The 72,089-nt window shown below is 42.1% G+C and overlaps 1 long non-coding RNA gene across 1 annotated transcript; it reads left to right on the forward strand.

The window, feature by feature from the left end:
• Positions 1-9,481: 9,481 nt before the first annotated feature.
• On the forward strand, positions 9,482-57,652 carry LOC144584940 (uncharacterized). Its single transcript, XR_013539439.1, has 2 exons — positions 9,482-9,944; positions 56,615-57,652. It is a non-coding gene; the product is annotated as an uncharacterized LOC144584940 (long non-coding RNA).
• The last annotated feature ends 14,437 nt before the right edge of the window (positions 57,653-72,089 follow it).

Below are 72,089 nucleotides of genomic sequence, written 5' to 3' on the forward strand. Positions count from 1 at the left end.
GGGCTGCCAAGTGGCAAGGCAACATCTGAACTCTCAGAGAACCAGTCTACTTCCCTAGGTCACCAGCATTAGAAAATGCAATCTTTCATGTTTCTTCTTTAACAGTGGATGTCTTGGGGCGCTTGGGCATGTCCTTTAGCTGCTACTAAACCTAGAGTTTTTCCCCACTCTTCAGACTCTTCAAGATAGCCCTTTGCATCTCATGTTATCGAAAGACTGCAGAAAAGTCTTAAAATCAAAATTAAATGGGGGAAATACAATCAAAGCCACATGGACCATTCCAGTCATTAGATACCCATCTGGAATAATAGACTGGACTCAAAACAAAGTAGAAGAATTGGATAGAAAAACATGGAAACTAATGAACATGCAGCACACACTACATCCAAAAAGTGATGTGGACAGATTATACTTACCATGAAAAACTGGAAGCCATGGACTGCTACAAATACAGGAGGTGGTAGAGGAAGAAAAAAGAAGTTTAAATGATTATATCAGTACAAAACAGAGAAAAATTACTGAAAGCAGTGAAAACGGAGAATATTTTGAAAACAACAGAAACAAAGGTTCAATATAAGAAACAACAATTTGAAAAGAAATTAAACAGCTGGAAAAATAAACCACTACATGGACAACACCTGAGAAATATTGATGGAAAGCATAATCATAATTCAACATGGGCATGGCTAAAACTGGGGACCCATAAGAAAGAAACTGAACGCTTGATTTTTGCTCCACAAGAACAAGCACTCCAAACCAACATGATGAAAGCTAAGATCCAAGGAATTAGTGCTAACAGCAAATGTCGACTCTGCCAAGAAAAAGATGAAACTGTGTCACGCCTCATCTGCGAATTTCCAAAGATTGCACAAACAGATTACAAAGTTAGACGTGACAGAGTGGCAAAGTTAGTGCACTGGTCATTATGCAAAAAATATAACTTGCCAACCTCCAGAAACCCATGAGAACATCAGGTAGAGAAGGTGTCAGAAAATGAGGAAGTCAAGATCTTGTGGGATTTCCGGATCCAAACTGATAGACACCTTGAAAATAGAATGAATAACTGTCTTGATGATTGACATTGCAACTCCAGGGGATGCCAGAGTTGAAAATAAAGAATTGGAAAAACTCACAAAATACAGAGACCTGGCCATCGAAACATCTCTCTTGTGGATGAAACACACTTCAGTGGTCCCCGTAGTCATCAGGGCTTTGGGAACAATATCAAGAAATTTCACACAGTACTACAATCAGTTGCAGATCTCAGAAATAACACCATCATAGCTACAAAAACAGCAATATTAGGAACAACATAGATACTATGCCGATATTTATTTATTTATTTATTTATTTATTTATTTATTTATTTATTTATTTATTTATTTATTTATTTATTGTCATTGTAAGTATATACACAGTATACCCATACAACGAAATTCACAGACACCCAGAGACCAGACACATGCACACACATAACATTCCCCAAACACTCCCCACCCACTAGAAGTCCCCCACTAAAAATACAAACATCTACACCTCAGGCCAAGTAACACAGTCCAACTAATTATTCACTACTGGTGGTCTTTAAGCTCATTATTAATTGCAATTATAGCTCTAGGATAAAAACTATTTAGAAAATGTGTGGTCCGAGTCTTAATTCTATATTTTCTGCCAGACGGTAACAGTTCAAAAAAGTTATAAGCAAGATGGGAAGAGTCTCTCAGGATGCTGTGTGACTTCCTCAGACAGCGGAATGTGAAGATGTCATCCAGGGTTGGTAGCTGGAGCCCGATGATATTCTGGGCAATTTTAATGGTTCTCTGTAGAGCTTTTTTGTCCGCTACAGAGCTACTCCCAAACCATGCCAGAATGCCATAGGTTAGGACACTCTCAATGGTGCTACGATAGTAGGACAGAAGTAAATGCTGAGATAAATTTAACTTGCTGAGCATTCTCAGGAAATACAGCCTCTTCTGTGCCTTCTTCACTAGCATGTTGGCATTTATAGTCCATGAGAGGTCCTCTGAGATGTAAGTACCCAGAAATTTAAAACTACCAACTCTCTCCACTTCCTCACCGTTTATGTACAGTGGTAAATGTACATTTCTCTTCCTCCTAAAATCAATTATGAGTTCTTTAGTTTTTTTGATGTTAAGTGTGAGATGATTTTCTTTACACCAAAGTATCAACCCTTGTACTTCCTTTCTATAAGCAGATACTTAGGTTAAAACTTCTATCAGTTACACAATACTAGTCAATGTTTTTACAGTATTTATTGACTGGGCCTGGTGTTTTTGAATAATAATAACAACTACATTTTTTAGCGTTCTTTAGATCTTCTCTGTGCATCCAATAACTGAATTCCTGTTGGGCAGCTACAGAGGAAGAAGTCAAACAGCATAACATTAATTTGCTTCCAGCTGGCAATTAAAGAGTCATTACTCTGGTTTTCACAGGGGCACATAAGCCCTGGCTTGGTATGTACGTACTCAAGAATTGCCAGAAGCAAGTGAATGCTGTGCTATTTGCCTTCCATCTGTGTAAAAAAGGAAGATGATCGTAGCAAATGATTGCATGGAGATCAGAGCAGCAGAAACACCCCACTGGCCCTGCTTCAAAGGTCATGTCTCTTTCAGCTGCTTCCCCCCCCCCCCCCCGAATCTGGACATATAGGTTGCCTCCAAAGGATCTTAATCTAATTCTTAGGCAACTTTGTGATGGTCTTGTGTTAATAGTCTACATGTTTAGTGTTGAATCAGCTATTTTAGCTCTGGCATCTTGTGAGTTATTTGATGTTAGATATTGGAGTTTGGGATGGTGTGTGTGTGTGTGTGTGTGTGTGTGTGTGTGTGTGTGTGTGTGTGTGTGTGTGTGTGTGTGTGTGTTTGCTTATTGTTTTTAATTGTTGCCTTTGTGTACCGGTGTTTGTTTTCTTTGTAGCTGCCTAGAGTACTGGCTTGTCCCTAGATGGATGGGCCATCCATCCATCCATCCATCCATCCATCCATCCATCCATCCATCCATCCATCCATCCATCCATCCATCCATCCATCCATCCATCCATCCATCCATCCACAGGCCCCTTTGCAATTTAGGGACCTACACAATGTCCAGCTACAAGACTTCATAAACATTGAGCTCTATGCACAAAGTTTGGAAAGTTATGAATACCGTATGGGATATATCCAGCCAAATCATCAACAGTCCTCCTTTTCCAATACCTTACACAGAAAGAATGAGCAAAGAGAATCTTCATGCTCCACATTTAAATTATTGGAGAAAAAAAGACTGGAGGCAGGGGGAACACCAGAAAGTAACATTAAACAAATTGTCCATCCAAGGCTTAAGAAGGCACATTTTAAAATAAAGTTAAAAAGTGATACTACCAATAGACAGTTATTCAAATGTAACACATAGAATGTATAAATTCCAAGTATCTTTATTAGTCTTAGTATGTTGATAAAATTAAGTGGGTAAAAGAAGGGGACAAAATTTTAGAGCACTTTAAAGATGAACAAGTTTGTTCCTGTGATAAAGGACACTGAAACAAATGTATGAGTCTTTAGAGTGCCACTATATTTTATTCTTCTCTTCCCCACTGACCCCTTTCCTTTCCGCAACATATAGAGAGATTGTCTCCCTGCAGAAAGCAATTTCAGAAAAGAGTGTTGGTGGCCTGCAATTTCTCTGTTCCAGCCACAGCTTAAAGAAGAATGCTCAAATAATGCTTCCTGAAATGGTCTCTATGGAAAGGGAACTACATCAATGGGAAGCCACTTTAGAGGATGGGGATTAAGCAAAGGTGTGAGGTGAAGAATCACTGTGCCAAACATCAGTGGGGCTACTGTTGTTCCTATGCTTTTCTCCCTCCACCAAGCCCAGGACAAAATCCAGCACCTTGTGTGTTTTTTTGTGACAACTGCTTACTAAGCGTGCCACCAGAGCATTCTCTGCAACCTTGACAGCCCTTCAGAGATTGCACTGTGCTGCTGTGAACACTTCCTCGGCCTTATTCCTCCCACCCCACTATATTTAGAACTCCAGGTTCTTCTGCGATCACAAGCAAGAGTGGTGCTGTCATTTGTGTTTCCCTTCTGGACTGCTACCAGATGTCAGCCAGTGTCTTGCAAAAACTGACTAAGATCTGCATTCAAGAGAGTTCCTTTAAGCTCTGTTAGGGTGCAACAACATTGGTTTAAAAGGCAGAAAATGCTCCAGGAAAGGGAAGGACTTATTTACATTTTTTTTCTGTTGACCATAAGATGCAAAGGTAAAGAAGAATCCACCCAGATTTCCCCCTCCACTCCATAGTTTTGGACTCTGCCGCTAGGGCTACTATTTAAAGAAAAAGGATCAGTTTACACTGGTTCAAGCAGTGTGATCACTTGTATTGATGCAGAAACACCAATGCACCAGTGGATACTTAGGAATGGCAAGCAAAGCCTCTCAGCAAGACTTTGGATGTGTGATTTTTTAAAAACAGTTTAGGAAAGTCTCTGGTCAGCAGCTCAGTACCAGATAATGAGAGGAGGAAATAAAGAAGAATGCCTTGTTTACAGCTTATTAGGTAGTTCCTTTCTAATGGCACCACCTATAGGGCTGCAATAAGGTTGCAAACAAGTTGCAAACAAGGCTTTGCTCCAGTGTGGCCATGTAATGTAAAGAGATCCTAATTCCCAGGTGTATCTTCATAGTAAGTGAATGCAAGTGAATTCATAGTTCCCTTGCTGTGCAGGTGCACACATTGTCTAGAGCAGGTTCTTAACATGATAGATTTCTACATGCTGAGGTTGGGAGATTGGGGAGCATTTGAACATGTGAACCGGTTTGCAGTGTGCAGTGATAGCCATGCTTTTTCTTGAATGTCTCAAGTAACTCCTAAAGAGGCAGCTTAATATTGCTATATTTTTCCTGAAAAGCACGCAACATATTGATAGAGTGAAGTAGGATATATTGTGTTGGACTGTGATGATCAGGGAAACTAAGGATAAATCAGCGGTCGTATCTTGTCTATAATGCATACATTATTAGAGGTTTCTCCCGCATGTCTACTACTAACAAATATCAACTTGTTAGTATGGCTATACAAACAAGTTGACATTTAGTATATCAACAAATCAACCACATACATTTGGGGATGATGCATTTCCATGAGATAATCCATGTCCCCATTTCCAGAAGCTGATTTATCTTTCAGTCAAGGTTGAATTTGAGGGTTAGGATGAATGAAAACAAACACAGAAGAGGTGTTTGGATTAGTTCGCATTTCCTTCCATCACATTCTGGAAGACAGCCTGGGAAAGGGACGACAGAGGATAAGATGGTTGGACAGTGTCATTGAAGCTACCAGGATGAATTTGACCAAACTCCGGGAGGCAGTGGAAGAGAGGAGGGCCTGGCATGCTCTGGTCCATGGAGTAATGAAGAGTAGGACATGACTCAATGACTAAACAACAACAATGTGTAATGTTCAGAGAACAAAGGTGACTAGCAGGTCCAGTGAGTGACAGTTCACAGAGTGACAGTTCATAGACTCATAGACTCATAGACTCATAGAATAAGTGAGTTTGAAGGGGCTTATAAGGCCATCAAGCCCAACCCTTTCTTCAATGTGGGAATGCAGATCTGACAGATGATTGTCCAATTTTCTCTTGAATGCCTCCAGTGTTGGAGCACTTACCTTCTCCTGAGGTAATTGGTTCAAATGTCATGGAGCTCTAACGGTTATGTTTTTTCTTAATATCCAGCCTAAATCTGACGCCCCGTAGCTTGATCCCACTATTACATGTCCTGCACTTTGGGACGATCGATAACAGATCCTGCCACTCCTCTGTATGACTACCTTTCAGGTATTTGAATATGCTTTCACATCTCACCTCAGTCTTCTTTTCTCAAGGCTAAACATCAAGGCCCATGGGTCACCGTCCCACCTCAGGCTCTGCCTACCTGCAGCCAGCTTATTTTTACCTTCCTCCTTACCTCTGCCCACCTGTGCTGCCCAAACAACTACAATGTGCCTCATTTACCAGAGGCTCCAATCTAGAGGGACGTGGTGGCGCTGTGGGCTAAACCGCAGAAGCCTGTGCTGCAGGGTCAGAAGACCAGCAGTCGTAAGATCGAATCCACGCGACGGAGTGAGCGCCTGTCGGTTGTTCCAGCTCCCGCCAACCTAGCAGTTTGAAAGCATGCAAATGCGAGTATATAAATAGGGACCACCATGGTGGGAAGGTAACAGCATGCCGTGTCTAAGTTGCACTGGCCATGTGACCACAGAAGATTGTCTTCGGACAAAACGCTGGCTCTATGACTTGGAAATGGGGATGAGCACTGCCCCCTAGAGTCGAACACAACTGGACAAAAATTGTCAAGGGGAACCTTTACCTTTACCTTTACCAATCTAGAAGTGAATTCCCTGCACAGTTGTTACTGACAGAATTCAGCTTTCCCGATGGCAAAAAAAGAGGTGTGGTGGAAAGACAATACAAACAGTTATAAACCGCCAGTACAAGGAGAAAAGGGCATCCTTGATTTGAATTACAGCACAGTTTTACAACTTAATTGAACAGGGTCTGACCTTTATGCAATGAGTATGACAGTTCTCAGGGTGAAAGAGAGCTTCCCCCCATGCCGGGGAGCATGAATTGTTTTACCGAAGGAAGCATAAACTCATGTCTGGTCTAAGTCTTGTGTAGAGAAGAAGCCTTTCAGTGATGTTCAGTTGTATATTCCCATCTTTTGGGCTTTATCTTAGTATTGGGTAGACTTAGTTGGAATCTCGTAGCTCTGCTTTCTAACACGTTCATTTTTTTAAAAAAAAATCTCAACCTTGTTCCATTGGATTTATGATAAAATCAGCCAGTTTTATTAAGTTTTTCTTATCAAGAAACAAAATGTACTAAATACTCAGCCATCTAGTCACATTCAACGTGTGCCATGATGTGCACAGTATGGAAAGATTCATGTTGTACCTGCCTGCCAACAAACTGTTTCTTTGCTTGTTTATATTATTTATGGGCCACCTTTCTCTTTTTTCAGAAGACCAGCCATCGTAAGATCGAATCCACGCGACGGAGGGAGCTCCCGTCGCTTCTCCCAGCTCCTGCCAACCTAGCTGTTCGAAAGCATGCAAAAATGCAAGTAGATAAATAGGTACCAGCTCGGTGGGAAGGTAATGGCATTCCATGTCTAGTTGCACTGGCCATGTGACCACGGAAATGGTCTTTGGATAAACGCTGGCTCTATGGCTTGGAGACAGGGATGAGCACCGTGCCCTAGAGTTGGACACGACTGGACTAAATGTCAAGGGGAACCTTTACCTTTCTCTCCCATATGGGACCCTATGCGGCTCAAAATAAAAACAACAAAAACCCTATAAAACAAATACAGTGGTGCTTCGCTTGACGAGGATAATCCGTTCCAGCAAAATCGCTGTAGAGCAAAATCCTCGTCAAGCGAAATAAAAAAGCCCATTGAAACGCATTGAAAACTGTTCACTGCATTACAATGGGCCAAATACATGCTCGTTCAGTGAAGATCCTCCACAGGGCGGCCATTTTGGGGTACCTATGCAGCGAAAAATGCCTCCTAAAAACAGTGAGGAGCCATTTTGAGCAGGCAGCGGCCATTTTGAAACCCCAATGATCAGCTGTTTTGATCATCGTAATGCGAAGAATCGGTTCCCGCAGTAGGGAACCGATCGTCAGGAAGCTAAAAAAGCCCATTAAAACATCATTTTGCGATCGCAATTTCAATGTTTTTCAACATTCATGGGGTCTTGGAACTGATTCCCCCATGAATACTGCAGTCTTACTGTACTCTGGTTAAGAGGCTGGTATTAGGGCAGAATATAGAGAATAGCATGGTATTCCATAGGCAAAGGTGTCACACAATGGTGGATTTTGTCTCTCTATGTATCCAATTGATATTCGGAACAGAGTGGCCTGGGTGGGCAATCCATGCTGGCATATCCTTATGCTCACTGAGATTTGACAACTTAAGGTTCCTTGACCTCTCTTTTTATTTCCAATCAGACCCGGACTGTTCAGCCCATCCAACGACAGAGACAGTACAGCAGCCCATAAAAAGTGGATTGTCTTCCTTCAGAGGGAACACTTGGCCACCCTAAATAAGACCTTGAAGTGAATATTTACACATGGATAAACATTCACCACTCAACTTCTAAACTGGCAATTTTTTTGACAAATGGAAAAGTCGTTCAAATAACTGGGGCTCTGGCCTGGACACCAGATCTCCCTGTCTACTTACCCATCTATCTTTTATATTTTTAAGCCCCACTCTGCCAATCACATCAGTTCTATGGACAGTCACCAAAGGAAAAACAAAAATGGCAACAAGTAAGGAAGCAAGAAAGCAAGCAAAATAATAATGAAATAAATCAAGTAAAAAAGCAATGAGATAAAAGCAGTAGCAACTTATATAAAAAGTTGATGGTAAAGCCAACAATAGGGGGGGGGGGAGCGAAACAAATCAGAAGCACTAGAAACAGGCACTAAAAAGTTTAGGAGAATTTAAAAAGACCCCATTCAGTGGACGACCATTAGCCTCTCTGCAGAGGTTGTTCTACAGATAAGATGGCACCACAAAACCTTTATCATCCTCAACAATAAAAGGTTTCCCAACACATAAAGATACTCTATCAAAAAAAAGTTTTCAATGACTCCAAGAGTTTTTTGCCCCTTCATTAGAACAAAAGGACTGGCATCTTTTAAAAATCATCACCACCATCATTCATGATGTGTCCAGAACCTGGCATTTTAAACAAAACATGTTTTTGCTCAAAACACAAGGCTCTGCATAAATAAATGTTTATGCAAAAAAAGCAAAAAAAACATTCTTTTTGCAAAAAAATGCAAAATGCAAACAAACAACAACCCTGAAATGCAAAAGTAAATGCACAAAAACTTTTGTGCCCACTCCCAACAGGGAAAAAACTTTTGAACTATCTTGTTCTTACTGACAAGAAAAAATAAGATGTTCAGATATTGTGGAAAAGGAAAGACAAAAGCAATTCCCTTTTCAGTAGCAGCCATGCATCCAATTTCAATACCTGTTTCCACACAAAGCATCACTGACTGTTTCTTTTGCTTCCGCCTATCTGAAGCATCTCAGGTTTTTTATTTCCCTATTTCTTATCACAGCTGAATCAACCATTGCCGGTCAATTATATTTTGTCTTTTCAGGACAGTTGGATTATCCAACACTCATAGGAAAAATAGGTAATTTTCCTTCTATTTTGCCCATCAGAAATGTGTACAATCCATATTTTACCTTTATATACTCACACACGCACACAAACACACACACACACAGGATGGAAGAGAGAATCTTCTCACAAAATGCACTTAGCCATTTGGTACTGTGTCTGTGTGTCCGGTCCTGTGAATGCGCGGATCCAAACCTCTCGCACTTCACAGAAATCTATTCTGAGGGTGTGGATGAGCATATCTGTGTGTACACAGCCTCACAAAAACCACGGGCCCCTTCGGTGATGAGGCAACGGAAAAAATCAATACTTGCCATGTAGCATGTAACCAATAGAATAAGGGGAATGATTTATGGATGGAAGGATGCAGTCAGAATCATCTGAGGCCTTGTACACACACAGAGAGAGAGAGAGAGAGAGAGAGAGAGCAGAGACGGGTTTAGGGTGAGCAGGTCCGCAGTGTTTATTCCTACTGTATGGCCAGTTCTTCATCGTCGTCATCTTCTTCTTCCCCTCTGCAGCAATATCTCCCTTTCTCTAGAACCGTGGACATAGGGGGAAAGATCAGTCACATGTGGAATGTAGCATGGATCAGCTGTTCCTGCTTGGACTCCAGATGATGCTCTGTCTCATACTACAAGTACAGTTTCTAAAAAAACAGAAAGAGAGAGAGAGAGAGAAGACAGCAGCAGGTTCTCCAGATCCCATTGGGTTCTCTCAGGTACGTCCAACTCTTGCTGTTCCCTGTATGTCGCAGGCTCCGCGTGACTAAGATTAAAGAGGCTCAAATTATCTACCGATGTATGTACTGTTCCAATTTGTCATTTCAGCACTATAAGAAGTGGGGGGGACAAGAAAAAAGGCTGGCCATCTCAAACTGCTGTCTGTTAAGAGGAGTTTTGGATCAATATGCAGGACATAAAAATGGGTCACTTCCCTGCTTCACGAGACTGAGTTTTGATCATGGCATTTAAAGTAAAATCTTGCTTTTTTATCGCCTCCAGTTTTGTAAGTGGGGAAATGTTTATGGGTAACACCTGTCTGTCTGTCTGTTCTGGTGTGGTTTTTCAGCCACAGAGTATGTCACAAACTCTGTGTCTGAAATATTTCAATATTTAGACGCTGACTGGTGAGATATATATTTCCACTGCCTAAAAATCCCTATCATATTCAAAGCCAACCACTCCTCAATCTTGACCCAGTATTATACAGTTAAACAATGGGGATGATTTTATTGTGTATTTCCTTCCTTTTTAAAAATGTGCTTTTGTCTAAAAAGGATAAAATGGTGAATTTGGGCTATATAATATTCCATGTTATATTAAGAACAAACTGTTAGTTGCCCCTTTTGATATCAAAACAGGTGTAACCGCTAATAAACTTTCTGATTAATTCGTCAGGCCTTAATTAATTGTGGGACATTTTGCTTTACATGAGCAAAGCGTGTTTTATGATTCCATTGTGCCCGTATTTCTTTATTTAGTTTATTTTATGGAGTAATTCACTTTCTAGCAGAAATGTAAATACGGGTGTACCTATGTGCTTACATTGAGCAGAAAGGTATTATAGTATGTCAGCAGCCAGCTGTTAGAATAATTCTAGCCCAGAGATAGAATCTATGGATTTGTAATTTGTCAGATTTCATAGCCTGCACAGAAATGGGTGTGCGTCTCTTTAAATGGGATGGGCAACTTTAAAGGGGTCAGGTTTTTTTCCCCTCAGGACCCACCCGCTCCCCCAAATAAAACAAAAGAATGAAAAAAACAAAACTAAATGTTCTTGGAAGGCCACTTTTTTGCAGAAAGGGTTTAGAAGGACCTATAGATCCCTCTCCTTTTTTATTTTTATTTATTCATTATTTTATTATTTTATTATTTTATTATTTTATTATTTTATTATTTTATTATTTTATTTATTTATTTATTTATTTATTTATTTATTTATTTATTTATTTATTTATTTATTTACAAAAAACAAGTTACACTTGTTTGCAAATTTTGTTTCAAGGAGACATACAGAGCGGCCAAAAATGGCCTCACGGGGCCAACATGTTCCCCCAGGTCACAGTTTTCTTACCCTGCCTTAAAATGTCACAGTAGTAATGACGAGGCATTATTTGAATAATTGTGTGCATAATCTAGTGAAAACGAGCATGTATCTTTAAAACTTAGCATGACGCCTACCCATCCCCCAATTCATGCTCCATATAGCTATTTTTCAGTTCCAAGTATTCCTTCATGGAACCATGTTATGTGAAATTGCATCTGGAAATATGCCTTTAATATCATCTGATATAATAAATTACTAAGGGTAAAACCGTTCCCTGGGTGTTGGTCATTCACACAATGTCCTGTTGAGAAAATGGAGGCGTCCGTAGATTTGGTGAAAACCCAGGGTTTTCGAAAGTACAAAATAAATTGTGAGGGGGAGTAGAGATGCAAAATTTCCAGAAATTTTGAAACCATGTAGAACAATTTTGGAAAAAGAAAAAAAGAGGGGGGGAAAGGAAAAATTGGGGGTGGGGGACAGTATTTTTCTCGGGTTTCCCAAAGCCATTTTATATGGCTTCAGAATTTCCAGAAATTTTACACATCTAAGGGGGAGGATACCACCGTCTTGTGAGGCACCACTGTGTGGTGTAGTAGTTGGAATATTTTTCCTCCTGTTTTTTCCCTACTTCTGCCTGGGTTTCCTGGGACATGATAGTCCTTCTCTTTTGTTATTTAGTAGCCCTGTGTTAACTATCATGCTGTCGTAACCCAGTTTTCCTGAGTGTATTATACAGTGGTGCCTCGCAAGATGATTTTAATTCGTTCCACAAAAATTGTTGTCATTTTGCAAGGGGAACCTCGCAAGACGAATAAATTTCATTCGTCTTGCGAAGCATTGGGCTTGGAAAAAAACCATTTTGCGAAGCATAGTCATAGAAAAAACCACCTTCCAAAGCACCATAGGGATCACAAAAACCAATCGTCTTGCGGGTTTTTCCCCCCGCGAGGCAATCATCTTGCGAGGCACCACTGTATTAGCTCTTCTTTCACCTGTTTAAGTAAAGCAAAATGCAGTGATAGAGTACTCCAGACTGGAATTGAGAAATCATTTTTTGGCTGCTCTTCACATATTCACATACAATTACAACACACATAAAAGCAAGTACTGTACATCAAGAAGAATCTGCTCTAGGTTTTCTGCTGCTGTTTTTGTTTTTACAAGCTCAGGGAGTGGATTCAAACATGACATTCCTATCAGAAAAGCTGGGCCTTCCTTTTAAAAAAAAAAAATTCAAAATGGATTGAATTATCCTTTCAGTCATATCTGACCCTTGGCAATTCCATGAGCCAGCCCTCTCTATGATACTCGATCTTGAACAGCTTATTTCAGGTGCTTTATATTTTGGCCAGTGTCTGCTTTGATCACCTCCAACCAATGTGTTCTTTGGTGTCCTTATTGTCTTTTACCAGTAACCATTCCGAGTATAATGTCTTTCTCCAATGATGTTGATTGCATGACGTGGCTGAAATAACTAAGTCTAAGTTTTGTTATTTTGTTACTTTTTAATTTGTTCTATGTATATGCCCATGCTTTCTCCAGTTACTTCAAGGTGATATAACTTGTTTGTGTTCTTCTGATGTCACCAGCCCCCCTGTCAGGTAGATCAGGCTACAGGTGAGTAAGTGGCTAACGCAACTTCACCTGTTGAATTTCATGGCTCGGTGAAGATAGATTTCCCAAGCCCCATTTCCATCACTGCACTTTCTTCTAACAGATTGATTCATTTGTGACTATTATATGTAATTTTAGAAGAGGTAGCCATGTTAGACTGTGCTAGCCTATCAAGCCAAAAAGAAAAATAAGAAATAAAGATGACAAAAACATCTTAAAAACAAATTGATATATTTTAAGGTGAGCTTTCTTATGTCCACTCTTATGTCTTAGGAAGCGGGCTTGTCCTATTAAAATATAGTCTTTAATGTGCCACAACATTTTTGTCTTGCTTTTTTTATTTAATTTTTTCCCTTTTGGCTTCTTATATCTAAGTTGTCCTGAACTAATTCCAGAGTGGCAGAATATGTATTACATATCAATTGATAAATGAAATAATTTTGTCTTGGGCTCCAACCAATCGTGCTGTTTCTCTCAAAGCAACCTCTCAGCTCCATCTTCTGAGCCTTTGGACATTATTATTATTATTATTATTATTATTATTATTATTATTATTATTATTATTATTATTATTATTATTATTATTATTATTATTATTATTATTATTATTATTATTATCATCATCATCATCATCATCATCATCATCATCATCATCATCATTTGAAGAAGGTGTATCTGAAGAAGTGGGCTACTTGTTAGCTTTCACCAAATAAAAATTTGCTGGTCTTTGAGGTGCCCCAAGATTTCCTGTTCTTTTTGCTGCTTCAGCCTTACAGACTTCCTCTGTTTAAAGTATCCCACCAAAAAAGTTTATTTTCCAAGTTCTAGATATAATAAAGCTTCCTAGCCATTTTCTTAAAATGTAGATGAAGATTGTGAAACAAAGGGAAGTGTTTTAGGTTGTTGTGGGTTTTTCGGGCTCTTTGGCCGTGTTCTGAAGGTTGTTCTTCCTAACGTTTCACCAGTCTCTGTGGCCGGCATCTTCAGAGGACAGCACTCTGTGCTCTGGTGCAGTTTGTTTGGGAGTTAAGTATTTATGGCTGTGAGATCAGCTTTTGTCCTTTTCAGGAGATGGGTGATTATGGTGATCAGTCTGTTTTTGCTGTGGGTGTATTGTTGTGATAAGGAGGAGAGATTATCTTAGTGTTTTTTTCCTGTTCTGCCGCCATATGCAATACTGTAACTAGAGCAGGGCAACTAGACCTTTGACCGAGGGCACTAAAATATAGAAGGTATTGGGATGTGGGGTGACTACTAGTGAGGGTTATAACAATAAGCGACAGCACCTCCCAGCCATATTCACTTTCTCTTTCTTTTGGGGGGATTACTAGTTTTTCCTCCCCTTTTATCATGGGGTCTTGTGCCCATGCCTCAGAGAAGAGTAGGTGGGAGAGCATACCACTTGGGACCAATCCCGAAATTGCTAGTTGCTTCTCGGGCCCTGTGGGCAAAACAGATACTGACAACAACAAGCCACCCTGAGCTACCTTTCCCCAAAAAATGGCAGAGTTACTCTGCCGTCGAAAAGGAACTGGTCAGGCAAGGGCCCTTGCTTCTCCATTCAGAATTCACCCCCTTTCAATGGCTGTATTTCATGGAAATATAATTGTACCTGGAGAAATTTTTGCACAGATAGGTGTGTGTAATGTCCAGTTGGTCTCCCAAGAGATATATGCTTTCTCAATATTACTGTTGTCCTGACTGCCACTAAACGTTAACCGCATGCCAGCCTGAGTGTATTCCTCATAGCTATGAAAGAGAAAATCTGAAACCTGAATGCCACACATTAGAAGTAGAATAACAGAGCGGAAGCACACAGGCAGGTAAAGGTAAAGGTTCCTCTTGACATTTAGTCCAGTCATGTCCAGCTCTAGGGCGCGGTGCTCATCCCTGTCTCCAAGCCGTAGAGCCAGCATTTTGTCCATAGACAATTTCCGTGGTCACGTGGCCAGCACGACTAGACATGGAACATCGTTACTTTCCCACCGTGGTGGTTCCTATTTATCTACTTGTATTTTTACATGCTTTCAAACTGCTAGGTTGGCAGGAGCTGCGATAAGTGACGGGAGCTCACTCCGTTGTGTGGATTCGATCTTACGACTGCTGGTCTTCTGACCTTGCAGCACAGAGGCTTCTGCAGTTTAACCCACAGTGCCACCACGTCCCACACAGGCAGATATAGGGGCAAAATGTAAATAAGATGTCACCAGTTTCATTGTGAGATGCACAGTAGATTTTCAGAGAGCGAAGACTATCATACAGGAGGTTGAAGGCAAGTTCCTGAACTGTCTAACGCATGTAGCAAAACTGAACCAAAACATCTATCTCATTTTGACCTTCTGCAGAAGGCTGGGAGCTGTCCAGCAATATCAGCAGTAAGAAAGGCTACTGCTGATCACAAGGAGATCTGCCTGCAAAAATAGTTCAACTAGAATGCAGATCTACAGAAGCTATTGTCTCCACATCTTCTATGGCTTGGCCACACTTACTTTTACAGTTCCTAATCATATTCCTGCATGAGATCCTGTGGGCTCCTAAGCAACCTGCACTCTACTTATATCCAAGTGTCACTAAATATTAAGGCCACAATCCTAGATCCAGTTACCTGCAGTCATTGAATACTCTACTGCAGTGGTCCCCAACCTTGGGCCTCCAGATGTTCTTGGACTTCAATTCCCAGAAATCCTGGCCAGCAGAAGTGCTGGTGAAGGCTTCTGGGAGTTGTAGTCTGAGAATATCTGGAGGCCCAAGGTTGGGGACCACTGCTCTACTGGATTCCCTGATGTTTACTTCTGATGGGTGCATTTGGCTGGGTGCACAGGAGAGGGCCTTGAGTCCATTTAAGAAAAAAGGAGGGATAAAAAATATTTTTCAAAAATATATTTTTATTTTTCATATGCCTCATGTTCTACTTTTGAGTTATAATCTGGACATCTTGAGCTTATGTCATTGATTATGCATTTTATTTTAACAAGATGGTTTGTTTTATCTTGCTGTCAACCACCCAGAACAGTGTATGCACTACTGGGGTGATTGATAAACAAAGTAAGTAAGTAAGTAAGTAAGTAAGTAAGTAAGTAAGTAAGTAAGTAAGTAAGTAAGTAAGTAAGTAAGTAAGTAAGTAAGTAAGTAAGTAAGTAAGTAAGTAAGTAAGTAAGTAAGTAAGTAAGTAAGTTGCTGCTCCCAGACTTTGGAACTCCCTCCCACAGGAGACCAGACTGGCCCCATCTTTGCAGGCAAAGACCTTTCTCTTCAGGAAGGCTTTCCCTCAATGACTGGCTGCCTGAATGGTTTGTTTGTTTTTTTAAAAAATGAATTGTTGGCCTTATTGCTTTGAATGTGTTTTTGGTGTTGCTTTTGTTCATTGTTTTATAGTATGGTATTTGTTAGATTTTTTTCTTAGCATTTGTATACTCACTGTAATTAGCTTCAAATACTGTCTTGTACTGAGGTACTTTTTGGGTCTTTTTTAAAGAGAAAAGCTGGGTAGAAACATTTTAAATGAATGAATGAATGAATGAATGAATGAATGAATGAATGAATGAATGAATGAATCCCTGTGGTCTTTAGGAGGCAGCAAGCCCTGTGTCTTTTAGGAGGGAAATCTGAGCTGAGAAGCTAGCACACATGTTGATGATCCCAAACTCAATTTCCTGTATGTCCAATTGGGCTTGGAAACAGGTCTTTTGGCAGCCCCAGAGAGCTGTTCCCAGACTGGGTAGACCAATCTTCACAGGAGTGATGTTTTCCAGACATTTTGAGGTACCCCTCCCTCACCACCCCAGATTATTCCATCAGGCTGGCTGGGGCTTGCAATTACACTTCAAAATACATAGAAGGCGTCATATTGAGAGAGGCTGGTGTGGCACATACTGGACGAGGTGAATGAGTTGTTTGGTCTCTGAATGTTCTCTGAAGAGTTTTAGTTCGGACTCACTATTTCCATTCTTGAGGAGGCACCCTTGATTTTGGAGGGCTGGCATTTGAGGGGGGCTATAGCTGGCACACATCTGATTGCCCAGTTTTCCTGGTCCCCTAGGTATGGTGCTGGTCTGGGTTATTATCAGTTCTCTGTGGGCGCCAACTTCCTCCATTTTTCCTCTGGAGAAGGTCCCACCTGCTTCCGCCTCAGATCTGACAGAAACCTTGGCAATGAGTTTTGCCAACTTCACTCCCTCAACGTAGCTATGCCTTTAACACTAGCTGGGTGGTTAGGAGATTTCAGCTAATAATATCATCAGGCTTCTATTAAAGCCATAAGAGAAAACCCTGTTACTTTTTTTCCTGATCAGCTGAGAACTTTCTATGCTACAAAGGGGATGGGAATCCCCTTTGAATATGTCTCACAAAACAGATTGGATTACACCTTCAGCAATAAGCGTGAATTCTGTTTTCCAAGATTATTTCCTATATTTTACACTACCGTAGCATCTGAAAAAAAGAGTCTTCAAAAGAACCTAAGACATGTGGAGAGATCACCTATTTGTATATAAACGTTTTCGAAACCTCTTGGTATCGAGGTGTTTTCCAAGGAACGAATCTCTAATCTCCAGTGAACAAATCAACAGAAAAGCAGGAAAAAAAAACTGTTTTTCTTTAAAACCAGCTCTTTCTAATCTACTTTTATTTCTCAAATACCAAAAACAGCAAGAAATAATTATTTATATTTATTCATTTATTTATTTTATTTATATCCCACCCATCTGGTCTGGTCGACCATTCTGGGCGGCTTCCAATAAGGTGTATAAGGTGTAAATTACATATCTGCGTCATAATTGCTGGTCAGTTATAGCTGCTCATTTGGTTAGTGGGTCATCAGGAGATTTTCGGCCTTTTTATTTCTCAGAGACCATCTCCGTTCTCTCCACACGACCGGCCAAAAATTGTTAAAAAGTCCCTGTTCCCCCTTTTTTTATGTGTGGACCATTTTCTGAATATTTTCTCCTTTCTTCCTTCCCTCATATAAAAAGGTATGGATTCAAATAGGTTGCATGGACATCACCCAATAAACTCCTATTAATTTTAATTGATTGTTTTCTTTCTCCTTCGAAGAGTATTTCCATGGTAACATTCCTCATTCTCTTGTTGGTTGGGGGGGAAGATATTCACTCCAGGGAAGGGTTAAGTGTGGGGCAGCAAAGGGCAGGCAACTGGTCAGCCTTTTATTTTCTCTGGTCCTTCAGCAAAGGTTAGTTGAGGTCAGCAAAAGCCAAAGGGTAATTACTTTTCCTGCCAAGGGTTAAAGTTCCACAGATTGTGATTGGACCAACTGTATGGCTGACCTTCAGGTCTTTTACATTTATTTATTTATTTATTTAGCTAGCATTCAATCTTTTTTTTTTCCCTCAGAAGAGAGTAAACAGCAAATATGTGTGGCTGGGACGATAAAGAGCCCGAAAGATCTATATATGAAAGGCTGCGCCGTCCTGCTTTTTCAGGAGTCTATAATCTATTAAATTAATCTACAGAGAGAGAAAAGGGGGGTAAGAATTGAGCAAACCTTAGCTAGAAAGAGTTAGGTTGGAATTCTTTCTCTTTTTTTAAGTTTCAGATTTCCCCCCCTCCCCAAAGGAAGTATATTGTTACTTTTTTATATCATTATTCTATAGTAATATTACATATATTCATTGGTAAGTCTGATGGCTCAGGTACAAAGCTTTTTGGAGGAATTACGTCTCTTGAGGGAAAACATGGTTATAGCAGGAAATACAGATCTCCCCCTATATCATTAATGTGAATTTGATTCTTGATCAGTCAATGAATGAAGAGAACATTCCTACTACTACTTATACCTAATTTCTGCTCCTGGAGACTCGTGAACAAAATCTGGTAGCTCAAGAGTGCCTCCTGGCAGGGAGGATAGTGCCACTTGAAGGCATGTATTAATTTTCTGAAGGCTTCCCTAGCTCCTTCTCTTCAATGCCTGGCCCACGATTGCTGCAATCTAATGAGTTTCTACATCAGACATCTTTTACCCTGATAGCGTCCAGCTCAGGGTCAAAGGGCACAGAATATTAGCTACAGCCTAAGATCACTCTTTTTTGACTCTAAAGCAGGAGAGAGCAAACAAAGGGGCCTAGCATCCAGCTCTCTGGACCTCCTACAAAGCAAAACCGGAAAGGATCAGACCTTAACTTTGAGCTTCCCTATTGGTGAGGGGGTAACGCTGGGTGTGGAGAAGGCCTTCTATACTTCTCCCTTGAATTGCACAGTTTTGAGCAGCCGGGTTTTGGTTATAAATAAATAAATAAATAAATAAATAAATAAATAAATAAATAAATGCATACATACATACATACATACATACATACATACATACATACATACATACATACATACATACATACATACTGTGTCTCTGATCAACCAGAACCAGGGGCATGAGTTCAACACCAAAGACTTCAAACTGGTCTACTTCTCTCTCTCTCTCTCTCTCTCTCTCTCTCTCTCTCTCTCTCTCTCTCTCTCTCTCTCTCTCTCTCACACACACACACACACACACACACACACACACACACACACACACACACACACACACACACACACACACACACACACACACACACACACACACTCCAATTCAGGCTCTAGACCAGGGATTCATAAGGATCTTTTAAGGCTCATTACACCTGAAATTGTATGGAAGGAAGGGACTGCCAACGCTAAGGAAAGGAACCTCAACAGAAAGAGATGTTCTCTCTCTCGCTCTCTTTCCCTCTGTATGTGTGCAAATCAACCGCTTATACTTTACAGTTATATTTTGGGGGGATAAATACATGGATTTTGAACGGCACATGGGTGTGGCACCCATAACCCCAGCATTGTTCAAGGGAGAAATGTGCCTTGGCTTGAACCACCACCCCTGAAGGCGTTCAGTAGCAGCAGTTCTTAAAATTTGGCAGGTGGGTTGTTGGTTGGTAGGTTGGTAGGTCGGCTGGCTGGCTGGCTGGTTTTGTGTGGACAGATCAGGAGATGCACAAATAGGCAAGGCCTGCATGTAGGCCATTCACTGTAATGAACAGAAAAAGAAAGAAAAAGTCTGTATGTCAACATTTCATCACTACACCAACTTGTAGTTGCAGAAGGGGTAGCCGTGTTAGTCTGTGATTATAGGTGAAAATAAAATAAAACATTTTTTAAAAAAAGACAAAAATATAGTGGCCCCTGAAAGACTAACTTTTATATTTTTAATGTGAAATTTTATGGACAAGCCCACTTCACCAGACATATCTGATGGATTGTCCATGAAGCCTCACCTTTAAAAAAATATAGAAGTTGGTCTTTAAGGTGACACCACAATTCTGTAATTTTTAAACTTATTATTATTATTATTATTATTATTATTATTATTATTATTATTATTATTATTATTATTATTATTATTATTATTATTATTATTATTATTATTATTATTATTATTATTATTATTATTATTATTATTATTATTATTATTATTATTATTATTATTATTATCTGTAAACTAGTTTGGTACCACTTTAACTACAATGGTGCCATACTATTGAATTCTAGGATTCGTCGTCTGATAAGTTAATTACAATTATTTACTACAAACATACAGGCTACTCCCCTAAGCAACCCCTAAATAAAATATATCAAGAGTGGAAGAATGTAACAGGAAAGGGAAGTGGTTACAATAATTGCAGAGTTTTGAATTTTTTGCTACGCAGCAGGAGTACAGAGATCCATAGACAAGAATAGCTTCACGTTCCCCAGATAGTCCACCCCTTTCTCATTAACTGGCATTTAATGTCTCAGTAATTTACTCTGAGACATTTGTAGAAGAAAGAATAGAAAACATTTCTGTACTTATAGTTGCCTGAAGTTACAGAGTTGTGTACACTGCTTTCTTTACTGTATACTAGCAACCAAACAAACAAATCAACAGCTCTCAGCAGAGAAGCAGGTATCAAATGAATTTCAAAAACGAGAAGGAACGTCACCCCAGCCCAGAAAAATCCCTACAAACATCATGCGAGGTTGTAAATAAAACTCCAACAAATAGACAAAAATCAGCACGGGGGAGAGAAATCTGAAAACTGATCTTAACAAAAGAGTATTCTCCATAATCCTACTTCTGCATCTTAAGATTTCATTCCATTTTCTAGAAGCCATAAGGGCTAAAAAAACAGGAAATCCATGCTTAGCATCTCCTGCATTTGTTTTTATCTTACAGTAAACTCAAGCATTTGGGTGCCAAGTGAAATGGAAACTCTAGCCGCCTAGAGAGGTCTCATAGACCAGATGGGCGGGATACAAATCAAATCAAATAAATAAATAAACAGCCACAGAAAAATAAAAAGGAGATGGGCCAGGTTACATTTTAGGACCATGACTCCTAGAATAGTCACAAAGGTCTAATTTATAACCCCATGCCTTCATTAGTCTTGTTAAATTGATCAAACTAGACCACACATACACTAATCTAAGCAGGATTTATTTATTTATTTATTCATTCATTCATTCATTCATTCATTCATTCATTCATTCATTTTATATCCCCCCTATCTGGTCAGTTATGACCACTCTAGGTGGCTTACATCATACGAATACGCAGAAAATATATAAAAGAAAGGATATGAAGTTTCTGCTTTAGCTGTCCAACTTCCAATTTATGAAGAACCTAATAGGATTTTTGTGATATGTGAGACATTCAAGCAAGAGTTATCACTGCCATGCATTCCCAATGAATTCCCAAGAAAGGCTGAGTCAAGATTTGAACCCAGGTTTTCTGCAATTTAGTGAAAAACTCTATCCACTGTGCCACACTGGCTTCAGTTTATGGATATTCGTCAATAAATCCAGAAGAAATAAAATTTAGCACTACAATTAAACCCCCAGCAGAATTCACCCTGCCAGACCCCCTTTCACTGATAAAACATCTGATTGTTCTAGTGGCCAACTCAAAGGCAAAACAAATCACACACAATTGGGTTGTGGTTGCCGCTCCCAATATTTATTTTACAACTGGGGGGCTGCCCAAATAGTACAGGTGATATAAAAGTCAAAAGATGATTGCTGAAGTGTGTGTGAGAGAGTCTCTGTGTGTGTGCGCACGTGTGCATGCGCGCATGCATGAATGCTTTTGTGTGTGTGTGTGTGTGTGTGTGTGTGTGTGTGTGTGTGTGTGTGTGTTTTAGTGAGTGAGTGAGAGAGAGAGAGAGAGAGAGGGAGAGAGAGAGGGAGAGAGAGAATTGGAATTCCTCACCCTGACAGATGGCCGGCTCAGTTTAACAGATCCCTGTACTCAGCAGAAGTTATAAATACTGATAAAGGCAGCAAATGGAAGAAATAGTACACAATCAATTTCACTGGCCATAGATGGAAGACTCATGTATAGACTTGGATTTACAGAGGGGTTGTATGTAAATTACTGAAAGGTAGTGGGCAAACGGCCATCCAAAAAGCAGAAATTATCAGTCCTGTGGCCTTCTTTCACTAATAAACAAGCCATGCTAAATACACATCCTGTTGAGCCCGGGATATGGAAATTTTTATCTTCAGAGCAGGGTCACGTTTTGGGCACTCTCTTGTCTGAGACAGAAAAATATAATCAGCCTTGAAAAAAGCATTATACCTCTCCACTATCTGTGTTTGACAGAGATATTCATGGACAGGGGGAGAGGAGTGACAAGGCTCTCTTAAGATTAAGCTGCAGTGGATTGAGCCCCGGGAAGCTCAAGAGCCCCCTCCAAAAAAAAGAAATGATCAAGCAAAATTAGAACCAGTAGTTCAGCCATCTAAGGAGATGACTAATACAATGTATAGGGACGTGGTGGCGCTGCAGGCTAAACCGCAGAAGCCTGTGCTGCAGGGTCAGAAGACCAAGCAGTCGTAAGATCGAATCCACGCGACGGAGTGAGCTCCCGTTGCTTGTCCCAGCTCCCGCCAACCTAGTGGTTCGAAAGCATGCAAATGCGCGTAGATAAATAGGGACCACCTTGGTGGGAAGGTAACAGCATTCCGTGTTTAAGTCGCACTGGCCATGTGACCATGGAAGATTGTCTTCGGACAAAACGCTGGCTCTATGGCTTGGAAACGGGGATGAGCACCACCCCCTAGAGTCGAACACGACTGGACAAAAATTGTCAATGGGAACCTTTACCTTTACCTTAATACAATGAACTGTATACTAAAATGATTAGGCAACCCCCCTAAAAAAAAAGATTAAGATTTCTAAGGCATTTAATCCCTCCCAGAAATAAAGCAGAAAAAACAATCTTGCATGCTTTCTGTGTTGGAGTTATTTCATACTTGTATACTGCCTTTAGAAGGTTTGGCTGGGAGAGAACTTTCTGGAGTGACTGTCAATCAATCCAGCAGTAACCAATTATTTTCCCTGCCACTGATTTCAAAGAAAGATAAGCCTCCCTGCTGAAATGCCTTTTCCCCTTCTCTTTTAGTGAGTTATGTAGTTACCACACTGTTAGAATATAGTCCGCAAGAGCTCTGAGTATGTTGAGACCTGTTCCCATAGTCATTTTTGTACAGTGTGTTGTTTTTGATCTATTCAAAGGGTGAGTAAACAAAACTGTTTTATTCTCAGTATCTCAGAGTGAGTTATTGAGACGGTAAGTGCCAGATGATGAGACAAAAAAGGGTGGTCTGCTTTGGGGAAACTTGAAGCTATATCTGCTCTATCTGCTCTGTAAGACCCTCCACCTCCGCTGCATAACTAGAGTTTTTTAAAGCCAAAATTCAAATATCTGCAACACTCTCAACCTATGATAAATATTTGTGCTGGCTAAGTATTGTTTGCTGCGCCAAACACCAGGTTCTCCGCCACCACACTGGTTGTGTACTGAAATATAACAAGCAGGGTAGTAGGTAACACATATTGTCCAGCATTTTAAAATCTCCTCCAACACCAAAAGCAAAAGTGCCTTTAATACTGATAATGAACATATTTCAGTTTGAAGCCTATAGTAGTTACAACTCACTCCTTCATGCATGGGCCACGGGCTTATATTGTTGTGTCCAACTCTTCTTGACCCCATGGACCAGAGCACACCAGGCCTTCCTGTCTTCCACTGCCTCCCGGAGTTGGGTCAAATTCATCTTGGTTGCTTCGATGACACTGTCCAACCATCTCGTCCTCTGTCGTTCCCTTCTCCTCTTGCCATCACACTTTCCTAACATCAGCATCTTTTCCAGGGAGTCTTCTCTTCTCATGAGATGGCCAAAGTACTGGAGCCTCAGCTTCAGGATCTGTCCTTCCAGTGAGCACTCAGGGTTGATATCCTGAAAAATGGATAGGTTTGGTTCCCTTGCAGTCCAGGGGACTCTCAAGAGGTTTATATGCAGTATACTAATGTATTCCCTCTAAACCTAGGCCAAATAGTCATGCAGCTACATACTCTTATCTGCTGTCATATGCCAAACCCGCCCCACCCCAGTGTTTTCACCCCACTCAAAAGATAAAAATTACATACTTAAAGATAAGACCGGCTCCCACTGAATGACTCAAATCACCCTCATCCTCTTGGGTGGATCATGACATTCAGTCTACCACAAATGGGGCACCTGTAGCACAAATTTGGCACAGCCCTTTGTTAGAAATGGATCGGTGGGGGTAAATGGATGGGGGGCCATAGCAAATAGGGCTATGAGCTAGTGCGTCGATTCTCAACCTTTTTTTTGTCTGTGCCCATCAACACAATGGGAAAGAAATATAGGCCAAATCAGGACTGCAGAACTCACAGAACAAATCTTATAAGGTGGTGTGTGTGAAAAATGGTTTCCAAACTGTAAGGTAAAGGTAAAGGTTCCCCTTGACAATTTTTGTCCAGTCGTGTTCGACTCTAGGGGGCAGTGCTCATCCCCGTTTCCAAGTCATAGAGCCAGCGTTTGTCCGAAGACAATCTTCCGTGGTCACATGGCCAGTGCGACTTAGACACGGACCGCTGTTACCTTCCCACCAAGGTGGTCCCTATTTATCTACTCGCATTTGCATGCTTTCGAACCACTAGGTTGGCGGGAGCTGGGACAAGCGACAGGAGCTCACTCCGTCGCGTGGGTTTGATCTTACGACTGCTGGTCTTCCGACCTTGCAGCACAGGCTTCTGCAGTTTAGCCCGCAGCGCCAAACTGTGGCCTCCTTCAAATGTGCCAGGACCCCTGTTGAGAATGGCTGCGGCCATGTATATGCATGCACGCTACATGGTATTTCATATCTTGCAGCTGCTAAGGCATATTTTTCAGTGAAACACTGTGGAACACTGTGGAACCATATGCTTATCTGTAGTGCATCAGAACCCATAACAAGTTACTTTTTTTATTAAAAAGGGGGCATACAATGGTCGCATTTCGAAATTTAAAAAGAGGGATAAAATTGGTGCAAGTATTTATTTATTTGTTCTGGGTTTTTCGGGCTCTTTGGCCGTGTTGTGAAGGTTGTTCTTCCTGATGTTTCGCCAGTCTCTGTGGCCGGCATCTTCAGAGGACAGCAACCTGTACTCTGGGTACAACCATTAGATCCCTGCCATGAAAGCCTTCGCGAATATATTTATTTGTTCGTTTTTTGTTTCTTTCTTGATTTATTTAATATTCATGCCATCCATCTAACCCAGTGGCTACTCTGGGCAGTTAATATGAATAATAAGAGCACAGCGAAAACATTACATAATCAGTGGAAACATAAAATAAACAACAAGTTAAAATAACCACGATGGTTTACAGGTTCTAAATGTCTTAATTAAATGAAACAATTAAAACATTTAGAACCTGTAAACCATTATTAAGAAAAATTTAAAAGGTAGTAATTAGATAAAAGGTTAATGCGCTCATTATCTCATCACTTTCTAGAGGGCATTTTAAAGCATTTTAGATGCTTTGGACAATAATTTTTTCAAACCTTTCTCTTGTCAATATACTTTTTGGAAAAAAAAACCTAATGAGAAGTAATAAAAATTAACTAGCAACACAGCAAATTATTTCTTACATCCATAAAAAATACAAACTATACAACAAAGTACTCCTTTGAAAAGGGACGTGGTGGCGCTGCGGGTTAAATCGCAGAAGCCTCTGTGCTGCAGGGTCAGAAGACCAGGAGTCATAAGATCGAATCCACACGACGGAGCTCCCATCGCTTGTCCCAGCTCCTGCCAACCTAGCAGTTCGAAAGCATGCAAATGTGAGTAGATAAATAGGTACCACCACGGTGGGAAGGTAGTGGAGTTCCGTGTCTAGTCGTGCTGGCCATGTGACCACGGAAACTGTCTTCGGACAAACACTGTCTCTACGGCTTGGAGACGGGGATGAGCACCGCGCCCTGGAGTGGGACACGACTGGACTAAATGTCAAGGGGAACCTTTACCTTTACTCCTTTAAAAAACAAAACTTGGAGAGTGTAATGGTTCTCAGTTTTGCTGCACAGAAGGAAAGTGGGGACATTAGCAAGGCTATGATGAACAACGACAGCTAACTTCTGGAATGCAGGTTTATTACAAGGTGCTAAGAACTTGGATCAAGAAGATGACCAACAGAGAAGTACTAACTAAAGGAAAAGAATAAAGATGAAGAAATCATAAAATACATGAGATGCAAAAAGCTAGAATACTTCAAAAGTGGCAGGAGAAACAAGGTTATTCTGGGCTGAAGAACTCTTAGCAGCTGCTTTGGAAACACAACCCCTTTATTGAGTTTGTTTACCATTTTTAGTGTGGTATTTGATTCCTTTTACAATATTTGTATTCTTTTTTCTTTTCTTTTTTTTTTAGCTTTTAAATCTTGCCTTTTAATGATGCAGGCTGCCTTTTTAAGAAGAAAGGTGGGGCAAAAGGTTTTAAATAAATAAATAAATAGTTCAGTGTTGCTGTATGCAAAGCAGAATAGCCACGATAGCATCCGCCATTTGACAAGAGAGGAAAGAAAAGAAGATGGCCAGCAACAAGAAAAAATAATTTTCCAAGATTTAGTCTGCACGACTAACGAGTCCCATCATCCTTTACTACGCAGAGTAAAAATGTGTCCGCTCAGAAAACCCTACACATGCTGTAGCTATTTTGAGTGCTCCTATGTGCTGCCTACTAGGAGACACAGCCTGCAGGATTTCTTTGGCAGAGGCCAGACACAGAAAGAGTGTCAGATATCTTTGGACCCAACAATCAGACGGTCTCATCCATCCGGGTTGTGTCATTCTACCTAGGTCCATTCCACGAACACACAAGGGCAGGGAATTCTGTGGTCACAGTATCACTGTTACAAGATGTAAAAAAAGATTATATTTCCCAGATATTTTCCCCAACCTCTGTCTTGGGAAATGCTGGACACCCTGTCTTCTTTGCTACCCATGCCGAGAAGCACACTCCCTCCAAAGTTATAATCTGGAGGATCTTGCAAAAAGATGGCTCTAAAGCCCACATCAAAGCAACGCCTTTGGAGAGAGTTATCTCACTCTCAAACTGTTGATCAGCATTTTGATTTCCTGTCTTTCTTTATGACCTCATTAAGTAGAAAATTAGCTGTTCTTTACAATGCCTCACTTTCATGAAGTTTCTAATGAGCTGTGTAGCAACATTCCATTATCTAAATGGGTGCCGATATAAAGAGCAAGCTACTGGATGTAACCCCTGCACGCTAGTGCTTTTTCCTTCCTGTTCTAAATATTTAACTGGCCACATGCCTGTCTTTACAGCTAAGGCTAAGATGAAAACGTTTTAATAAAAAATTTATTTTCTGGGTAATAAAAGCCAGGGGACAGCTAGAGATAAATTATTTCAACATTTTTGGACACATTAATTTCCACTTCCTTCTCTGCTTCATTTTCCTCCTTGAGATTTCCATAGCACAGCTACTTTCAGCACATTTAAATTCGCTATATTACTGTGAAGCTGGCTGGACAGCTCTGTAGTATAGGTATCTGGCTACAGAGCAAGAGGTTGGGAGTTCGATTCCTCCACTGTGCCTCCTGGGAGAAGAGCCGGCTTGTGTAGCCTTGGGCAAGCTGTACAGTCCCAGGATGCCCCCAGAAGAAGGGAAGAGTAAACCACTTCAGTGTATCCTCTACCTGGAAACCCCTGGAAAAAGGGGTTGCCATTAGAGATGGGAGTACAGTGGTGCCTCGCTTAGCGACATTAATACATTCCAGGAAATCACTGTAGAGCGAAAACGTCGTAAAGCAAAATAAAAAAGCCCATTGAAGTGCATTGAAAACCTTTCAATGCATTCCAATGGGCTGAAAACTCACCGTCCAGTGAAGATCCTCCACAGGGGTGGCCATTTTCCATGCCTGTGCAGTGAGGAATCCATCCCTAAGCACAGCGGGGGGGCATTTTCCTCAGCCGGTGGCCATTTTGAAACCCGACGATCAGCTGTTTTTGATCGTCATAAAGCGAGAATCGGTTCCTGAAGCAGGGATCCAAACATCGTTAAACCAAAAAAACCTATTGGAATCATTTTTTTGCGATCACAAAAGCAATCGCAAAAACCTAACTGTCAAGCGGATTCGTCGTTAAATGGGGTAATCGTAAAGCGGGGCACGACTGTATTCGTATTCGTACAGTATATGAATATGAATATTCCCGCACAGGTGGCATTAATGAGGGCCCAGCCCCATGGGGCCGAACGGTACACTCACCGATCTGACGCAGACGCGAACCACGTGATTCTACCAATCAATCCACAGTGCGCGATCTGCTCATCACTCTTCAACCTTGTAGCAAGGCTTGTCCTGCCGCCTCCTGCCAGGAGTGGCGAGTGGATCACATGCTGTGGATCAATTGGTAGAATTGCGCGGTCCACATCCACATAAGATTGGTGAGTGGACTGTCTGGCCCCATGGGGCTGGACCCTTGTTAACGCCACCTGTGCGGGGATATTCGTATATGAATACGAATTCGTATTCATATATGAATTCGTATTCATATATGAATTCGTATTCGTATATGAATACGAATATCTCCTCTCTAGTTGCCGTAAGTCAGAATTGACTTGATGGCACATGGTTGTTACTATTACATTACTATGGGGTATCATAATATGAGTGAAAGCATTACAAAACTGCAGAGCATTCTCCCAAACTAATTTCTTACAAATGTCCATATTCACAATATATGTTCCGAATGTTTAAATTACTTTGTTGCCCTCCAGCCACCCCCCAAAACCTCCTATATCCATTCCTAATACACACACAGAGAGAGAGAGAGAGAGAGAGAGAGAGAGAGAGAGAGCAAGTCATTTTCTGTTCCTAAAAGGCAGCTTTATAAGGCCTCAAACAAGCTCTGAGGGACAAACATTATGTTTTCAGGAAACACTGTACACATTTCCAGGTTGAAATGTGCAAGTGAAATATGCCATTTGGAACCCTAGGTTTTCTCCCCCCCACACACAGTTTAGTGGGCTGTCAGAGAGGATGTGGGTCTCCAAGATGTGAGGACAGGCAAAAGTGGACCTAGACCCTCAGAAGCTCAACATTGCTAGACGATGAATAAGACCATGGACAAGAAGCTTTCGAATTTTACTACAAACTGACTTTTGAACTCTTGATACGCTTCAAGTAGAAGCAACAAACACCATCTATTTAGTTTATCATATGTGTACTCAATGTTAGCCTTCTTTCTTTGTTTTCCCATCATGCTTTCTCACACAAACGTGGCCCAAACATCTTGGCTTTTGGGTTTCCCTCCCTCAGTTCAGCAACACTTCAAATTGAACTCAAAATCTCTCCCATTTCCCCTCCTCTTTTACTCCCAGCCTCGCTTTCCCCCAACAGCCTTGCCTCCAAACTGCAGGATGTGGATCGATATACCTTCAATTGGAATAATTGTTTCCCTTTGTAAGGCCTCCCTGTTACTTTTAGCCCTGAATGAAGAACGCTGTGATTGACCTCTAGAAAAGCAGCAGATGTGACTAAAACACAGCGCCTCTGGCCTCATCGTTCAAAAGCTGGACCTTGAAAAATAAGCAAAGAAAATACACCAAGCATGTGCTGCTTAGCTGTGGGAAAGAAACAGCAGGGCCAGCTGGAAAAAAAAGTACTGTAGCTCTTTTCGATAAGACTCAAGTACGGTAAACCTTCCGGTATCCAAAATAAGTTCCCTTTAAAAACGAAGAAACCCCGTACAATTTTTTTTTCAAAGGACGGATGGAAAACCAAAGTTTCCCTGTGCCAGATATACAAACATCCTTCATTGAAGCTTTCAATAAGTGTAGTCCTTTCGCATTACAGTAAAGACAGAAAAAACAATAATGCAATATCAAAGGAAAAGATTCGGTCAACAAAAACTGATATTTAAGGATCCGTTTTGGGTTGATCGAGAGAAAAAGCTATGGTGGAGCTTAATTGCCTATTGGTAAACAATGGGCTACAGCTGTTAACAGTGACAGCACCCATCACCAAGGCAGTTTGGTTCAACTGTATGTTGTTGTTGCTGTTGTTGTTGTTGTTGTTGTTGTTGTTGTTATGTGGTGTCAAGTCATCTCCTGCTCATGGTAATCTTATGAATCAGTGATTTCCAAAAGGCCCTGTCTTCAACTGCCCTGCTCAACTCTTATAAACTCAAGCCAGTGGCTTCCTTTAGGGAGCCAGTCCATTTCATATTTGGTGTTCCTCTTTTCCTGCTGCCTTCCACCTTTTCCAGCATTATTGTCTTTTTCAGAGAACCCTGTCTTCACATGATGTGCCCAAAGTTGGGCAGCCTCAGCCCTAACGTTTTTGCACTCCAGAGAGACTTCAGGTTTGATTTGATCTAGGACCATACATATATAATACTCAATCAGAAATTCAGGGGGGCAGAAATCCCAGCATTCATCGAGAGAGCATGTCAAATGTAGTAGTTAAGGGATTTTGGGAGTTGTGGTGCTGGAGGAGGCTCTTGAGAATCCCCTGGACTGCAAGGAGAACAAACCTATCAGTTCTAAAGGAAATCAACCCTGAATGCTCACTGGAAGGACAGATCCTGAAGCTGAGGCTCCAGTACTTTGGCCATCTGATGAGAAGAAAAGAGTCCTTGGAAAAAACCTTGATGTTAGGAAGGTGTGATGGCAAGAGGAGAAGGGGACCACCGAGGATGAGATGGCTGGACAGTGTCTGCGAAGCAACCAACATGAACCTGACACAACTCCGGGAGGCAGTAGAAGACAGGAGGGCCTGGCGTGCTCTGGTCCATGGGGTCACGAAGAGTCGGACACGACTAAACGACTAAACACAATCCACAAAGGTCGCACATTCGATTTTGGATTGTGGATGGCCGGGTGACTGAACAGGCGTGGAAACAGACACACTCCTCAGCGTTATATAGCATGAAATCCAAACTGATTTTGATCAGCTGCCAGAATGATGATCTCATAGAAGCCAATGTAATGATGAGTTTGGTGGGTGTTTTGGTTCCCACTGCAGACAAGCAAGTTGGGGGGGGGGCTGGGAGGCCTGCCTTTTGCTAAATAGATGGTGTTTGTTGCTTCTACCTGAAGCATACCATAAGTGGAAAAGGGCTTTGCGGAACACGGGGCAATCACTGCTGTCCCATACTCTACATTTGTCACCCTGGGGTTAACGTATTGCTAGATCAAGAATCTCTTGAGGCACATTATGAATGATTAGAAGCTTCGGCTTGCTGCTATTACGTTGGTTAAAATTTTTGTTCAGAGCAAAGTTACAGCTGACGTTATAATATCCAAAGCAAAGAAACTCATCACAGATCACTAGCCACCAAAGACATCATCCAAACTGTACCTTAACTTCCACCCCTAGAAAACACTATAATCCTGCTAGCCACCCACTCTGTATATACAGCATCAGCTAATGTGTGGAAGAGTTGAAGAATCTATGTAAGTATTGACTGTTCAGCCACTGCTTCGATGGGGCTACCCTATATTTTAAAGAACGGCAGGAAAAATGTGTCAGATAAAAACACAACCTATCCCACCCACATCAAATGCTGTTCTGCTGCATATTTATCAATATGTTTAACTTCCAAAAACAGGTTTATTTTAAAATTTCATTTCTTAGTAGGTGAAAATACGTATTTATTTTGTCTTTAGCAACAGACTATGCGCTCAGCGCATTACCGATCTAACCCTGAGATTTTCAGTCTTTTATCGTCAGCAATTAACAGCAAACACCTTGTCATAAACATTTTAAAAGGTCAAAGCGATTGCAACAGTTTGGCTAAAGAGATAAATGGTCAAATAAAACATCAAATTGTTAATTCCCAGGTGGCAAAAAGCAACCTACATCCGATCAATAAAGAATCTCTGAGCATTCTGGGAAAGAGGGAAGGGACAGCCTTGAAGTGTTGATAACTCGTTCCCATTATGTTGCTCCAGTTCCGCGTGTGATACAGTGAGCCGCAAAACCGTTTTAACTGCAAGTGAGTATTAATGGCCAAGCGGGATTGAAAGGTAGAGGGGATTTAGAGAAACTGCTAACATTTAAAAGAATAGAACAGAAAATACAGGTAGGTGCCTTGCTCAATTTACACTGCCAGGTGGGCAAAACACTTACTTACTTACTTACTTACTTACTTACTTACTTACTTGCTTGCTTGCTTGCTTGCTTGCTTGCTTGCTTGCTTGCTTGCTTGCTTGCTTGCTTACTTACTTACTTACTTACTTACTTACTTACTTACTTACTTACTTACTTACTTACTTACTTATCTATCCCACCAGCTCCCCCCGGGAAAGGACTCCAAGTGGCTTAGTTGTACTTTGCTCTGTTTCTCTTGCATCTACCTCTGTGCTGGGTTCGTTGGTATTTCGTGAAAGACTGAAACATCTCTCTTTTTTCCCCCAATAATATTTTCAGTTGCAACACAGACCTTCACGGCAGGTCCCTTTGTTGTGCATACATATCTGTACACTTCGAAACAAAGCAACAACCTCCTAATTGCAATTTGTGAGCTTCGAGATTATACCCCATTTCATTAAAAAGCGGAAGATGGTCTCACTGCATCACACAGTTAATAATATATGTATTCCTGCACACATCTCTATATGTGATCCTGTGTGTGTGCATATATGTATCACAAAAACAAAACAAAGAGTATTGTGAGTGTACACTGAGGTGCCACAGTAGCTTCCCCCCCCCCCCTTTTGTTGTTTTTCCTATTTGTGGTACACAGTGACAGAGTCTTAACATGGCTACTTCTTTGAAAACTATATCTACCTGTTCATAGATTTATAAGTTAGAATATTTATAGATAGAAAGATGAGCGTTTTTCAACATCTGTTACCAACCTCAACTTTCTAACCATTTTGCACAGTAAGACGCTCAAAATCCTCTCCAGTTAAATTGAGAGGTTGCTTTTACCTTCCTGAGGTAAAAGAAATTAGGACAAAATTTCCCCATCATCAATTGTAGTTACTTCTGCCTACCCCTGTTAATTAAGATAGATGCTGTTTTCTGCTAACTATTCTTGCAAAATCATGGCCAATTGTTTTCCTAGTTCGGGAAAAGAACAATAACAACCCCCAACGATCATCTTGGTCAAGTCTTTGATTCTAAAAGACTGCAAACTGCATTTTGGAATGAATCTCAAACAAGACATCCTAGCCTCCACATCTATCCAAAATTATTTTGGGGTATTTTCTGTCCCCACATACACAGACATACTCCTAAGTGCTTGAGTGGCCCATCTGATGAAGAGGTTTGTAGAACTTCAAAACTAGACTGTGAGATTTTAATGATATAATGAAGTTATCCCATCACCACCCTCACCCCATTCTAGCAGCCCCACCGGCTGCCAATCCATTTCCAGACACAAATCGAAGTGCTGGTTTTGACCTATAAAGCTCAAAATTGTTGGGCGTCCAAGCCTTCTCAAGGACCGTCTCTCCCTTTATGAGCCTGCCCAGGATGATTAAGATCATCCAGGGAAGCCTTTCTCTGTGTCTCATCATCCTCACAGGACCACTTGATGGGGACACAGGAGAAGGCCTTCTCTGCCGCTTCACTCTGGAACTCCCTTCCTCAGGAGGCCGGGCTGGGCCCATCTTTGCTGTCCTTCCATAAGCAGGTGAAGATTGTTCTCCTCAGGCAGGCTTTCCCTTAGTGATTGACAGTCTAAGAGAGGTTTTTAAATTGGGATGGTTAGCATTTTGTGGCTTTCAACCTGTTTTAACAATGCTTTTATTTAACATTTTAATACAACAATTACGACATAGTCTGAGGAAGGGGACTTGTCCACAAAAACTCACTTTAAAATACAGCAGTTAGTCTTTAAGGTGCAGTCACATTTTTGTCTTCTTCAACTTTTTCTTTGGTTTTCGCCAGAAATTTTAATACAATGTTTATGTAGTTCTTTTTTTTTAGTATTTGAGAATTTTATTGTCTTTTTTTTTTTTAATGATGTAAGACGCCTCGGGTCCTTTTACAAGAAAATTGGGTCAAAAAATATTTGAAATAAATGAATAAATCACCCATGGTTCTTTTTCTCCATAAATGTAATATAAATCGTAAATTTATATTACATTTTATATCATTTTGTTTTTTAATGTAAAACTGTATATTTTAAATTGTTTTTATCTTCTGAGTTGTGAGCCCCCCAGAGTAGACTATGTCTAGATGGGCAGCATATAAATGCAATAAATAAATAAATAAATAAATAAATAAATAAATAAATAAATAAATAAATAAATAAATAAATAAATAAATAAATAAATAAATTTTGTATTTTGCATGAGGACCACAGGTTTTTTCTTCTTTTTTTCTTGGAATTGTTACATACAGCACTGATGTTACCTGTCTGTCATGGGTTTGGAGGGAAAGTTCCATCCTATGGGGAGTGGAAGGCGGGACATCAGGAGGAGGGGCTGTACTGTATATATATGTGGAGCGTGTGAGGAGAAGCTGGAGAAGAGCTGAGAGAAGAAGCTTGAGTGGGAGTCTGTGTGTCAGACAGGGTACTACTGTGTGTCAGTCAGTACCAACCTGATAGGTTCAGGTGTCTGTATGGTTAGCCAGAACTGATAGGTTCAGGGTCTGTGCTTCAAGTTAAGTGTTCTGTGTGAACCAAACTGTGTGTATGTATGATTGAGACTAAGCCACGTTACTGTATCTTATTCACTTGATCATTTTATTTTTCCTGTGTGTTGTTTAAATAAACCTTGTTCTTTTATTCGTTAAAAATCCATCCCTGGTCTGTGTGACTTCATATAGGGAATGGTTGGTGGCAGCTTAGTGAAACTGTGGCATATCCCAGTAGGTCTGGGTTTGTCACATTGATTGGTGTCCAGCGGGTGGGATACGACTGGTCCAGTTGTCCAGTGGTACAGCAAAGCCTTGGCAAGTGTGCCCAGAGCAAGGGGGGTCTAGTCAGGGACAATCTGAGGCGCGTAGGTAATCTTCTAGGTGTACCTCACGGGGAGGTGCGCTAGTGGAAGAACGTGCCAACTGGGGACTAGATTAGGGAGCTCTGAGGCAACCACTTTTGGCGGGAAAAAAGCTGAGGCAAAACTGTGTAGTAGCAGTGATTTAGCCTGCCTGCTGCGAGGCCTAGCAGAGGGGGGTAGACTCTGGCTCGCAACTGTTGCAAGTTAGTGCTGAAGAACAGCAGCAATCTATAGAAAGCTGGTTCTGAGGCAAAAGAAAAAAAAAGTGGTCGCTTTATTTTGAGGCTTGACTTTTGAAAGCAGCCTGTTCTGGGGGGGGGATTATGCCCTTGACTCGAAGCCAAATGGCAGAGATGGGTGAAGTGAAAGACCCCCAGGTTGACCAAGGTTCTGAGGATGAATTTGGCTCAGTGCAAGGTGACAGCACAGGAGAACAGAACCCAGAACTCAGAAAAATACTCCTAGCCCAACAGCATGAACTGAGGGTGAGGGAAATGGAGCAAAGGGAAAGAGAGAAACAAAGGCAATTTGAAATAGAGAAAATGGAAAGAGAAGAAAGAATGGAGAGGGAGAGAGAGAAAATTGCTCTGGAAAAAGAAAGAATGGCGTTTGAGTTAAGAAAATTGGAACTGATGAATCAGAACAATAATAACAATAGGGATTCTGAGGGAGGCCAATTGTCTAAAGCTGACCTGAAGAAATTCCCTGTGTACCACAAGGGAGATTGTCCTGAAGTGTTCTTTTCCCTAGTGGAAAGAGCGTTTGTGGACTTCTCAGTAAGGGAAACTGAGAAGATGACCATCATGCGATCTTTAATCAGTGGCAGCCTTGCAGAAGTCTATGCAGAGATGCCAGAGGAACTGATGAAAGATTTTGCAGAGTTTAAAAAACTGGTGTTTGCCAGACATGGGATAAATGCGGAACAGCTGAGGCAAAGATTCAGGTCAATCACCAAGAAACCAGAGCAGACTTTTACCCAAGTGGGGGCCCAATTGGTGAGGCTGCTAGAGAAATGGCTATCTCAGGAGGGGACAGAGACCTTTCAGCAGCTCAAAGACTTGATAGCGCTGGAACAGTTCTATTCAGTCCTGCATGGGGAACTGAAATTCCAGGTGAGGGAAAGGAAACCGAAATCTGTGGCAGAAGCAGCCGAGATCGCAGATTTTATTTCCCAAATAAGAAAGCCCTTGGGTGAGGGGAAATCGATGGGGAAACCTAAAGAAACCTACAGCAAGTACTCTCAGGGACCAGGGAAAAGCCAGCAAGGGGGAGGGGCCCATGGTGAAGGGAAGCCCTCAGACATGAAACCAAGACCTCAGATTTTGGAGGGAAAACCAAAACCAGATGAGAAAGACTCAAAATATAGCAGAAAATGTTATTTCTGTCAGGGAAAGGGCCATCTAATCTCAGAGTGTGAGAAATTAAAGCAGCTAAAAGGAATTGTGCCTCAGGATTCGAGTGGAACCAAGCCAAAAGCTGTGTTCTGTGTCCAGAAAGAGCAAAGCTCCTTGTCACTGAGGGAGCCTGTTGCCATGGCTACTCAATCTGGAACAGTTACATCTGCTGATCAGGCTGAGGAAAATGGTCCTCTTGTGGAGGTCAGGCGCTGCTTACTTGTGAGAACAGATTCTCAGTTGTTTGAAACAGCAGGGGTGGACGTAGGAATACTTGACCATCAGTATCGGGGGTTAAGTGACCCTGTGCCATCCAGATATTATTCCTAGGGAGTATGTAATCCCAAATGAGAGCATAAAGGTGGCAGGGATTGAGGGACAGGTGATCTCACTGCCAGTAGCTGAGGTACCTATGAACTTTCAAGGCTGGAGGGGAGTTTGGCGGCTAGCGATTTCATCGACTCTGCCAGCAGCCGTGCTCGTGGGAAATGACCTGGCTGAACATGTGAAACGGGTGCTAGTGATTACACGCTCACAAGCCACCACGGGGACAGTTCAGGGGGGTAATGATGAGCCAGAGACGGAAGCAGGTGGGGGGAGTTCCAAAGCTGTGGTGGAAACCTTAACCACAGACAGCCGATTTGGCCAAGAGCAAAAGGCAGACGCCACTCTCCAAAAGTGTTTTGAACAGGTGACAGACGCCCAGCTAACACCTGAAACCCCAGTGAGATTTCGAGAGAAAAAGGGAATTTTATATAGAGAGACCCTGAGGAATATCTCAAAAGGGGGAGATGGGATCAGAAGTCAGCTAGTGGTACCTGAAAAGTATCGCCCCATGATTTTAAAAAGGGGGCACTCTGACATGTTTGCTGCGCACTTAGGGGTGAACAAAACACAACCGAGAATTACACAGAATTTTTACTGGCCTGAAATAGGGAAGCAGATCAAGGAGTTCTGTAAACAATGTGATGTGTGTCAGAGGCAGGGGAATAACCGTGACAGGACCAAAGCAAAGTTGTGCCCTTTGCCTGTGATTGACACTCCGTTCAAATGCATAGGGGTGGATATTGTGGGACCTTTGCCCAAGGCCACAAAGAGGGGGAACAGGTTCATTCTCACCATTGTGGACCATGCCACGAGGTACCCTGAAGCCATACCCTTGACTAACATTGAAACTAACACAGTGGCAGATGCCTTGGTGGGGTATATGTCCAGGATGGGATTTGCCTCAGAAATAATCACAGATTTGGGCGCGTCGTTCACATCGAAGCTCATGAAACGCTTATGGCAAATCTGTGGAATTAAGCACAAGGAAACCACTGCCTATCACCCTGAAAGTAATGGGTTAACTGAGAAGTTCAATGGGACTCTAATGCGCATGATTAGGGCTTACTTGGCAGAGAATCCAAACAATTGGGACCAGAAGCTGCAATCCCTTTTGTTTGCTTATCGATCAGTGCCACAAGCCAGTACCGGGTTCAGTCCGTTTGAACTTTTATTTGGGAGAAGGGTGAAAGGGCCCCTTGATTTGATCAAACAAAATTGGGAGCAGATCACCCAGGATGACCCACAAGACGTTGTGACATACATAGACTCTTTAAGGAATGACCTAAAGAGAAACCTAGAGCTAGCAGCAGAGACCCTGCCAGCTCAAAAGGTCAGAAAGAAAGCTTGGGATGACCAGGAAGGCAGGGAGAGGCACTTTAACCCAGGGGAGGAAGTGCTTTGGCCTAGGCTCTGCAAAGAGAACAAACTGCAGCTGGGTAGCCCAGAAATAAAATACTTGGGTCACATAGTAGGGGGAGGAGTGATAAAACCCCTAGAGGCTAAGATAGAAGCAGTTCGTGATTGGCCTAGACCCAACACCAAGAGAAAAGTCAAATCATTTCTTGGGATGGTGGGCTACTACAGAAAGTTCATCCCGAGGTTTAGCGAGATCGCGACTCCGCTGACCGATCTGACGAGGAAGAAGGCTGATGACCGCATCCCGTGGACCAGCGACTGTGAGGAGGCGTTCCGGAGGTTGAAGGAGGCGCTCATCAACTATCCAGTGCTGCGTGCTCCAGACTTCGACCGGGAGTTCATCATCTACACCAATGCGTCTAACAGCGGGGTAGGAGCAGTTCTTTGCCAGGAGGATGAAAATGGTGACCAGCATCCAGTGTCCTACCTGAGTAGGAAACTCCAGAAAGGTGAGAGACATTTGGCAACCGTGGAAAAGGAGTGCCTGGCCATAGTCTACGCGATCCAGAAGGCCAAGCCTTACATCTGGGGAAGACATTTTATTCTGTGCACTGACCATTCACCACTGCAATGGTTAAAGACAATGAAAACCCACAATAGTAAACTTATGAGGTGGGCTTTAAATCTGCAAGACTATGACTTTGAAGTGAAGGTGGTCAGAGGGTCAGTGAACTGTGTTGCTGACGCCTTGTCAAGAAGACCTGAAGAATGAAGACGGCGAAAGAAACATGGACTATGTATATATTTTGATGACAAAAAGTCAAATGTGTCTGTTTATTAAACATGTTGGTTTGTATGAATAAAGGTAACTTGATGTATTGTTAATGGTAAATGTTTAAATGCCTAATAGAGTGTAAGTATAAGTAAGTATGGTATTGTATGTTATTATATGACTGTTTTTGTTTGTTTTGGGTCCAGGTTGTTTTTTGGTGAAAAGCACCTTAGCTTTCCCCCTACAAAACAACTTATAAAGAGGGGAGGTGTTACATACAGCACTGATGTTACCTGTCTGTCATGGCTTTGGAGGGAAAGTTCCATCCTATGGGGAGTGGAAGGCGGGACATCAGGAGGAGGGGCTGTACTGTATATATATGTGGAGCGTGTGAGGAGAAGCTGGAGAAGAGCTGAGAGAAGAAGCTTGAGTGGGAGTCTGTGTGTCAGACAGGGTACTACTGTGTGTCAGTCAGTACCAACCTGATAGGTTCAGGTGTCTGTATGGTTAGCCAGAACTGATAGGTTCAGGGTCTGTGCTTCAAGTTAAGTGTTCTGTGTGAACCAAACTGTGTGTATGTATGATTGAGACTAAGCCACGTTACTGTATCTTATTCACTTGATCATTTTATTTTTCCTGTGTGTTGTTTAAATAAACCTTGTTCTTTTATTCGTTAAAAATCCATCCCTGGTCTGTGTGACTTCATATAGGGAATGGTTGGTGGCAGCTTAGTGAAACTGTGGCATATCCCAGTAGGTCTGGGTTTGTCACAGGAATTACAGAAGGGTTTGTTCTTGTGGGTGGAAGACTCCTTCCAGAAGTAGGGTGTTTCTTCCATTTATGGTCGAGAACTAGAGATGGGCACGAACTAGGTCCATGCTGGTTCGTTTCTTGGCCAAACAGGTGTCTGGCACTCCAAAGCCCCGCCTCCTCCAGCAACTACCCACTCAGAGGCAATGGCCCGGCTTCCCTGCCCTGCCTCCTCTAGGCGCTGCCTTTGAGTTGACTCCTGCTGGAGCAGGTGGGGCTTTGAAGCACCGAAAACCTGTTCGGCTGAGAAACGAACCAGCACAAGCTGCCGAACTGGCAGTTCATGCTCATCTCTAACCAGAACCTTTGGAACTGCGCCTGTGAAGCCTGCTTTGGTCTACTTACTATTCACAGGAAATGAATACAACCCAAGTAAATCACCCATTTCTCATGGAGTCAAGCACCAGAGGTACTTCGGCATGGTGTGTGAGCCCAGAAATGCCTTACAAGTACACAAGCATGTCTCCCATTTTATCTGTAAAATGCTGGAAAGGAATGCCATTGATTTCCCTTTTTCATTACGAAAATGGTGTCTTCCCATTATATACTGTGCGACTTCAAAATCAATAAGGTGCAAATGAAAGTTAAATGGGAGAATTTTCACTTCATTCATAGACAGACCTTCAGGCAGGGCAGGGGGAAGTGGGGAAGTGGCAAGAAATGGCCAAGTCACATCTTGTTTAATAACATTGACTCTATTGCTTCTTGACAGTGGTTTAAATGCTGAATTGGTACCTGGATGATTCAGGTTCAATTCCCCAGTGAGCTAGAAAATATACCAAATGATTTGGGACCAGTATCTTTCTCCCTTAATTGCAAAGACCCGGTGGAATGTCAAAAATAGAGTGACAGACAAGGACTCAGGAGCCCTTGGTTCAAATCCTTACTGAGCCATGGAAACTCTCTGGGCACTAATAAAATTATTCCTTAAATATCTCACTTACTATGAAGGCCCTGGAATTTTCAGCATGTATACAATATTGAAACAGCGCCGTCTACGTTGGCTTGGGCACGTCGTGAGAATGGCTGATGGTCGGATTCCAAAAGATCTCCTGTATGGAGAATTAGTGCAGGGAAGCCGCCCCCGAGGGAGACCACAGCTGCGTTACAAGGACATCTGCAAGCGGGACCTGAAGGCCTTAGGAATGGACCTCAACAGATGGGAAACCTTGACGTCTGAGCGTTCAGCCTGGAGGCAGGCGGTGCATCATGGCCTCTCCCAATTTGAAGAGACACTTGTACAGCAGACCGAGGCAAAGAGGCAGTCCCGAAACAAGCAAAACCAGGGAGCTGGACAGGGGACAGATTGGATTTGTCTCCAGTGTGGAAGGGATTGTCACTCTCGAATTGGCCTTCTCAGCCACACAAGACACTGTTCCAAGACCTCCATACAGAGCACGATACCATAGTCTCTTGAGACTGAAGGATGCCTACAAAAAAATGAAGGCCCTATTAGTGTTGCTTCCACCAGGTGCAACTTGATGGCACATAACATGCACAAAAGTGAATAGGAAAGATTTGGCAGTTTAATGAACTGAGAGCTCAATATCCGGTCTCAAAAAGAACTTACCTAGTTTTCTACTGAGCTTACCATCCTTGCTTAGCCTGAAATACCTTACAGGATGGTTGCAAAATGGAAAGAAGTACGGTAGACATTCCCAACCTTGGGTCCCAGAAATCCTGGCTGGCACAGCTAGTAGTGAAAGCTTCTGGACGTTTTAGTCCTAGAATATCTGGGGAACCAAGGTTGGGAACCACTGGAGTGCATTCCACTTTGAAGTTACTGGAGGAAAGGTGGAGATAAATCTAGTGAACAGACCAGTAATGTTGTGTGTGCATTCATACATGCACAACTGCCTACACCTATGAGGCTCCCCAGCTGAATTTTAAAATATTGGCCGGAATTCTATTCATTGCTGTGCGATGTGAGTTTATGCAGAGCATTATGCCCAAGCAAAGATGACTGTGCCATTCAGTGGTGCAGTTGGTCACCCAGCTCCCACTATGACCAACTGGTGGAAGTGCTTCCTGTATAGCACTTTCGCTTTGGTGGTATTTCAGCTCCCCCAAGTGTAACTTGATGTTATACCCATGTGCTACTCAACAGGATTTCAACCAATGTCAGATTTGTAATGTGCTTTTCCTGAAAGGAGCCCAGTACACTGTAGAAATGGGTGTTTCTGTGAAGTAGATTATGCTGGAATATCGCTGTTTTGCTCAATGCCATGTGTTGTTACTGAATTCGAATTCAATCTCTTGCATTCCTAGTCCTGTCCCCATGTTTAACTTTATTCACATAGCCACAGCGATACAATAAAACACATGGAAGCAAGAAACAGACTGTGATTACCAGTTTTCCCACCCTGCTTGACAAGATATTAAAAAACAATACAACACTAACATTAAAAAGAAGAAGAAAGTGCAAACATTGGCCACTCTTGTAATCTGCATTATTTCAAGGATATTTGGATTCCTAACATGTGGATCAGGATGTTCAATCGTCATTCAGAGAAATGGGATATTTTATTTCCCCAGAATCAATGTTATTACTGCAGAATTCACACAGAACCAGACATAACGAGGTAGGCGACAATTTTACAACATTGTTACTTGAAAAGCTGTGAAGAATGTTCTCAACTTTCCGCCACTTGCTGTAAGGAAGGGGGAGGGGTTATTATAGGCAAAAATCAGCTAGGACAAAAACTGTCCTCACAAATATATTACATTTTATTTTATTTTGTCCCTCTTAATGTGATGCATCAAGACAAACACACAAACAGACAAACAAACAAGTCATGATTCAAAGAAGCCAGTACAGTAAACTCAGATTATTAGTAGATGGCCCCATTTAGGGGGAACGTAAGAATTCTCAATGAACTCAGAAAATACCAGTCATACTAACCATAACTGTATCACTGTCCCCAACCCTAATCATAATCTAATCTTTAGTTCATAGGAATTTGTATGGGGTTAGAAAATACCCCCAGAAATCAATGAGTGTTTTTTTAAAAAAAAAATCTGGTTGAGAGTTAAACACACACACACGCATATCTAACTGCAACATTATTGTGTTTGTGGACATTTCTGCTTCCCTTAAAGTTCAAAACACAGTCTTCAATCATGCCTGAAATAGAAAGAGCCCATATTCAATTCATTTTTTTTAAAGGACCATGCCCGGCCATATATAACCTTTTTCTGTATGCCAGAGAACAAGACAACTTTTGTTCACAAACAGAGGTCTCTTCTACTATAAAGATCAAAGACAGCGAGATTATGAGTTAATTGCTATGAAAACACTCTCATTATCATTTGATTGTGGAAATCTGAGACCAAGGAAAAATGGGGCTTGGGTGGAAGGAGCTGGGGGGTGCAAATCACAGAACACTTAGTGATAATTGAACTCCTTAGCAATAAATAATAAATTTAGGCATTGTCAAAGTTGTGCATGCTGAGATAATTCTACCTAGCTGAGAGTGAGGAAGACAGGAGGGCCTGGCGTGCTCTGGTCCATGGGGTCACGAAGAGTCGGACACGACTAAACGACTAAAGAGAGAGAGAGAGAGAGAGAGAGAGAGAGAGAGAGAGGAATGTGCAAGTACTTAGGTTTTTCACATTTATTTATGTATGTGTTACTCCTGTGTCGTCCTTTCCTTTAGTGAGGTGAGGTGAAGGCAGCATACATGGTTTTACCCTCCCCTCTATAGTCTCATAATGTCCCCCGAAGTGGATTATGCTGAAAGAGAGTGAGTAGCACAGGTCAAAGGAAAGCATCATGACATTTCTCGCCATCTTTGGGGGAAAAAATTTATTCTATCTTTTAATTTATGTAAATTATTTTTTTTGTGATGTGGTATGTTATATGTTTACTTTTTAAGTGTATGTTGTAAGCCGCCTAGAGTGGTCACAATTGACTAGATAGGCGGGGTATAAATGAAATAAATAATAAATAAATAAATAAATAAATTGCAGTGAAGAAAGCAGGGGACTCTTCCTCTCGGCACCTAGAGGGGCAGGTTATCGTGAAGACCGGATAACCTTGATGTTGTCATAATTAACTATTTTGTAGTATAAATTAGGGATAGCATTTTAGGCATCTGGCTGCAGAGCAGAATGTTGGGAGTTTGATTCCCCACTCTGCCTCCTTGACGGGCTGGATTCAATGATCCATAGGGACCCTTCCTGCTCTGCAGTTCTAAGATTATATATATTATCTTGGGACAAATGTGTGAAAAATGGACCAAACTGGGGGAATTGTGTGATTCTCTGGTAACTACACTTTAGTCTGTAAGGTGCTAGTGAAAACCAAGAATGCCACTCATCAAGAGAAAATAAGGGATTGTGGTTTCTGTTGTCCTTCCAGAAAATCAGGCTTCGTAGCTTGTGCTGATTGAGAGTGGAGTCAATGTAGATCGCAAGCTGGATATCAGCCAACAGTGTGATGTAGCTACCAAAAAGGCAAATTCTATTTTAGGCTGCATTAAGAGAAGTATAGTCTCCAGATGGCGTGAAGTACTAGTTCCCCTCTATTTGGCACTGGGTAGGCCTCACCTTGAGTACTATGTCCAGTTCTGGACATCGCACTTCAAGAAGGAAGCCAACAAATTTGAACAAGTTCAGAAGAGGGCAACAAGGATGATCAGGGGGCTGGAAAGCAAGCCTTATGAGGAAAGGCTGAAAGAACTGGGCATGTATAATCTTGAGAAAAGAAGATTGACAGTTTTCAAATACTTTAAAGGCTGTCATACAGAAGAGAGGCAGGATCTTTTCTCGATCATCTCCGAGTGCAGGACACACAACAATGGGCTCAAGTTACAGGAAGACAGATTTTGGTTGAATATCAGGAAAAACTTCCTAACTGTTAGAGCAATAGGGCAATGGAACGAATAACCTCGAGAGGTAGTGAACGGTCTAACACTGAAGGCATTGAAGAGAAATTTAGACAACCAACTGGCCAATATCCTTTGATTTGTACTCCTGCACTGAGCAGGGGGTTGGACTTGATGGCCTTTTAGGCCCCTTCCAACTTAATGATTCTACGAAACACCTGCACCATATCTCTGTGAGAAAGGAAACTTCAAGGCTGGATTGGTACTGGTACTGAGTTAATTACCAGAATTTATTAGCTGAATGAAGGGAGATGGGAAGAAGTTTTTTTACTTACTTATTTGATTTGTGTCCCACCCATCTGGTCTATGCGACCACTCTGAGCGGCTATTCTCTTCCTGGTGAAAGTCTGTAAAAACTCAATGCCCAATTGGCAGATCTTCTGGAAGGGTTTGGAAAGTGGAATTTTTGATATAAAAATGGAAAGCGAAGTTACGTAGTTTATCCTAGTTATCTCTTATGAAAACACTGCGCTCATCTACTACTTTATTACATCACCTGCATTCCATATATGCCCTGAGGCTATGCTGAATTTATGCCAAGATGTAGATATTAGTATAGGTTAACTCGCTTTCTTATTTTCTTGTGGGATAGTTCTGGAATTGTTCTTCCATCAATGCTTTGATTGCTTATTGTGCTCCACACAGCTTTTGACTATTCTGTAACTGTTGAAACTGTTTTGAAATTTTGCTCTTTTGGATTTTTCAGCACCTTTAATTAATATATATAATATATATAATTAATAATACTTACACACACACACACACACACCTTTTTGGTTCTTTAGGATTAAGAGGGTCAGTAGCGCTAAAACCAGCCTTGCCTCAACCATCTACTATGAGCCTGTGTCTTCTGTGGGTATTTTTGACTTTCCTACCTTGCAGGGTTCACATAAGAGTCCATGCACTAAACTTTGTGGCTTTTTGGTAGCTCCCTGAAAGCATGACTTAATCAGGGTGGGTGAAGGTGTGGGGGTAGTATTGGGCAGGAGGATTTTCCCCAACAATCAGCACATTTGACACTTTTTGATTTTACCCACACTAGGATAATCAGAGTAGTGTTGCTGAGTGGTTGGTGTGGGTCTTTCTGACCCAGGTAAACCTAGACAGTCATCATATGGTAGGTCAAGGTGAGAAAGTAGACTAGTCTTCATGTTCTGGAATATTCTTCTCCCTCCCCCTTGTTCCCAGCTTGGTTTCCTCAACTTTTTGTTGTTTAGTCTTCAACTGCCTCCTGGAGTTGGGTCAAATTCATGTTGGTCGCTTTGATGACACTGTCCAACCATCTCGTCCTCTCTCGTCCCCTTTTGCCTTCACACTTTCCCAACATCAGGGTCTTTTCCAAGGAGTCTTTTCTTCTCATGAGATGGCCAAAGTACTGGAGCCTCTGCTTCAGGATCTGTCCTTCCACTGAGCTCTCGGGGTTGATTTCCTTCAAAATGGATAGGTTTGTTCTCCTTGCAGTCCAGGGGCCTCTCAAGAGTCTCCTCCAGCACCACAATTCAAAAGCATGAATTCTTTGGCGGTCAGCCTTCTTTATGGTCCAGCTCTCACTTCCATACATCTACAGTATTACATTTTCAAGATCAAGTGTATGGGGGATTGTGGAAAGATAATTGTTGAATGGCCTTTGAGTGGAAGGGTGGCAACAATCCCTAAACCCAGTCCAATCCCCCTCCCTTGAATGCTATGCCTCCCTAAAACGAAAGCTAAGGCCAGTTTGGAATCCATTCACAAGCAGAGGATGTGATTACCTATAAGCCAAAACAACTATGTATAGACAATGAAGTAAATATTGATTGCCTTCAAGTGAACACTTGAAAGGTCAGCCATTTTTCCCACACCAAATTGAATGCGGTCTATTTGCATAGAACCAGAGGTCAGATCTCAGAGCAAATTTCAGCTCTAATGATGTGTAAATCTAATTGCACTCTGCCTCTGTCATCAGCTTTATGTCTCCTGGGAAAGAATTATGTTTTCCCATAAAGCAAGCAAGAAGTTTATGTGCACCTAGGCAGGAAGCGTCTTCTGAGGCTTGCTTTTATTTTATTTTTTATTTTTTTGCACAGCACATCCAATGCTTTGTTCCATGAAGTAGCGAAAGTGGCAGCACTGGATGAGTTGCTTGTATCTTTCTCACCCATCAGCTGAACCATGTGACAGAGTAGCGGTAGTACAGGTACACACCAGGGTGCGATAACCAAAAAAATCTTCCCTGAGATGATGAATACGCCAAGCACCAGAGTAGTGTTGGTAGCAGAGATTGTATTATTTACAGAACATACCGGTATATTTACAGCTAGGTCTTTGTTCTCAGTCCCAAAGTAATGCACAACAGTTTCCACAGAGTTTAGTGCATATATCAGAGTCAATGTCCAGTAAATTAGTTCAGTAGTCGTATACCATATGTTCCATCCAGGCAGCCAGAGTTCCTCTTCAATTCCAAGCTCGTAGACACACCTTCCTCCAGGATTCTCCAGCACAGGAACAAGACGACTCTTCTCCACGAATACACCAACCGGCATCACCAACAACAACCCTCAACAACCCACAAATTGTGTATGCTTGGTCTGCTAGTTTTATCCCAGTATTGACCAATCCTAGGATTACATTCACAGTTGTAACAATCACCTCAGCTGTGTATATTCAAGCTTTACTTCACTTTACAATACTAATCCTGACAATACTTATTGTCATGGTAAAAACTGGATTTAACAATTCTATCAGGTTTAGCCCAAACCTGTTACCATGTGTGCTCCATGTGTGCACACACAGGCCCGTATCTCGTTCCACAGACAGAAAGGACACTAGTTTTGCTCAGAAATGGTTTTGGACTAACAGCAGTGGCCACAATGGGTCTTGGTCACACACAAAAAACAAAATATTCGGTGAAGGTTGCAGATTCCTCAGACAGACTGTCTAATCTTGCCAAAACAGCCTGTCTTCAACAAAGGCTAAACAAAGGCATTTTGAATGTTCCTTCCCACCTCCCACCCACACATATCTTTAGTTAAGGTATAAATATCGAAGCCCCCGTGAACACAGGGCCTCGACGAAACACAGAGTTGTGCCAAAGGGACAGAGGAAGCTGAATGAACCCAACTGTCATACCACCCCATGTGCAAGTTTCAGCCTTGACAGCATTTAAGAGAAAGTTAGACAGTCATATGTCAGATATACTTTAACTTAGATTCCTGCTTCGACTGTGAGGTCGGACTTGATGGCCTCATACACTGCTTCCAACTCCATTACTCTATGATTGATTGATTGATTGATTGGTTGATTGATTGATTGATTGATTGATTGATTGATTGATTGATTGATTTATACTCCACCCCTCTAGACCATGTCTACTCAGGGCGGCTTACAACATAAAAATCAATATAAAATATATATAATCATTAAAAATACAGTTACTATATTAATTAAGACAATTAATTTAAGAAAAAAAATTTACCAAGATGGGGTAAGATAAGGAAGGAAGAAATTCTGGGTACGGCCAATTTCAGAATATCTGCTCAGGGCACAATGCATGTTTGCATATTTTCTATGTGTTGCAGCAGATTCCATTTTGGATCAGTAACAAATCATAGCTTGGTGTTGTGATCCAAAGGTAGCAAACCATGTTTTGCCCAAAGCATGTTCAAATGTTACCAACTTCTTATCAGGTATGAAAGAGGAAAGCTTGATTGTAAGCCGCCCAGAGTAGATGTTGTCTAAATGGGCGGGGTATAAATTAAATAAATAAATGAACGAATAAACGAAGCATGTGAGCCTGCATTCACAGCTGTTGTTATCCTTCATGGCATACCGTAGATTGTCACTACCCAGAGGACGTTTATATCTGCAGTGATCCATTTGCACTGTTTCCATGGTTTTCATATATTAGCTCCCAGAATTCTCCAACAAACATAACTGCAGTCAGATGGTCTTGCAGATTTGGGACCTGTAGTTTCAAAATATACATTTCCAGGCTCTGTTTTAGCATGAGTTTCAGCTAGATATGAGAACTAACCTTGGTTTGGATGTTTGTGCCGGTTCATACATGTGACACAAGTGCCCTGTTTTCCCTTCCCCTGCCTTCCTTGTCAGAGACCCACACAGCAGTCAGAGTGCGCTCCTTTCCTCCTCCTCTTCAGCTGTTTGACCAGTTCCCCAGCAGGAGCATGGGTTTGCCTATCCTTTGCCTCCTTTTCTAAGTGGGCAATCGTCCAGGAAGGCAGGACAGGGAAGCCATGCTCCTTCTGGAGACTGGTCAAACAGCCAAAGAGGAAGAGGAGAGGACTACGTGCCAGTGGATGAGTAGGGGATCCAGCCAGGAGGCAGGGGAAGGGAAGAGGGCACAAATCTCCAAACCCTGGTTTGTGCCCATCTCTAGTTTCAACCTATTTCCATGTGCATAAGAAGTAATGTACACCACATTCCCCAGGTTTGGTGGGTTTCTAACCATTCTGCAACACATGCTTCATAAGCTGTTGTCTCTAGAAGAGCGTGCTTATGCTGTGCTTGGTTCTCCCAATGTAGTTTGGAGGCCCGTTCAGGATCTTGATTAGACATGGGAGCATCGTATTTGTATCCCAGGGGATACGAATATGAAGCTCGGCACCACAGGTGGCAGGACAGTCCATTCCTGCCCCCCAGAACCAGCCCGGTCCACTAGCTGGGCTTCTCACAGCACACACGTCTGTCAGCTGCCATATTATATCTGGACCCGGTGCTAACCATGGAAACCCAGGTGGCGTCCATGGTCCGCTCCGCCTATTTTCATCTATGGCAGATTGCCCAGCTGCGTCCATATCTTGATCGGGGGGCCCTCATTACTCTAGTACATGCACTTGTAATATCGAGACTAGGCCATTGTAATGCACTCTACGTGGGGCTGCCTTCGAGGCTGACGCGGAAACTTCAGATGGTCCAGAATGCGGCAGCCAGGCTCCTTAGTGGGGTGAGAAAACACCAGCATATCTCCCCCACTGTGGCTGCTTTGCACTGGTTGCCCATCCATTTCCGAGTCGACTTCAAAGTGCTAATGATCACTTATAAAGCCCTAAATGGTTTGGGACCTCAATATTTGGCAGATCGTCTTCTCCCACCCAGATCTACCCAAATCACCCGTCATTGCCAGCAGGGATGGCTGAGGGGTCTGATGCCGAGAGAGGCTCAGAAGGAAAAAACTAGAAACTGGGCCTTCTCAGCGGTGGCCCCTCGGCTATAGAACGCCCTTCCTACAGAAATTCGGCTGGCACCCTCGCTGGGTGTTTTTAAAAGACAGTTAAAAACTTGGTTATTTAAGCAGGCCTTCCCTCCAGTCAGCTAAGTCTTTTATTTTTTATTTTCCCCATCTTACCCTATTGGCAATTCTTTCCTAAATTAATTGTATTAACTAATATACCAACTGTATTTTTATGATTATCTATATTTTATATTGTCTTATTTTATGCTGTAAGCCACCCCGAGTAGACCTGGTCTAGAGGGGCGGGATATATATATATAAATATAAATATATATAAATATATATATATAAATAAATAAATAAATAAATAAATAAATAAATAAATAAATAAATAAATAAATAAATAAATAAATAAATAATGTGCTAATCACGGGTGTAGCCTTACCAGCGCTTCCCCGCCTCTCTCCCCATCCAACCGCTCCAGCAAGGGGGTGGAAACACAAAGCTTCCCGCTCAGCTGCTGGGCAGTCGGCTGAGGGGAGAGGTAGAGAAGCACCAGCAGAACAATTTGCACGATTGACATGACACGTGTGCTGTGAGAAAACCACTGAATGGACCAGGCTGGTTCTGGGCATCAGGAATGGACTGCCCTAGCAGCTGTGTTGCTGAGCTTTACATTAGTATCCCCCAGGATACATCTACGAAGCTCCCATATCTAATCTTGCTTTGGTGAGCAGTAATTTGTACACCATCTAATTCAATTTGGCCCCCAGATCTGAAGCGATTTTGTACATTCAGATTGCCAGTTTCCCATTGACTGTCACTGGAAAACCAAGCAAGCTATAACAATTTTTTTTTATTTTGCACGGATATAAATGAAATCTATAAAAGAGGAAATTTATGTTTACTTGTCTATGAAAGAAGAGTAAACAGGTCAAATTCCAGACTGCGAGCTTCAAGAGTTTGTGTGCTAGACACCTTGCTTTAAAAATAATAATCATAATAATAATAAAAGCCAAACCGGTTTGTGTCCTAGATCTGCGTTGAACTCATGTTATTCTGGAACAAAACCTGAAATTCCGCATCAATCTGGGCTTCATCCAAGCTGGTCCCAAGCAGGCAGATTCAGTTAGCAATCCAGTAATTCCTAGATGTTCGGATTTTACATCCAAAAGTTTCTGAGCTCCCAGTGACCATCTCTGGAAAATATCTAGAGGACAAGAAAGACAACCGGTGTGAAAATGTACAGTTCCCCATTTCTTAAGCAAGGGGCACAGTTTAAGTATCCCTTGACCCATTAGAATCCTTCTGTGCCTCTCCCGGGGCCTCCCTGGCAGCCGTTGCAAACAGCCCCAAAGCAGCAGAAATGTGAAAGGAACAGGTGCTCCGGTCGGCCACAGTTGGAACGCATGCCAAGTACAGAGAAAAAGCAAGGAAGGAAGCCACCTACCCGAAGGGGCTTAATTGTGTGAGTCTTTTGTGGCTAAAGAGTTTGATTTATTTTTTTAATGGTGGTAATATTTAACCCTGTAGACAACTTTTTCTCCGTTCTGTTTCTTTTCTTGGGCTAAAGGAGCGTGGAAATCTCCAAAGGGAATCTTGGTGGTCTCAGTGAAACCAGTACAGTAGTTGTTGTTTTTTATCGTACATCAGTCGATGGTGAAAGCATGCTTGGAGCGTGTCACGGCAGGATGTAGGCAGGGAGGACAAGGTTAGGCTGCAGGTGCAAATCATCTTGCATGACAAACTAAATTCCCAGTACTGTATATAGAAAGCTAGCCTGTTAAGGATCAGACCTTGGATAATATGCTTTTTGGCATAACTTCCAAAATTGTGGAGCCAGCACAGTCCTGTGGCCTTGCTAGGTGGGGGGCTTCTGGGGGGGGGGGTTAGTCCAAGATAAGGAGTCAGCCTCATCTTCTCCATTATAGTGTGAAGGTTTCTCCATATAGAGGAACAAGTAATTTCATTCTATTAACATTTAGAAACCATACGAAAGATACTTTTATTCCAACAGGCACTGACGTAGCTCTCTTTCTAGATCGTGGCCTACTTTTGGTTTGAACTTCGTCAGTTATTCTTCCTATATGATATTGTTCTGTTTTAATTTATAGGGGCATCTTACACATTTAATACATTTTTGTACCACCTTTCAGCTAGTTGATTTCCAGGGCAGTATACAGCAGAACATATAAATAGTATAAAGAGAACAAAATCAGATAGATAGATATATTTTAAGGCCATCAATTAAAAGGATGAGATCAGACCAATTAAAAGATTAAAACAATTGGTAAAATATGGCTCTTGTTAAGCTGAAGCAATCGTACTTTGGGCTTATGATGAGAAGACAAGGGAAACTGAAAAATCCAAGAATGCTAGGAGAAGTGGAAGACAGTAAGAAAAGAGGAAGACGGAATATGAGATAGATTGACTCAATAAAAGAAGCCATGGCTTTGAGGTTGAAAGACCTGGGCAGGGCTGTTAATGACTGTATCTTCTGGGGCTCACTTATTCAAAGGAATTCTGTAAGAAGAAGCAGCTAGAGGCATATAACAATAGAATATAACAGAAGTACCTACTTACCTCAGAGAAGCTCCAGTGAATGTGTCAGATATTATTTGTGCATAGATATCCATAGGACTGTCAGTAAAAAAGAGCTCTCTATTTCATTTCGCATTTGGCAGAGTGCAGAAAAGGTAGCAAAGTGGACGCCAGACAAACTTCTTTGGGAAACACACAGGCACTAAAAAAACCTCCAGTCGCCAACCATCTCCTCTTTAATGCCGGTTTCTTTGTATTGAAATAAATCAATATAAAACAGCAGATTTGCCTATGAAATTGCTATTGCTCAATGCAGGAATACAATCAAAGCATATCTGCTAGGTGATTATCTAAGTTCTTCTTGACTGCCTCCAGTGTTGGAGCACTCACCAACTCCCGAGGTAACTGGTTCCACTGTCGCACCTCTTCTAACAGTTTCCTGATATCTGGCTTCCTTTAACTTGAGCCCATTGTTGCGTGTCTTGCACTCTGGGATGATTGAGAACAGATCTTGCCCCTCCTCTGTACGACACTCTTTCAAATATTTGAAAAGTGCTATCCTGTCACCCCTCAGTCTTCTTTTCTCAAGGCTAAACATGCCCAATTCTTTCAGCCTTTCCTCATAAGGCTTGTTTTCCGCCCCCCTGATCATCCTTGTTGCCCTCTTCTGAACTCATTCAAATTTGTTGGCTTCCTTCTTGAAGTGCGATGTTCAGAACTGGACATAGTACTCAAGGCGAGACCTAACCAGTGCTGAATAGAGGGGTACCAGCACCTCATGGGATTTGGAAACTATACTTCTAATAATGTAGCCTAAAATAGCATTTGCCTTTTTTGTAGCCACATCACACTGTTGGCTCATATTTAGCTTGTGATCTATGACAATTCCAAGATCCTTCTCACTCGTAGTTTGGCTGAGCCAGGTATTCCCCCATCTTGTAACTGGGCAATTGGTTTCTTTTCCCGAGGTGCAGTACTCTGCACTTATCCCTGTTGAATTTCATTCTGTTGCTTTCGGCCCAGTGGTCCATCCTATCAAGGTCATTTTGAATTTTGTTTCTGTCTCCAAGGGTATTAGCTATTCCGCCCAATTTGGTATCATCTGCAAATTTTGCTTTGCCCTTTTGAAACATGCTAGTAAAATCAAGCCCATGTTTCTAAGAAGCTTGTACCAATTTAGAGGCGCAGGTTATAAGTGTATATAAATTCTAAATGGAGCAACTGCTTAATTTAAACCAGGGATGGACAACAGATAGGCTGTGGCCTGCACATTATCCTCTCAACCAGCTGGGGCCACTGTATTCCTGCTACTGAACTTGTTGCCACTATGGCACGTTTCCTTTAAATTTGGTGCCACAAGGACCATGTTTCGTAGCAGGGCAGTAGTAAAACCCCTTTTAAAGCAACCATGTAGAGCACATCTCTTGTTTTGAAGCCAATGAAGACTCCCAGAAGACCCTTCAGAAGTGCCCATCTAATAATCCACATGTGTCTTTTTTTTTTTTCTGTTCAACTGAAGTCCTAAATTTTAAAGGTGGATGGCATCACGTTGGTGAATTAGGCCAGCGCAGTTGTGATCTGCTGGTGGGTAGCAATGCCGTTCTCCATTTAAAGAAGTTCCCTAATTTTTATCTGAAGAAACAAAACTGGGAAGTTTGGTCATTGCAGGAGAATTCCTCTCTAATTGTTCTCACAGAATAATTCCAGAATTACAAAGTCATGTGGCCGGAGATAGGCATTTTCATAAAATTGGCAAAACATCTCAATAGAGGTACGCTGACTTTTGGCTTCACTGATAGACAGATGGGTTAGTTGTGCCAGATTTTTCCAGGAACAAAAGAGCCGTTTTCCAGCCCCAGGTCTCCACAGTTTCTTTCTGGATCCTACTGTAAAAGTACCAAGGAACTGGTGAGGGTCTAAGAAGCTTTCCAGAAGAAACAAATGTTTCCAAAGGAAATGCAGTAGCTGTTGTTGCTGTGATGTGCCATCAGGTTGCCTCTGCCTTACAGCGAACCTATGAATGAGCAATCTCCAAAATGTCCTATCCTCAACTCCCTGAAGTTGTTGTTTGGTTGTTTAGTCATGTCCGACTCTTTGTGACCCCATGGACCAGAGCACGCCAGGCCCTCCTGTCTTCCACTGCCTCCCAGAGCTGTGTCAAATTCATATTGGTCGCTTTGATGACACTGTCCAATCATCTCATCCTCTGTCGTCCCCTTCTCCTCTTGCCTTCACACTTTCCCAACATCAGGGTCTTTTCCAGGGAGTCTTCTCTTCTCATGAGATGGCCAAAGTATTGGAGCCTCAGCTTCCGGATCTGTCCTTCCAGTGAGCACTCAGGGTTGATTTCCTTTAGAATGGATAGGTTTGTTCTCCTTGCGGTCCAGGGGTGACTCTCAAGAGCCTCCTCCAACACCACAATTCAAAAGCATCAATTCTTCAGCGGTCTGCTTTCTTTATGGTCCAGCTCTCACTTCCGTACATCACTACAGGGAAACCCATAGCTTTGACTATTCGGACTTTTGTTGGCAAGGTGATGTCTCTGCTGTTTATGATGCTATCGAGGTTTGTCATTGCTTTCCTCCCAAGAAGCAGGCATATTTTAATTTCGGGGCTGCTGTCACCATCTGAACTTCAGCTAACAACTGCCTACTCCACTGTTATAAACTGAACCTTGCTTTTGGGAGTCAGTCCATCTTGTATGTATTTGGACTTCCTCTTTTCCTGATGTCTTCCTCCTTTCCCAGCATGATAGACTTTTCCAGAGGATCTTACCTTCTCACAAGGTGCCCAAAGTAGGACAACCTAAGTTTCAATATTTTTGCCTCTAGAGAGAGTTCAGGCTGGATTTGATCTGGGACCCACTTGTCTGTCCTTCTGGCAATACAGAGTGTATCATCAAAGCGGTCCTCCAGCACCACATTTCAAAGGAATCAACTTTTTCCCCCTGTCAGCTTTCTTCACTGTCCAGCTTTCACACCCATACATGCAGATCAGAAATAGAAGCGTGGGGATGATCCTGAGGAATGGAATGATTTTTGTGAATTGTGTCAGAGCCAGCCCTATCATTAGGCAGAGTGAGATGACTCTTTCTGCTGAGAGATGTTGGAAAAAGGAAGGAGGGCAAACGTAAGGAGTTAGAAAAAGCCGCCAGATGTTCCGTGCCACCCGCTCTTGCACCTTCTAAGCCTGCAGGATGGGAACGCCGCCCTGCGATTATTATTCACACAATACTCCACTGCCAGACAAGTTGGTTTCATTGTGTGCAGTGAGAAGGATGCTGTCTTGTTGTTTCCTGTGTGCAGCAAACTAACCAGGGCTGGGCTTCCCTTCTGTACAATCCATATATATATATATACTCCTTGCGTCTGAGTTTCATTTCGCTGACAAATAGATCTAGATACCGCTGTAGCTGCTAGATTATAAATATATTCCAGTGTGAAGTAGTGGATAGAGCAAGGAGCTAGGACTCAGGAGAGCTCCCTGCTCAACCACGGAAACTCATAAAGGTGTGTGTGGAAATGGTCAAATCACTCCTTAAATATATACAGTGAAGATGCTACTGGGGTTTCTGTAAACCAGACGCAACTGGATGCATTTAACAGTAACAACACAAATGCATAGATGATATAGATAGAAACAGATTAGTCCGTAAAATGAGACTTTCACTCAGGGAGCAGGGTTCTTTCATTTTACTCAAAACTTGACTTGGCGGAATACATGTCAACCTTTTTTCTGAGTAAGATGCCAAGGGGACTAGCTCAGTCCTTGCATCACACACTGCCTCTCCCGCGCAAGTTAAAAGGCTGGCCCTTTTTATCTCTTTGTCCCCTTTCTCCCTTCAGAATGTTCTGGGGAGTTAAGCGCTCCACTCTTGCTTGGAGTCAGCCTCTGAACTTCAGCTAACAATGCGATAAAGTAACTTCTTTCGTTCACTCCCTGCTTTTTTTTTTTTTTAGCAGATTGGAGAATGGGCAAGGGGGAGCTGAGGGAGGACCCTAAAGCTTTGACAGATGGTACTCAGCGCTTGACTCCTGCTGAGCTCAGCAGGGCTGATGGTTTAGGACTGTCAAAAAGACTCTTGCCTATGAAGTGAATAACAAAGTGGGGCCTGCCAGCCTCTTCTCCTAGAGAAAGACCGGCCGGCCAGCCGTTGTAATGTTGTCGCGCTTGGGTTTCTTTCAGCCTGGCGGAGGGAGCCTCCGAAACTTCTCAAAAGCATTATGGCGGGTGCCTGTGCAGCAGGCAGATGCTTCGCTGCTCAAGAAATAAGTTGGAAAAACGGAAATCAAAAGAAGCGTGGAAGAATAGAATCAACTTTGGTTGTGGAGTCCTGGGCAAAACCCAGTAAGTGGCGAATCCGGAGGACTTGAAAGAGGCATTCGATTCAAAGAGAAGAACCGAATGTTCAAAAGATGCTGCCTCCTTTTTCCCCCAACTTAAATGAACCAGAGCCAAAATGTACAGTGGACTTATTAAAAAAAATGCCATTGAACCGAAGTTTGCTAGCTATTGCTCAGCTACAAACATCTCTTTCCAGACATGCCTGCGCTGCTCACATAAGCACACCATTGAAATAAGGAGAATTGCAAACAAATCCTTCCTGGTAAGCCCAAACCTTGTTTTATTATTACTATTGGATGGAGTAGATAATGTGATGTTAGGTATAGAAGTTGGAAATCATCGCTGTGCAGTTACTTATGTCTTACTCTTTGTCACCAAATTAATGTTGGAGCATTTACAGTGAATGCCCAACTTTTGGGGGTACTCATTATTGATACATGAATGTGAAGATCGTAGATGAATTTTAAGGCTACCTGGAAATGGAGGTGTGTTTCCATATATTTTGGATGATGCATAAATGGATGCTGTCAGCTGTCATCAGCCATTGTCCCCACTCTGAACTTCCAGACAGTCACAAGGTTCAACTAGAATTGTCAGAATTCAAAAGTACTCTGTCATATTTTTTTTCAGCACTTTAGTGTGCTACTAAATAAATGTGGTCAGCTGTAATCCAAAAAGAGCAACACCAGCAAGCTCTGGGTTAAATTTATACTGTCGTGGCCTACTAACTGGACGAGAAGATTGGAAGGAGAGGTGCTTTGAGAGTTAAAAGCAATCTGTTCATTGTTGCACTGACTCACCTTCTACCGTATCCTGTAAATTAGCTTGGTTTTTTGTGATTGGTCAACAGGAAGGAAACAGGGGCTTCATTTGCAAGTCAAATGGCTCAAGCACAAGCTTTGGTAAGATTGCCTGCTTGGTGGGGAAAATATTATAATAGTTGGAAATATATCATTCTCTTAAATAGGATTTAACTTTCAGTTCTCTTAATTTTCATTCCTTTTTTTAGTAAGAATGAAAAGAATTTGTGGGGCCTGTGCTACTATCTTTAATTTTAAATATTAAAAACACGACAAACCTCAATATAAGGGTTAGATATAGATCTAGTTGTGTTTAGGAAATATCTATTGAAATTAATGGCACAACTTAGTACTTAGTTCCTTAAGTTTCACTGACTTCTGTGGGTCTGCTATAATGTAGTCTTAGTAAGAAAGTTTCTCACCTAGATGCTCCTGGTCCCCTTTCAGGCACGAACCACTAATGATGTGGTTATTGCAAAATCTGGATCAAAACCAGAGTTACTCACTTAAAATATTACTTATTTAATCCATTTAAAGTGTCTGGTGAGAAACAATTTAACACGTGAGTTATTGTTTAAAACTATATTTGTAAAAGTTGCTACAGTGTGTTTCCACCCACTCATCTCTCAAGGAGCTTAGAAATGAATATTAAAATCAGCAAAACAGCATAGAATAAAATGCCAAGAATTATCAACAAACAACAATTAGGCCTTAAATCATTTAATAAGCATGGAAACCTATTAGGAACACTGCACAATCTGTACAAAATATCTCAGAGAGACCACAAGTCGCTTTTCCACATTAAATGAAAAGCAATTTTAAAGAGAAAGCACAAGTGCTCCAAATTTCAATCGCAACACACATGGAAACACCGAGGAATCTGATGGCTGTCTGATTTTGGAAGTCAGAGTCTGTCTGCCCTGGACAGTCCTTGGAATGGGAAACCACCAGAAAAGAATGGGGATTTCAAGTTAAGGCTTGGAAAGCATTATGCCTCAAATCTTGCAAAGCCACTCCCAAGGCTGAAACTAACCTATCAAGAAGAACAGATTGAATCTAGAGTGACACCACTTGTAACACACAAGGCTAGGCTCTACAGGGGCTCCTTTCTGTTCTGGTTTATTTTGTTGTTGTTGTTTAGTCATTAAGTCATGTCTGACTCTTCGTAACCCCATGGACCAGAGCACGCCAGGCCCTCCTGTCCTCCACTGCCTCCCAGAGTTGGGTCAAATTCATGTGGGTTGCTTCGATGACACTGTCCAACCATCTCATCCTCTGTCCTCCCCTTCTCCTCTTGCCCTCAAACTTTCCCAACATCAGGGTCTTCTCTTCTCATGAGATGGCCAAAGGAGCAGGAATTGGCAAGCCACTCCAGTATCTTTGCCAAAAAAAAAACCCATGAACAGAAACAAAAGCGGTGGTTTATTTAGATGCTCCATAGTTTCAGTACAGCAGTGGCCTTTTCTCCGTCCTCTGGTGGCAACCTGCCCACGCAAGCCTCTTGTGGCTCACCCCGGTGCAACCCATTCTTCTTGCTGAGACCTGTGGTTCTGTCCATTCCCCACCCTTTGATCACCTGGCAAAGCGACACACACTCCCAGCTTGCCTCTCTGGCGCATCTACTGGCTCCCTTTTCTCCTCATTCCTCTCTGCTACCCAACACCATCCGTCCCACTTCCTCTCCTCCTCACCTTGTCATGGTCATGGGATCTGCCCCCGCCATAAGGGGGCAACTCCTCTTCCCTCTTCTCTCCCCTCTTCACCTCCGGCCTGCCCCAAGGGCTGCTCACTCGAAGCCCCACCAGTGACACAAAAGAAATCCAAGGCCGCCCATTGTGGAGCAGCAATGGCAGAAAGAGGGGAGGGGCCAAGGACCTCCTACAGTCCGTATTCTGAGCGCCTTCACTGTACATAGAAAGAAGAGCTACAGCTTTGGGGAGGTGTTACAAGTGGAGCAATTGCTAACCTGCAGCAGTGACACATTCCGTGGATTATCGCAAAGATGTTGTTTCTGCCTGAGAGTGAGCAATGTAGACATGGGTGGACCGATTCTGTGGCTGAGCATCAAGCAACTTTCTGTGTGCCTACGTTCCAGTTGCAGAGGTGAGTGCATAATAATGTGCCTTGAGCTCATTATTACGTATCATGCACTCTGGGAGGATTGAAAACAGATCCTGGCCCTCCCCTGCAGGACAGTCTTTCAGGTATTTGAAAAGTGCTCTCCTATCTCCCCTCAATCTTCTTTTCTTGGGGCTGGAAATGAAGCCTAATTTCCAGCCCTGGGATCACCCTTGTTCTAATTTGTTAGCAAACTGGACACAGGGCTCAAGATGAAACCTAACCAGTGCTGAATAGAAGAGAACTAGTACATAATCATGGGAAGTACTTGTTGGTTGTTGTGGGTTTTTTGGGCTCTTTGGCCGTATTCTGAAGGTTGTTCTTCCTGACGTTGCGCCAGTCTCTGTCACAGGGACAGATAATCTCTCCCCCTTATCACAACAATATATCCACAACAAAAAGACGCTGATCACCATCATCACCCTATCTCCTGAAAAGGACAAAAGCTGTTCCCACAGCTCTAAATATTCAACTATCCAACAAACAGCAACAGAGCATGGACAGAGTTCCTACTCCAGTCCTCTGAAGATGCCGGCCATAGAGACTGGCAAAACATCAGGAAGAACAACCTTCAGAACATGGCCAAAGAGCCCGAAAAACCCACAACAACCATCAGATCCCAGCTGTGAAAGCCTTCGAGAATACATTGAAATTACTTGTGCTTTGCAAGGTGTAAATATCTCACTGTTCGTTAGTGGGGAACCTCCTACCTTCCAGATAGGATTTCAGCCCTCTTAATCCCTTATAGCTAGCCATGCAGGAGGAGAGCTGATTGGGACTGAAGTCCAAAGCACCTGAAGAGTTAAATATTCTTCCCTAAACTGAGATATCGTAGCTCAGTAGGTGGAGCCAGTGGCTAAGTGTTCAAATCTCCACTTGCCTCTTGAGAAAGTAGCTGAGATCACCCAAAATGCATGTGGCTGATGAAGTTAAAATGCCCTGCCATATGTGTGGCCTTGGGCAAGCTGAGCACAGCCCCATAAGACCACCAGGAGGTGGGATTAAGAAACAATAGCACTTTATACCTGGAAAATCCTGCGACGCTTGTTGTAAGTTGGAATCAACTTGACTCCACATTGTCATCATCGCCATCAACACCATCATTATATGGCAGTTCTAGTTTCTCAGTATTGCTGATGCATGGGGGCAAACCAAATGATCAAGCCTAAAAAGCAACAGTCAAGTCCTACGAATTTGCACATTATTACCGTCATCTTAGAACGGCAGAGCTGGAAGGGACCCCCATGGAATATCAAGTCCAGCCCTTGTCAAGGAGGCACAAGGAGGGAATTGAACTCTCAACCACTGTGAGATGACATCTTTGTGAAATCACAGTTTTTTTGCAGTTCAGAAAGCAAATTCGCAGCTATTGGCAATTGTTTGACATGTAACCAAAGATTTTAGACCATCATCGTTGTAGTTCTGGTTGTTCTTAGGCATCCTATGCAAAAGTGCTGTGGAAACCAAGCACCTGATGTAGTACAGTCTGTGGATGCTAGATATTTCCTATGTGTGCCTACATTGATTCAGTTAGGTAGGATTTACCGACTTCTTACCAAGCCTAGTGGTTTGTGCATTTGAGGCCTTTGGAATTTTTGTGCCAGAGCCCATGTTCACAATTCTGTTTATGGTGTAACATTATGATGAGTACTTCTAGGAAAACAAGGTAAAGGTAATTAGACCAGTGGTGTCCAACTCTAGGGGGCAGTGCTCATCCCCATCTCCAAGCCGTAGAGCCAGCGATTGTTCGAAGACAGTTTCTGTGGTCACGTGGCCAGCGCGACTAGACATGGAATGCTGTTACCTTCCCACTGAGGTGGTCCCTATTTATCTACTCGCATTTACAGTACATGCTTTTGAACTGCTAGGTTGGCAGGAGCTGGGACAAACGACAGGAGCCCCCTCCGTCATGTGGATTCGATCTTACAACTGCTGGTCTTCTGACCCTGCAGCACAGAGGCTTCTGTGGTTTAACCCGCAGCGCTACCACATCCCTGACAGGAAAACAAGGGGATCCCCTAAATACTCTTCACCTTGATTGGTACAAAATCTAGACCACCCTTGGAGGATCTCAGACACCAGGAAATATGTGAGTGAAATTAACTAATATTTTAAAGAACGGAGGCAGAAGAAAGCAAAAAAAATAAAAATAAAAAGGAGATAAAAGCAATTCAATAAAACAGGAAAGCCAGAGCAAAAAAATCTTGTTTACTTCCTGGACATTTCTTGTGGCTGACTGTTATAACACGCTCAGCCTTTCAGTAACGCAACCTGTTCAAGTGCACATCTGTCTGTGATCCTTCTAAAGGACCTGCCATGCAACTTGCATTTCCTCAGATGTTTTCATACAGAAATCAAGAAAAAAACTCCTTGATTTCCTGCATTAAAGCAAAAAAAGCAAAGTGTGCTGCTTATATACTGCCCCAAATTGCTTAAAGCACTCTCTGGGCAGTTTACAATATCATTATGCAGGCGACACGCTGCTCCCTTCAGTGAACTGCGTACTCATTTTACCGACCACAGAAGAATGGAAAGCTGAATCAATCTCTCAGAATCTGCTGGGATCGAACACTGACTGTGATCAGAGTTTTGACAGCAATACTACAGTTTAACCACTGCGCCACAAGGCTGCTTGCTGGGATATTTGAGGAGATAATATTATTTTGAAGCCGTCAAAACTTCAGAAACAAAATTATCTTCACTGTCAGCAGATCAGTGTAGATTCTAGCCTAGTCAACTTTTGAAGAAAGTTAAGTGGATAGATTTTGACAGGATTGCTCTAACAAGGGTACATTCATTCATTCATTCATTCATTCATTCATTCATTCATTCATTCATTCATTCATTCATTCATTCATTCATTCATTCATTCAACTTTTATACTGCCCTTCTGGCCACCAAGGCTATTCTGGACAGTTCATAGCGGAACTTTATTCCAATTAAAAAGTGGGGAGCAAAGTTCATACATTTGGATTTCAAGACCCATAATCCCTTATCATTGGCCATGGCAAAGAATTTTTTGTAGTCATTGTCAGTGATGACAATTATATTACACTAAAGAAGCCAATGGTAAACAGAAAGAGAAGATGGAGAAGATAGGCGGGATATAAATAAAATAAATAAAATAAATAAATCTATTCTCTATGGGGGGGAAAGACCAGGAGCAAACTGTGGTGCAGACTATTAACTGTTAATATCAATCATTACAGCAAAGCTGAAGAACACTAAAACCACTATATAATGCCAAGTACATTTTAAAAAGACAGTATTAAACCACTTCTGAATGTCTTATGCTTCAAAAAACATACTATGATACGGTAGAAGATGAAACAACAGACAGTGCTGTACCATGAGACTTTTAGGTTAGGAAATGTCAGTTAATGGGGAAAGCAAAGTATAATTACAAATAACTAATGAAGCAACAAGATGAAAGGGCACAGAAATGAAAAGAAAGTCCAGTGCTTCTGAAGGTGAAGAAACTGAAGGCTGAAAGCTTTTCTCCAAGAGACAAAAAGGAAACTGGTCACACACTAAAATAGTAGATGGTGATAATCAAAGATGAGATACAAAAGTAAAAAATAAAGCAGATCCAAACATCGTTGGAAAATTTGGCCTTGGAGTGAGAAATAAGCTAGAAGACTGCCTCAATGAATTCTGTGTAGTCAACAATTTTTTTTCCAATATGTGTGTTAGGTGAACAAACAGTAAATTATATACATCAAAATCATCAGACAGGTGACATAAGAAATCAAGCAGGATATATTATCAGAAGGAGAAGATGGAGAAGATCTGTTCTCTGTGCAAAAACAAGACCAGACATGGCCCGTGGTACAAACTATTAATATCAAACATTACAGTAAAGCTGAAGAACACTAAAACAATCATAGTGCAAATATATAATTTAAATAACATTCCTGAAAAATTCAAATATCCTGCAAAGCAGGAGGCCCCAACTCCTAATCTGCGGCCTGGTGCCTAAAGATTTTATTACATGCTGTCAAATAACTGCTGACTCATGGTTATCCTAATAGGGTTTTGAGGTTTGTGTGAGGTGTTAATGGTTTGCCATTGCTTTTATGGCTGAGCACCTATTTTACCCTAACTCTTCAAAATCCTAGTCTGATACTCTATCCATTACACCATGCTAGCAAACAAATATTTTCTACATTTGGGTTCAGACATCAATCAAAATGGACATGGCAATAAGAAATCACATGGAAATCATTTGACCAGACATGCAAACAGGCACATGATCAACACCTTCTTGCAGTTTGCCACCAAAACGTATTTGCTTTCACTTACTCTGGTGTAAAATTCCAATAACATTCTGGCCATTACATTTCAAAATAATTTTATACTTTACTATGCATTTCGTTGTCTGAGGTCACAACTCCTTAGAGGTTTGCCCAGCATTCATGCAAACCTCTGTTTATCGTGTACCAATGTTTAAATTCTGGTGGCCAACAATGCAGAAATGTTTTAATATCCTAGGAAGGTGTGTTTCAAGTGTTCACACATCACACCGTACATCTCCTGCCTCACTCTTCTTTGCCACTATAACCAGCCTTTTCCCCCACTCCTTTCGCTGCCATTCAAGCACCTTTAAAAAAAAAAAAGTTTAACAAGTGAAATAGCGCTGAATGGACAAGACATGGTAAGCGGTTGAATTTGTGTTGTATCAACAATAGCGCTAACTAGGACGAAAAAATGCTTAAAACAAACACTATATAGACATTGCATAGCAATTGTAGTCCTGACCAGTGTGAGCAGAAGGTAAGTCAAAAGGAGTAGGGTTCAATCCCACACCGCGTCACATTCCGTGTATCATTAATGATGTCAACTGGACATGCTCACCAATTGCTCCAAAGAACCAAGAGGGGCAATCGCAGAAGCCAAAAGCAAGACAAAATAACACAAATGGAAAAGCTACCCCAAGAAAGCAAAGAAAGAAGATTTAGCCGCCCAAAGAAGAGTATTGCACACTCATGCCGGGAGACTGGATTATCAGAATTACCACTAACATTGTGTAGTCAACAGAATAAATATTGGAAGGAATAGGGAGGTATTGTACAGTGGGAATAATGTTTGTCTAGTTCAGCGATGGCGAACCTATGGCACACGTGCCACAGCTGGCACACAGAGCCCTCTCTGCGCGCACATGAGCCATAAGTTGCCAGAGAGAAATACTTACCTGTCCTCAGAGCCTGGATTTCAGCACTCCCCTCTGCTGGTCCAGTGGTCCAGCAGAAGGGTGCAATGGCGACCATTACCGGTCTAGCCCAATGGGGTATTGGAGGACCTGTAAGTATTTATTTGTTAATACCACCCATGGGGGGGGAGGCAACCACAAGCATTTAACCCTTGCAGTGTAGGAGCAGTTGTTTTTTTCTAAACTAAAACCGCAGCTTTCGGGTTTTAATTGCAGTACTGGGCACTTTGAAATAAATAAGTTGATTTTGTGTTGCAGTCTGAACACTCGGGCTCAAAAAGGTTCACCATCACTGGCTCTAGTTGGTCCCTGAGCAACCTGCTTTGACCAAAGGAAAGGCAGGATTCGCACCTAATACGTTTAATATTCTTCTCTTCAATTCGAGTAATGGACTGTACGGAGAAATGGATGGAAATATCTCCACTTCTGTGTGCAGAACCCTGGAATCTCTCCCTTCCTTCTTCCCCAGATGAATCCCCCTCACCCCACTCCCCCCCCCAAAAAAACCCCACAGTGAGCACCTTCTCCATCAGTTCCAACTCTCGGAGGAAACACAAAATGGTGGCAGGTGTTGTTTGGCCTAGGAAGCAAATTTTCTGGGGCTCCCATCTGTTGCACCTGCTCTTCTGAGACGAAAATCTATTGCTTCATTGATTTCAGGGAGAAACAGGGCATGGTGCCAACTCTCTCATTGTCTTCAGGGCCATGTTCCAGCAAGGGGTTGAGGGGAAACATCAAAGAGAAAGATGAGAAATACATGTTAAAGGAGAAACCCGTTGTCCTCGGCTCCATGTTTCCCTCATAACGCTCACAGAATGTGGGCAGACCCAAGATATTTTGCTGCCAGAGGCAAAGAAAACAGTGCCCTCTGACCCCAATCCCAGTTCTATGGCAACGAGAGCGGTAGTCAATGCTGAATATCAGCATGGGAAACAATGCAACAGCCCTTTTACACCTGAGAGGAGCTAGTTAGCTTTTTTTTTCACTCAATACACAGATTGGTCTGCCATCATCCCTACCGATGTTTCCGATTCCTCAGCAACCTTTTCCTGATGGGGCAGCTGCCTCACTATGCCTGCATAATCTTGGGACTTGATGTTTGATGAGATACTTGGAAATCTTTGTTAAGGAGCACTAATGCATTTCCTTGAACTGGAACACAGAATTCTGAATGTCTCACGAAACTTAAACAAGTTGATAACTGCTTTCATTGAGCTATGGCAGTTTAAAGTGGTTATGAACCTGCTGTAACTGTGTAGCACAGATATCTAAGTCTATCAATGTAGAAAGTAGGTAGCATTCGGCTGGAAAATTATTCAGAATCCAGGTATCAATAAGAAGCCCAGGCTGTCATAGAAATCCCATTCATGGGAGGGCTCAGATGGACAAGATAAATTCCCTTGTCTCATGACCAACCACCATTTTTAGTCTTGGCAAGGACAAAGGAAGGGTCGTCATCTGTTAGACATTTCTATCTGCATGACTTTTATTTACAGCTGGCTATGTGTCCACTGGAGAGGTTCTTCTTTTCTTTTGGGTAGCTGCAGATCACATTTTATGCTACAGTTAAGAATCCAATCATTTGAGTGCCTTTGCGTATGAATGTACCATGGATGTCTTGAGTCACTCATGTAGGATTTGAGCATGGTAGGTGACATGAGGATCAGGAATAGGACCTAAGCTATCTCCTCCACATTTTATACCTCTTCTTTATGGCTGCCACTCACTTTTATCTTGACAGCACTTTTATTTTGGCAGTGGCAAAGGTGATTTAAAAAGGTAGTAATTAGCTACTCTCGTCACAGGGGCAATGAAGCTACGAGTTGGGGGCATTGCTTCCCTCTTCCACTAACTTTTTCCTGAGTAAATTGCATGATTCCTGGCAATGGATGGGGGGGGAGGAAATGTAAGCTTTGCCTGTATACTGGCAATACAGCAGTTTTTGATGGCACTGAATTTCACTCCTCATTTTGGTTCAAAGTCCTTTAGTTTCCCCATTTTTTTTCCACTATTAAGACCCATACAAATACTTCCAGTTGCTTCAATACTTATCAAAACAGACAAGCTAAAGATCAGCTCAAAGCAAATCAGTTGCTATTTGTAAAACAAACTGTTCAGCCCAGGTTCAAAGTGGATGATGGTATTCGCTCAACTTTTGCATAAAGCAGGCAAAAAATGACTGTTATGGACCTTTCTATGAATTCCCAGATTTGAACAGAGGGGGGAGCTCTTCATTCATTTGACTGTTGAAATCTCTTCCTTTCTCGCCAATAAACCATAATCATAGCCAGGATCAGTTTATTTACTTACCACGTTTCCACAAATTGATTCACAAAAACAGTCAAGTTAAGCACAAAAGCACGATAGCCATCAAAAATAAAAATGCATGGCAACAGACCAGATATTTCGGCAAATCTTAAGCATTTAAAACGTCAAACGTCTAAATGAACAGACACTATATTACTACATCAATTAGCAATATCCAAGCTCCCCCTTGCCCGAATCCTAAATTCATTTATTATTTTAACGTGCACAGACAGAGGTGCAGCACACTTCCTCCAGTAACTCTTGAATATTGACCACCAATAATATCAACATTACACACCTATTAAGTACATTTATTAAGCAGTTTGTACCACCAGGCACAACAGGAAGAGAGTCTGGACACACTGAATGAGAAGCGGGGTGGCACCTTGAATTGCCCTTAGCATCAGTAGCAGCTTCCTGTGGTGCCATTCGTATGAACCGGCACGAAGCTCTGAACTGCGGTTCGTGCCCATCTCTAGTTGTGGCATTGAAAAGTACAATGCCTCTACTCTCCCACCTTAATTTAAAGGTAAAGGTAAAGGTTCCCCTTGACATTTTCAGTCCAGTCTTGTCCAACTTTAGGGGGCGGTGCTCATCCCGTTTTCAAATCGTAGAGCCAGCGCTTGTCCGAAGACAGTTTCCATTGTCACGTGGCCAGCGTGACTAGGGAACTCTGGTTTTTACCTTCCCACCGAGGTGGTACCTATTGATCTACTCGCATTTGCATGCTTTCGAACTGCTAGGTTGGCGAGCAGCTGGGACAAAGCAACGGGAGCTCACTCCGTTGCGTGGATTCGATCTTACGACTGCTGGTCTTCTGACCCTGCAGCACACAATATATATAAAGGACAGATCCTGAAGCTGAGGCTCCAATACTTTGGCCATCTCATGAGAAGACTCCCTGGAAAAGTCCCTGATGTTGGGAAAGTGTGAAGGCAGGAGGAGAAGGGGATGACAGAGGACAAGATGGCTGGACAGTGTCATCGAAGCAACCAACATGAATTTGATGCAACTCTGGGAGGCAGTGGAAGACAGGAGGGCCTGGCGTGCTCTGGTCCATGGGGTCACGAAGAGTCAAACGCAACTAAACAACAACAACAGGCAGCAACATGGCTTGGTCTGGCCCTGATTAGGGCTTGGGATGGGGCCAAAGTTGCGTCTGCTCTCTGATTGCTTTTGAGCCTTTGAGGGTAAGAGACTTTTTTTCCTGTTGATGCAGCACTATTCTAGATAAATGAGCTATATTGATGGTATTATGTGTACTGTGGTAAGTAGATGCATTGCTGTTTGCTTATATCACTTACTTTACTTAACAAAAGGAAAAAGGAAAGTTGCCACAGCCCGCTGAATGACAGCCTTAGGAAAAGGCAGCAGGAAGGGGAATGTCATTAATCGAAAAGGGGACAAATTGGGCCCATCCAAAACTTGTCATAGGAGAACCCCCATTGCATCAAGAGGGCTCCAACTTTCCTCCTACGGATGTGCCTTGAGATTAAGACGACCCCCAAAGGTTTTGTGAAACAAGAGTGGCATCTGCTCTGAGGCCGTCCTGAGCACAGCTTAGGCCCTGTGTGGTTGTAGGACTGGGAGGGCACAACAACTAATAGTGGGCAAACAAGGTGGCAAACAAAGTTGGGGCAAAATGGGCATACAGAGAGAGAGAGAGAGAGAGAGAGAGGCAGGCACACCTACACTCAAACATACCCACAGCAGCAGGAGAACACAGGTGGGGACTTGACCTTCACATTCTTGTAAGGAATTCTTGTTCATTCAGGTTCATCGCAGTGGTTGAACTACAGTCAGCTGCTGCTCTTGACAGGGAGCACCAAGCGAAGCAAGGACAGTGAGGCAGTGCTCTTTTGTGTGTGTTTTTGGACTCCCAACTCCCAGAATTCTCCAAGAATTCCACAAGAAGAATTCTGAGAGTTCCATCCTACGAATACACATCTGCAGATACCTACATTTTGCTCACCTAGAGAGAAGCCTACCTCTGAGGCTGCATTGCCTTCTGGGACTTTTGCTTCACATTGTGAATGCAAGGAAGGGAGGGAGGGAGGGAGGGAGGAAGGAAGGAAGGAAGGAAGGAAGGAAGGAAGGAAGGAAGGAAGGAAGGAAGGAAGGAAGAAAGAAAGAAAGAAAGAAAGAAAGAAAGAAAGAAAGAAAGAAAGAAAGAAAGAAAGAAAGAAAGAAAGAAAGGGGAAGGAAGGAAGGAGGGAGAGAGGGAGAAAGAAAGAAAGAAAGAAAGAAAGAAAGAAAGAAAGAAAGAAAGAAAGAAAGAAAGAAAGAAAGAAAGAAAGAAAGAAAGAAAGAAAGAAAGAAAGAAAGAAAGAAAGAAAGAAAGAAAGAAAGAAAGAAAGAAAGAAAGAAAGAAAGAAAGAAAGAAAGAAAGAAAGAAAGAAGGCAGGCAGTCAGGCAGTCAGGCAGTCAGTCAGTCAGTCAGTCAGTCAGGCAGGCAGGCAGGCAGGCAGGCAGGCAGGCAGGAAGGAAGGAAGGAAGGAAGGAAGGAAGGAAGGAAGGAAGGAAGGAAGGAAGGAAGGAAGGAAGGAAGGAAGGAGAGAGGGAGGGAGAAAGGGAGTGAGGGAGGAAAGAAGGAAGTAAGGAGACATGTTTTTCCCTGTCGTTTTTCATCTAATGTCTCTCAGTGTCCTCTGGGCCCGGAGGGGGGGGGGTCAACCATCTCCACTGTCGCATACAGCAAGGGTGGTAGTTGTAGCTTCATCACTGGAGATTTTAATCCTCATGTATCTCATTCCCGCTTGTGAGACTGAAAGAATGTCGATTTTTTTTCTCTCCCTGATATCTGATGTTACAAGTATTTTACTGGATTTTTCATTTATTGGGACTTTTTTTGCAAAAAAAAAATCATGACAGTAATTGAAAGGGGTGGAAACTCTGGGGGAAAACCTTCCACTTCATGCAAAAATAATTATACAAAATACACGGGTGGGCTGTATGCAAAATGCAAGACTTTTTATTCTAAATACCACATTTCTGTGCAAAATATATATATATATCATTTCTTGTTATTACTATTTTGCTGCTGCTGAAAAAGGTTGCTAGAATTTTCACATGTACTGCAAGTGCAAAATATCTTTCATTTAACAATTAACCAGTTTTTAGAGGATGTCTCGATGTGTCTAGAGTTCCTTTCTCATTAAGGATCAGTAATACTCATTGCAAACGAAATTGTCGTTCAGGATTTCTCTTTATAAAACAAGAGTAAAACAGAGAGAGGGAAAGTCCCGTCGGCCACAAAATATTCCAGAAATTGTCACTGGATCTCCCATGCAACATTCTGCGGTCTCTGAAAGTGTACACTGAATAGCAACCAGATACAGGGCCTTTTTAGCGGTGGCTCCGTGGTCGCAAAATATTCTTCAGAGAGCTTGGGCTCACCATGTCATCCTTTGGGCAATCAGTACAGAAAGTTTTGTTTTTCTTTCTTTTACTATCTTTCTTTCTTTTTTTTCTTTAGGAATATTGTCTTACATTTTGTCCTTGTATTCCTCTTTTTTACATCTGAGTTTGTTGGATTGTGGTAGATGTTCTTTTAAGGTCCTGGCCTAAGTCGACACCCTCCATGCTTGTATTCTCTTAACTGGTGTATATGAAAACATATAGCCTCGGTGACTATATCCAGGAAGTTCAGCTGTATGAGTTCCTTTGAAAAAACCTACTTTGCTCGTATCCCGCTCCTGTGCCGGGGGTTTGTACAGGAGCCATTTCTGGTGAATTGCACTCAATGCTTAAAAATGAAAAAAAGGAAGACACTGAACTCTGTGTTGCATCTGTCTGCTAAATGATATATAATAAGATTTACTTGATCTGTTTGAAAAGGGGGTGCTGTTTTTGTCCCCCAATTTGTCACAACATCTGAAAGTTCATGAGGTGGTGACCCTGCTTTCAAAATATAATTGTTCGCCACCTGCAAATATGCCAGTAAAAAAGAGCTGGAAACACTAAAACGCGTGCTGGTTAACTGTTACCAAGGAAACAGTTATGGCCCCCCCACAGGAGGGCTTCCACCCCACTGCGGCTTTGTTCGAAGGGGAACATGGGCCAGCTGTTACCGGGGAGAAAAACTATTGTTGTAGATCACTGTGAAATAATGGTCAGTGGCACACAAGTAGGCTGCTATGGGGGGGGGTTATATGGGGTGTTTTTTATTATTATTATTATTTTGGATGAAGGTCCCCTCCAGGTTAAAAAAAAAAGACTTTATGTAAGCTGAAAAGCAGCACTCAAATACACACCATCATGTACCACAATAATGAGCCATTTCATTGGCTCAACCTTGCCCATTCTTGAGGGTCTTTTTGATGTGGCTTCTGTTGGTGTGCAAGCCTCAGCAGTAGGTATGATGCAGAGCATGTGAAGAAACCCAGGCATTGGCCAGAGAATCATAGAATCATAAACGAATGGAGTCGGAAGGGCCCTCAACGGCCATCGTGTCCAACCTCCCTGCCCAACGCTGGAATCTAAATGAAAGCAAATCTGACTGAGGGTTGTCCAATTTTTTTCTTCAATACCTCCAGCTTTGGAGTGTTCACCACTTCCTGAGGAACATGCTTTCCTTTCTCTAGAAGAAGGAAGGAAGAGAGAGAGAGAAAAAAAATGGTAGAGGAAGGGAGGTGGGGGGATATAAATAAGTGTTTGGAAGCACATTCCTGCTGTTTAGTAAAAGGTAAAGGTTCCCCTTGACAATTTTTTTTGTCCAGTCGTGTTCGACTCTAGGGGGCGGTGCTCATCCCCGTTTCCAAGCCATAGAGCCAGCGTTTGTCCGAAGACAATCTTCCGTGGTCACATGGCCAGTGCGACTGAAACACGGAACGCTGTTACCTTCCCACCGAAGTGGTCCCTATTTATCTACTTGCATTTGCAT

Source organism: Pogona vitticeps, chromosome 1 (assembly GCF_051106095.1).
Source record: "Pogona vitticeps strain Pit_001003342236 chromosome 1, PviZW2.1, whole genome shotgun sequence".
NCBI lineage: Eukaryota > Metazoa > Chordata > Lepidosauria > Squamata > Agamidae > Pogona > Pogona vitticeps.